Source organism: Corvus kubaryi, unplaced genomic scaffold, assembly GCF_017639235.1.
Source record: "Corvus kubaryi isolate FWS band 111438036 unplaced genomic scaffold, C.kubaryi_AGA036_p1.0 37334, whole genome shotgun sequence".
Lineage (NCBI taxonomy): Eukaryota > Metazoa > Chordata > Aves > Passeriformes > Corvidae > Corvus > Corvus kubaryi.
The window spans coordinates 12,100,832-12,172,584 of record NW_024581108.1 but is presented as its reverse complement, the minus strand read 5'-3'; the positions used below and the strand labels follow the sequence as shown (position 1 = coordinate 12,172,584).

Sequence of the window (71,753 nt, the reverse complement as noted above, 5' to 3'; positions counted from 1 at the left end):
ATAAGATTAAAATGTATTTTAGGGATCTTCCTAGGATATCAGAGTTAACAGAAAAGGCTTTAACCAAACAAAGTAGCAAGAAAGTTTTGTGTCCATGTTTGTTCCTCCCCCTTGGCCCTGATAAGGAAAACATGCAACAGGAAGCAAATATCTAATTTTGCTGTTTCCTAGCATCTCATGTTAACATCAAATCTGACTGACTGCAGGTGAGAGAAAAAAGAACCACTGCAGCCAAAACTGCTGTAACCACATAACGATTTTCCTACTGTGCCCATTCCCTGTACAGAGGGCTTTGCTATAGTCACTTCCCTAGCAGGTTCAATGACTTGCCCAAAAACCTGTAACCACCCAGTGCTTACTAGATGTAATTGCCCCAACTGGCAGTGTCACTTCCTCTCCCAAGCAAGAAATTCCTGGAGAGGCCAAGACATGGATGGATTGTCTGAAAATGAGCCTCTGGGACCCAACTTCAAAAGTGTGAATGTAAGAGCAAAAAGAAATCTTACATCGAACAAAAACCCCCAACATACACCCCACTAGAATCACAGACAGCTTAATCAACACCAAGGAAGCAGTAATCAAACCAAGGCATTCAAGTGCTAGTTGGAACAACTGAAGTACAAAATCCCCAAGGAACTTTAAAAAAAGCACTGTCATCTTAATAGCATACCAGAACTTCTTTGAAAGCCATCTTGGAAATTTTTGGACAAAAAACTACAGAAATATTCCCAGAAACTTCTAGATAATTCACTAATAAGCACATCTTTCAAGAATAAGATTAAAGTTCAAAAATAGTATATTTCATAAGCCCAAAGAGCTGAAAGAAGTGGTTGATAAAATTACTGGGGTGTGTTTTGGGGGACAGGAGAGGAACTGACAATAAATGTGCCAAGATTTAAGACAGAAATCTAATTAAGTAAGCCTGAGTTCAGGCCATATAAAAACTTGAAAATCATAAGCAGCAAGAAGTAGAATTATAAATTTAACACAATACAGCATACTTAAAATTTCTAAAGATCACATTTAAACTTGAAAAGGAGCAGTTTTAACTGGGTTTGTAAAACTCAATCAATCAGCAGAGAATTGTCACAGCACAGTGCTGTGATCGTATTGCACCATCTGGTCATCCCTAACCTAGACAGGGTGTGACACAAGTGGGAAATGCAGTATCTGCTAACCCAGAAAACTTTTAACCCCCACCAAGGAAGGGAGGGCATGGAAAGGCAACTCTGGAGAGGTGCAGTGTCTCAGACGAAAGCCTGAAGATTCAGCATCAACCAGAAATGGTCTAACATTCCTTCTCTGTATATTTCAAATGCTACAACATGTGACACGCGTGTTTCAACTTGTGAAATTGCGGGGGTACATACTTAGCATTTACTTAAAGACCAGTGTGATTCTTTTCTACTAAAATAATACCCAAAGGGAGCTATGAAGCTGTTTAAAGCTTTTACATTTGTCTAGTAATCCACAGATGTCACACAGATGGCTTTTATCCGGATAGACATAAAGACACAAAAGTCTAGGTAAATTTAGGGTACACTCCAGACATGACATTGTAGGTTTACAAATACATCCTTGATAATGTCAGGACATAGACTTACTTTAATTCATGTAATCGCCATGGAAGCCCCTACATTTCCTCCCTAGAGTTTTGACACATTGTTTCTCTACAGAATTCTTAATAACAGTTTATAATTAGCACTAATATATATATTATATCCAGTGATAATGGTATAGTAAAAAGAATTTATTTATCTAAAAATCTATTACAGTTTTAGTGACCTTTATTTAATATTGTAATTTTAATGGCAGCTCTTGCAATTAAATCTGAGCCCAGATTTTTCTTCCCACGCTTACAAAATTGTGGCAATTTAATCATTAATCTATTAGCTTCCAAATTAAGGTGAAGAAATCCCTCAGCTTATCTACATTCCATGGAAACTTTATGTAATATCAGATTTTCAGCTGAATTTCCCAGTACTGTCAAAAGTGATGCGAAAAAGCAAGTCAAACCATCCAGCCTATGGGTATGAAGCCTCTGTTTATTCTGAATGCATCATACCCAGAAATCCCAACTACATTTCTCCCCTCCATTTTACTTAAAAAACAATCAGGAAAACAAATTTAAATTACCAGGGGTCTTAAGAAAATGAATATTCAATTTTCTCAACACATATAATGACACAAGAATATATAGTCTTACATCTGATAAAATTCAGTGTTCAATAACTGTCCTGTCACGGTCTTTGCCTCAAGCACTCAGGTTACAAGGATCATAATCTGATGTACTACCTCAAGATTCAACTCTACATGCTATGTACACAGATGACTGTAATTCTGTTAATTCAATCACGGAAAAAATTGAAACACATGGAAACATTTTATCTGGCTCCCACATTCCTACCCCATTTTTAACTAATGCAATGGATTTCACATTAGTATTTTCTTATCACTAAACAATAACTCTATTGTTAATCTTCAAAACTGCATTTCTCTCTTTGCATTCACAAACCACTTACTATATGTAGCTGGAGCAGAACATTCTATTACCAAATCTCCCTATGTCACAGACAAGAGGAAGACCTCAGAAACTATCTTCTGCATGTCCTCCTCTTCTTCCTAAGGTCAGCTTTAGCCAAACTTTATACCTGTCTGTCTCTGCAAGCAGACAACTTTTTAAAAGAAAACCCAACCACTAACTTATTAGTTCCTAAAGTTGGTGAGATATTTACTGGGCAGAGCCAGAACCAGTATTCCAGATACCAGAAACAAGGAAACTTACAAGTTTCAGTAGCATATAACCTGCAAGTTAAATCAGGCACAGAATGCAAGACGATAACTACATAATTTCTCTAGAGATTACCAGGGAATTCAAGGAATAATTCTCATGTAAATTCCTGGCATCTGTTAATCAAAACCTGTCACAGAACAGACTTGGCAACTGCGAACAAATAGGACTGGTGAAATGTCAGCATACTTTCTGTGGAAGGAAGGAACACTAACAAGTCTGCCACAGTGCTCTGGAAGAAGGAATAATCCAACACACCTGGGCAAGACAGCAAAACTGGATTTTCAAAAAGCTTTTCACAATGTTCCCTCCAAAAGCTCTTAAACTAAGACGTTAAGGAATTTATTCACAGCTGATGATAAACGGGAAAAGGCAAAGAGTAGGAACAAGTGATAGAAGGGTGAGGAAAGTGTTTGAAAGTCCCAAAGATACAAAAATTAGAGTCCCAAAGGGGTCTGTGCAGGCATCTCTGTTGCACAGTAAATCTTAAAAAGGTAATGAACAGGTGATATACTCAGGTACTATACAGAGTTACTCACAAAAATAAACATAGATTGAATGATGAACTGCAGAAAGTTGTCCTCACACTGAACAAATGGATGATAAAAATCAGCAGCTGAAATTCCTTGCTCATAAACACAAACTAACGCAATGAAAAAGACAATTCTACTATGCACTTAAACCAACAGACTCTAGTTAGGCATTATCATGCAGGAAGAGATCCCAGGTCCCTATGATTAGTCCTCTGAAAATAACAGCTCCCAGGCAGGTAACAGAACGCTGGAGCAGAGGACAGAAGAGACGACCATAATGTCTCTCTGTGAATACCAAGCATCTCCACCTTAAATATCACGCACAGGTACAGCCTTCCCTGTAAAAAAGACAGAATATACCTAAATATGGTGCAAGAAAGGACAAGCAATGCTTTCATACATGAAACTAATAAGCTATGGCTTTTCAACTAGAAGAGGAAACAGCTGGAGAAACAGGACCAACATACAGAAAACAAATATTCTTTGCTTCTTTTAACACAGTTATAAGAACGCAATGAAACACTCAGTGTCAAAGCTGGAAAATGAGGACATTTTTTCCATATAAAACACAATTAATCTGTGGACTTGCATCACCATGAGGTGCTGTGAATACTAAATACATAAACTGTCTCCAGTTTTTCAAAAAATATCCATCAGCAGCTATTACATTTTAAAAGACAGATACAGCCTCTACTCAGAAATCCTTCAGCTCCAGACTGCAGCATCTTGGGAGGATACACAGATAAAAGCATTGCTGTACAATCAAACTATACTTAACATCCTTTCCTTAGCATCTGCTGCCAGCTTTAGAACCATGATATTGAACCCCATGAGCCTGGTGTTACTCTCTCCTGTGATCTTTCCAGTCCAAATTATAACTAATGGTAGTACCACAGCTTCCTGACCCCATCCTTCCCCCCCCCGCAATACACCCTAGAAACATCATCTTCCCCCATAAACACTTGTGATTTGAAATCTCCATTAATTGTACCAAATCATTTCTCTAGGTCTCCTTTTTTAAGTTCATTATTAAAATTCACCGAATACGTTCACATTTTACTTCGAATGCCTCTTATTTTAAAGTCATTGCCCTGAAATTCCTATCATACCTTGGCAGCCTATGGAGTCCTGCTTAACTACTTCAGTCAGCACAGCAAGCAGCAGAGCATTCTACATAAACTGGGGATGTAGTAACACTACAAACTGGTCCCACATTACGATTTGATCTTCAAACTGAAAGTAGCTTTGCTACAAAGAAATAAAATTCTAAACAACGTATTTTAAAAACGCCCCGGTCACTTACGGAACCTGTACTCTTTTAACATCACGTGAGCCGCCAGCTCAACCCCAGCAGTCACAAATTCCCTGACTCAGTAGAAAGCTTTACAGCTCTCACCTCTGAGCATCTGCCGCTTGTAGCTTCACAGAGACCGCAAACGCCGGGCCTCACAGCGCCGGGGGGACAGCCGGCAAAGCCCAGCCCAGCCGCGGCTCTCCCTCGTCCCCGCGGATCAGCGGGAGCCTGAGAGAAGGGAGCACATGTCAGGACCCACAACCCCGCCCGGGCCAGAGACTCCTGCGCCCCCGCACGGGGCCCTCCCCCGGCCCGGGGCAAGCCCAGACCACGGGAGCACCGCAACTCCCGGGCTCGGCAGAGGAGCCCAGCCCAGCCCAGCACAGCAGCGCCGGTACCGCCGGTACCTCCGCCCCCGGCCGCCACCGCGCCCCGCCGTTACCCGCCGCGCCCAACGCCCCGCCCGTGACGGGGCGGAGGAGCCCGCACACCCCCCACCTGCTGCGGCCGCAGGGAGGAGGAGAAGGAGGGAAGCTGCTCCCCAGCGAGCCCCGCGGCCGGTGCGGCCCTGGCCGGGCCCCGCGGGGTTAAACCCGCGCCGCGCCGCGCCCCGCCCCGCCCCGCCCCGCCCCGCCCCGCCGCCATTGGCCGGGCGGTTGCCGGGAGACCTCTAACGGCACCTGCCGCGCCTCCGCCGCCTGCCCGCGGCCCCGGGGCGGCGCAGGCCTGGCTCCTGTGGCAGTTCGAACCTGGGCCCCTTGTGCCGTCACTGTCTGCCTGTGTAAAAGTCACTCTCTTTTACGAGCTCCCTTCAGTAAGGGAAGGTGTGATGAGGTCTTCCCCGAGCCATCTCCAGGCTCAACAACCCCAACTCTCTCAGCCTGAGGTGCAGAGATGCTCCAGCTCGCTGAGCATCTCCGTGGTCCCCTCTGGACTCGCTCTCACAGGACAGCACGGTTCTTGAGCTGAGGACCCCAGAGCTGGGTGCAGTGCTCCGGGTGGGCTCTCGGGAGCAGAGAGGGAGAATCCCCTCTCTGGACCTGTTGGCCGTGGTTCCTTGGAAGACAGTTTCTGAGGTTTTCCTGTTGTCAGCCCCGGGACAGGGTTGGCTTTCTGAGTTGGCTCCTGTCCAGCTTTTTATCCACGAGAGCCCTCAAGTTCTTCTCCACAGCTGCTCCCAATGGGTTCTTCTCCCAGTCCCGTGCCACAAAAATGCCTCCCTGTGCAAGACCTGACAGTCTTCACTGTGGCTGGGAGTGATGGTGGAGGAGCACCAAGATACCCAGTCTGGCCCAGAGAACATCAATTAAATGTTCCAACGTCACACCACTAAATATGTGATGTGTTGCCTTTAAAAATTTGAATTTTTCATCCTAATGTATTTCCAGGATAATAAACAATAATTTTCGATATTATCAACCATAATCTGTTGTGGTATTTTTAAAATTAAGATGAGGTCACCAGAACAGGTCCAATATTCTCTTTACATTTAGCTTTGAGGAGACTACTTTGTTGGAGGATTCAGTGCAAGTAATCACAAGCATTAAACAAAGTGATCTCAAGGAAAGGAGATTCATCAGAAAATCTGGGACCACAAAAGGGAAATTTTGAGGCATGGGATGTACACAAACAACCACCAAAGACTCTCGAAAGACCTCATATTCAAATAAGTTCACGGAAATAATCAGCATCTACATATGTATTCAGGACATGTTATGAATATGCATTAGTTCCACGGATATAACCTGGCCTGTTAGGTTGTTCTTCATGAATGCTTTGAGGAGAAATCCACATGCATCCAGCACTGCTAATAAACCAATGTCAGCTTTCTAACCTGGTAAATTTATTAGGAGACTTTATTTCCTGGCTTTCGGTGACAGGAAGAGATTGATGATTATTCTTGCCATTTTTTCTTCAAAAGCTGGGGTGTTATAGTCCAGATCAAGAATTTAAAAAAAATAAAAATTACTGATAGAAAAGAGGCTTAGAATGCAATAGACAAAATGACTATTATGACTGGAAAGACACCACCACAGAGAAATAGCAGCAATTAGGATATAAAATATTTGGTTTTAATATATTATAGTTATATACTCTTTCTTAAATTCAGTTTTCCATCCAAGTTGGCAAATTTTGCTTATTTTCTGACTATTTTCAGTACATGAAAGTGGTAACATAGGACACAAGAAGTACATTAGCATTTTCAAGTAGACATAGCAACGCCCTGTGTGCAACAAGGGAAGGAACTGCAGAAGAAAATTAGCCTTGTAGGTTGTCCTGCTGCAAACACAGCTGTGATAAACCTCCCTACATTTCTCACACACTGCTTGCCCTGCTTCCAGATTCTCTTTCATTCAGCATTTCTGGTTTTCAAAGGTCGACTCAAGAATGGAAAAGTGCTGAGTAAGGTCAAAATCAGCTTTTCAAAAGTCAACAAAATTTGACTTCCGGGGCAAAATACACTCCTATCATACATATTGGAAATAGAGCTATTTCTCTCATTTATGAGCCGACCATAACTACCTCTCCAGGCAGCTGAAAAAGAATATGGGGCAAGTAAACTGACTATTTCTTGCTGTGTCAGAAGGACATTCTGTCAGCTTCCAGAAATACTGCTTATTGTTTTGGCTTTTAGTACCTTTGCAAAAGCACTAATAAACATTTTTAATAACTAAATCTTTTTAGTGTTATTTAGGTCATAGGAAATAATTACTCGCAGTACAGAAGAAAACTTTCGTTTTATCACTCGGGTTAATGCAGAGACTTTGGCCCTTTATACTGCAGCTTTGCCGCAGGTGCACTCCGAGGAGGAAGCAGACTTGCACAGAATATGTTAGTGGTAATAGCAAGTGGGACAACAGACCTTGTTCACAGGAAGGATTAAGCTCTTGGAGCTTTAAAACATAATACAGGGGTGGGTGGTGCCGAATTCCCTTTGTCCATTTGATCTTAGCAGCTGTTCCTGAAGTTGATGCTATTCAAAGGAGAACTCCCCAAGCACTCTGCTGTGCATCATGGATCGGGTTTGGTTTATGTTTTTTTAAAAGGATGGCCAGGAAAGGAAAAGTCTTTGTGGGATGAATTCAGGCAAAAGTATCAGAGGAAGTTTTACCATATGAAAAACTGTAGCCCAACACAGTCCTTCACTGATAATGTACCAGTTTGGTATAACATAGTCTTTGTAAACTACAGTGAGGAGTAAAACACAGCTTTCTAAAGTGATTCATAGCAGGGTGACATAAGGAGGATTTTGATATTGAGAAGAGGTGGTGTCTTTGGAAGTTTGGGATCCTAAGGGATACAGTAAAGGATAACATCAACTATTTTCTATACTCTCTTGAGTAATGTCATAAATATCCTGTGGATGTCAGGTCTTTGACAGTAACTCAAATTTCAAGAGTAACTCCTTAAACAGTTTTTTCCTTCTTTACTTGGGCTTGCTTGAATCTAATCAACTGAATTATCTGGAGACTCCTTTTATTTTGCTTTATAATTCAGTTTTAAAATGACCAAACATCTTGTGTTATTTCATAGCTGTTCCACTCTCATATAGACTGTTACCCTAAAAATTAATTTTAGCTCAATTTCTTTTATAAACATTCTTTACAGAATAAATTATTAGAAAAATTTTGAAGATGTATTTATCATTTCTTTTTTGTCATGATTTGCTAAAAATCAGGATTAAGAATTATAATGGGAAAAATATTAAAGAACCAGAGGAAAATGCTTTATGAAATGAAATATACAAAATACCTCTAAAAATTAAATTCAAGCTGCATTGAACTGTGACATTTTAGGATAACAAGCTCCTACAATTCAGAAAGAGATGGACTGATCTACAGTTTGTTTGCATTTCAATTCAGACTCATCTTCTTAAGTACATTCAAAACCACTGTTTGCTGGAGTGGTTTCTATAGCAGTGTCCTGCTTCATTACGAATCAGCAGGGCTGACGAACCGTGGACTAGCAGAAGCTCATTAAAATGTCTGATCCTGTTATGCAATAGGCCAGTGGCAGCCTGTGACTCCTTTATTGTCTCTTGGTGTAAGAACTGCGTCTCGACAAAGCCCAGCTCATAGGGCTTTCATGTCCCTTTGTGGAGATGCATAAAAATAACCTCATAAGCCAGTCTGTGGGTTGTGCTCTGCACTAGTAGGCGCTTTAAGGTCTGCTCTCAGTTCCAGCTCACACATTAGAAGCTCCAGTCATGCAGTGATCTTAATAGATGTCTCTGGAGTCCATTGGAGGCTCTAAAGATGCAGAGACCTACAGCAGGTTACAGCACTTTACATTCTTAAGCCCACCTGTGTGATCCAGTCCCTCCTCTCCCCTAGTGTCCCACTACATGAGAGTCACTTATTTAAAAGACATTCAACTTCTGGCTGAAAGTTTCCTCTGCTCTTGCATTTGGACAGTGAGATTTCAGGGTAATCCCTGTTAGGTTTAAAAAAGCAGAGAAAAAGATGTCTATCTTTCCCTAGGGGTTTGACCAAGGACACCAAGGATCACAAAAATATCCACAGATGAAATGGTGTTCTTACCTGTCAGAGTAACAAGTCTTTGTGCCGAGCCAAAGCCACGGAAAGCAAACTAAGCTTCAGGGATCCAAGCTGGTGCAACACAAAAAGGATGCTGAATCCACAGAAAAGAAAGCACAGCCAAAACTTTAGAACAAGATTGCCTCAGAATGAGTGACAAGATGTCAACTAACACATGGACTGCCTCTATTTCGCTGCTCCTCCCCAAAATTGTCTACACAGTTATGCTTTTGCACAGGCCCTGGTTTTTATTGTACTCTTGTCTGAGTCAGTTCAGCTCATTAATTCTATTTATTTTAATTTTTTTGGTTGGGATAGAGTTCCAGCAGCTTAGCAAGTGAATTGGCTCACAGGGTGTTCCAAATACGCTAGAGCAAGTACAAAACAATCTAGGATAGAAGAGGGGGGAAAGAAAAAACAGAGAGAAGAATGGGACTCCCCAATTTTAGTGTCAGTGAGGCATTAGATACTAATCCCTTTCAGGGAGCTACAACCACATGTTTCTCTCTCTGCAACCTTATTTCTGATTAAAGATGGGAGCAGATATTTACCTCATTTAGCTATCCCCACACATGATATGGGTACCATAGGCACTCAGTCTATCCTTCCATTCTGGGAGGCAGGCACCAGGTAAGCTTTCACTGAATTTACCCCAAAGAGCTTTGGAGGAACATAAAACATCGAATGGCTACAATGCCTGCAGAAACTCAGGTTCCCTTCTGAAATCATTCAGACTATTAGTAGTTCAAGGGACCTCTTCCATGAAGTAAGGAGCAGCACAGACAATGCCATTTAGTTCAACTGTGTTGAAGAGTTTCAGCGATGTAGATACTTCATGACAAATTTTGATGTTAGTAGCTATAGCAACTCATGCCATGAAACAGCTGTTCTCCTTCCCACCCTGTCCTGTACTACACATACATCATCTTTGGAGAACATGTGCAACATTTTGCATTTTTGCTTCAATCCCCATCTGAAGAAGCTTCACAAAAATTTATTCAGCATCTCACACTTGTGAAATATCACTATAGGCAGGGCTAAATGTCACTGAATCTTGTGCATCTAACTGCTCTCCTTCATTAGAGCAGCTGCTGAAATAGTTGTACAAATGCCATTACCAAACACTAAGGTATTCAAAAGTGTTTGAAATTGTTGTAGTGTGTTTGTAAACAAGGAAGAGCCAAAGGTAGCACCAGGGAAATGAAGGGAAGCTCCCACAGCTTGTGAAAAGCAGCAAAATAGCATTTCAGGGGAAAGTAATGAATGAAATATGTTAGTTTGGTGTCTGCAGAAACAGTGTGTGGTTTATCTGATCTCTCACCAGTCATGAATACAAGACTTTTTACTGTCAGCAAATAAACAAAGTTGTATTGTTGTTCAGCACCCCAAAATAAACACTGAACTCCAAACTCTGAAGGGTTATCAGAGAAAAGGGAGCAGGAGTGGTGTTAATTTTAAACATGTGGCAACTGAGGCACCAAAGTATTAAGTGTATCTTTAGGGAAATCCATTCCATAACCAAGGGCTGTAATTTATTTGCTTAGCTCAAATTTCAGATTATTAGAACATTACATTTCAATAGAAATATGCCCCCACTCTCAGCTGAGTTTACCATTCATTCTTCAGTCCTATGAAGCAGCACAGGCCTTAGAGCTACCAAGACACTGCATGCAAATACAAATCTTCTCCTTCCATGAGAAAATTTACTGTAGCATAATTTACTGACTGTAAAAAGAAGACGAATTAAAAGCTTTCACCCAGTCCTACTATCAACCATACAGTGCAATATTTAGGAAAATAAAATTTCTAAAATCGTATTTGACCACAGCACAGTCCTTTCATTCTGATGCCCACAAAGCAATACTGTTAGAAAAGCAACATAACGTAATCATTTCAATCCTGTCTCTCTTAAGCTGATCTCTGATTAGCTTGCAGAACCATTAAACTGCAGTTGTCCACACAGAACACAGCTGATACTCCAGTTTTTAAGCATTCTCAGCTGCAGCTAGTTTTGAACAATGCCTCTCCCAAGAGAGGTGCTTCATGTCACTCCTCTGGAGTATAGTCTGAGCTAGGGTGAGTTAAAGATACTTAAATCAAAATCCTGTCTTTTTTCCTTTAGGATGAGCTCAGCAAAAGAATTAGGAAAAAATTATGTGTGTGATTCCCTATCACTCTTCAGTCTGGCGAGTGCTGATGCTCAAGTACCTATGTACAACTTCACGTGCACAAGTGCCATCACCTGCACTTGGAAAAAAAAAAGGAAATTTCAAGACAGATTACCATCTTAAAGGAAACTCTTTAACTATTTAGCAAAAATGCAATGTTCAAGTTAATATCTTAAAAATATAATCAAATACTTATGGTTTAAAATAAATTTGAAGAACGATGGTATGGAAGGGAGCAGTATCTCTCAGATGCCTCTACCCAGACATGCTGTCTCTGCAGACAGGTGCCCTGCCTCTTGCACACTGTGCCTGCAACAGAAATGCGAAGGCCAAACCAAAACCAAAGAAAATATTTTTAAATCTCAATGTTTAAAAATAATAAGGAAGTCTTGGTAATATGAGTTGTTTTCTCCTTAGTTCTTAATCTGAAGCCTGCACAAAGAAAATTCTCATTCACCAGCACACACAGTTTAAACACAACAAATACACTGGTACAATAACTCTCTGTCCAGAACTGGAAAGACAACGATGAGTAACTTGTTCTTACTGATCTCTAGGGTAATATTTTAAGAAAGGTTTTCTGTTATTTGAAGAAATAAAGTGAACTGCTTAAAAAAACAGATTGAGGCCAACAAATGGATGTTTAAAAATGTCCTTAAATGAAGTATTTTTTTGTAAAATTGTTATCAGAAATTACATTCCAGAAGATACCTGAACAATCCACTCCATAAGCTTAGGTTATTTCTGCAGAAACAATATCTAATCTTGTATGCTGTGGGCATGGTAACAACTCTCTTATGCACCTCTGCAGTCATTGTCCAGGCTGTGATGTGCTCTGGAAGACTTAGATTATTATTATTATTATTATTATATCAGATTCCTTTTGAATGAAAACTGGTATTCTGCATCGTTCAATTGGATTTACAAAAAGTTAAATAGTGTCCTTTTGAAATGAAGCCAAAGAAATCTTTTTAAACATCTACATTGGAGCATAAAAGGAAATCACAACAAATAAAAGGGGCATTTTTTCAAATAAAAATTATCACAAAGCATGGTGGGAAATGTTTGTTGTCATATTAAAATCATTTGAACTGCTGAAAACTGCAAAAGAAAAAATCATGGTGATTTGTTTTAGGTTCAGTCATAAATTAGCTTGTTATTTCTGGCTCCATACCCACATAGCTGACAGTTACCTTTCCCTGGTGACTAAAGTACACTTGCTGGATTTTGAAAGGCAGTTGAAAAACGAGGTTAGGGATTCCTCAGCTAGAATAAAGCAATCTTGATTTTAATTTCAAACGTCCAGTATTTTTTGTGTGTGTGTGTGAAATTGCCAATAGAAGGAATGTGTTTCATAAGGAAAAAAACCAACTATATTTCCCTCTTACACTATCTGTAGGAAAGGGAAAAACTTCTTTTAAGTGGTACAGTGAGGTGCCAACATGTAACATAATTCCCTGATTTAGTGCTAAGTTTTAGAGCAGAGGATTTAAGACATTACTACCTGCGGTTGTTGTCTTCACCTCTTGCTGGAGGTGACTGCCTCTGGAATATCAAGTAGAGCAGTTAAGAGGAGAATGTCTATTCCTTCCTGACAGAGTTGTCTCCTGAAAATGAGAAAAATTCACAATATGGCTACATGGCACAGACAGTGAGGGATGAATGGTGTTGATGTGTGGAGAACTTGCATGGGAAAACAGCTGACGAAATGCTGGGAGCAGAGGGGCTCACAAGTGGCATCGTTGCTCACACTTTTTATTAACAGAGCAGGGCTCAGTGCCAGCTCCAAGTGGGAATTTAATAATGGAAAACATCAGCATGAGATAGTACACGGATCCCGTGTCATGGGATGCAAGTGTGTGGAGGCTTTGGGGCAGTGCTACGCCCTGTGTTTCTCTCGGGTAAAAGAAAAGCCCTTCCAGGAGGGAAGGCTGCAGAGCATTCATGGGAATGCCTCAGCACTGCTGCATGTCCTGAGAGCCGCAGGGTTTCCCTGTGGGCTTCCAGAGATCACAGATCTTAAAGAGCTGCACACACAAACCTGAGGATGGTGAGAAATACAGTAATCCATGTCCTGTGATTCTGCAGACAGAGGCAGAACTGGTCTGACTTCATATATACATATATACAGTTTATAATGTTAAAAACAGTAAAAAGATTTTAAAAGCAAGATAACACAGACCCACTCATGTAGAGAAAATTTCACAATTTTTTAACATTGTTGTCTTCTGATCTTAATGTCTCTCTGACATCCAAAACTGAGCTTATTACTGTCAGAGGCTCTGAGCATCCCTGTAGCCTCTGCCAGCTGGGGACCATGGTACGATGACCATCTCCCCAGTTCAGTTCTCTGAATTTTTGGAGGCTAATATTAGGTGATTCATGTCTTCCTCTTTTCCTGAATAATGCCTAAATATCCTGCATGATGAGAGTGTGGATTTGGAATTGCTTCTCTTTAGTCAAAACATGGAGGTAGCCTGCCAGGCCCTTCAAAGGGAGAGACTGGTGCTGTGATTCCTGCAGGGAAGTGGTTCTGAGCAGGGGAACAAATGAAATTTCTAAACACATTAAAGGGCATTAATAATTCCAAATCTAATTGCTAATTTTCTACAAAAAATTGCACATACCACCGCTATTTGAACTCCCCTCTTCAGGATAGTAAGCCAGTCAGAAGAAGACAACACTACACTTTATTTCAGTGGAATAATAGTGGCATCCAGTGGTCAGTCAGCAAATTCAAAGCACAGCTTCTCTGGGGTTTTTCTGGGATACTGCGATCTGCTCATATCCTTCGTAGTCTGTCCTTGATATTGCTTTTTTTTTTTTTTTTTTTTAATGGTGGTAGATAGTAGTTTTCCTTGAAAATGGAGGGTATTTGCATTGTTGTAAAAGATTAGAATAGATTTTTTTAAAGTCCAATAGTTAAAATGTTAATTCTCCAAGGCCCTATTGCAGTTGGCAAGTAACTGTAGGGAGGGCAGAGCTGGCCTTGGTGCAAACACATTTGACCTAAAGGGCCTGTTCTTGTGATGAACGAGGTCAAACAAACAGTAATATTTCATTGCAGCTATCTTCTGTGTTTGGTTCTTCTGGCTGTCTAGAGGAAGATCTATGTGCAGCTTTATAAATCACCAGAAGTAATACTTAGGTTGCTATAAATCCTTGGAAACTTATTTTGCCATGTCACTGAAGTCAGTTGCATCATGTCTTCTTACTAGCCGTCGTTCATATTAGGAAAATGTATTGTGTAACTTCATACCATTTCTTCCTAGATTAAGAGCAAGTTTTAAGATAATGTGATTTGCCATATTTGGTTTTAGAGTCTCACCTTTAAGTTGTGGAGGTAGAGCTTCCATTCACACCAGGCTGGTCGTGTTAATGGCCATTGCCTCTGTTCCTGCACCAAAAGCAAGGGGGTGTTCACTCCACCAGAACTCTGACTAGCCCATTTACATCCATCTTCTGTTTACTCCATTTAGATTTCAGCCAAGCCAATGAATCTAATCCTGACTCAATAATGGCAAAATATTTGGCTGCAGTCTCAGTACTGCAGGAAACAAAATGCTGTAAATGAGATCCTGTGATACCTAGGGAAAAACGCAATAAAATTGAGCTAACATCTTGTAACAAGCATAGTATTTTTTCCCATCAGATATAATACTGGCAAAAGTTTAAAGATTCATACAGAAAACTTGGTTTTGAGTTGTGTAACTTCATAGTTATAATAGATTTGTACATCAGCCAAGGGGAAGACAAAATACTTATAAACCTGAATTCAGATCTCTGCAGAGTAGATATTGATGATATCCATGATTCTCGCAAGTAATTGTAAATGTTCTGAATAATCTATCTTCCCAATTTCCATCTTAAAAACTAAACAGAGTTTTCATTTCAATGGAAGTAATAATATAGAATATGTTGAAGCTTTCCATCTGCCTGTGTTGAGCATTCATGTCTATCCTAAATATACGTCAAACGTACATTCTGTAGTGCTTAGCCCATTTCGGGTTTATATATTGTCTTAACAACATTTGTGCTAGTTGACAAATACAGAAATGCAATTAATTATAATTAGGTGGTGTGACATCTGACAGAGAGAAACTGAGTTACCTTCTTTGAAATGTTCAGAAAAGTTTACTATCCTATAATTTAATTATATGGTTGTCAAGTGATAGGATGGGCATTGTATGGAGGGGAGGGGGGGAATCTTGTTCAGTTGTGGTTAGTAGATGCTTTCTGCCCAGCAGAAAGATGTCTTCTATCTTAAATGTTTTGTGCATTTTATGTAGGCTTATGAAATTCCCAATTCTTGTTTTGTTCAGGTTTGCCTATTTCCTTCTTTTTCCCTCCCTGCCTTCAAATGTGTAAAGTCTCAAACTCAGTCCCCATTGAAGTGATTAGAGACTCCCACTGACTGCAGTGGGAATTGGATTAAATCTCTAAAACAACAATTACATGCCTAATTGCTTTTTATTGCTCACTTAAAAATGCATTCTTTGAAACACTACCAATATTTGTAAAGGCTGAGAGTGTAATGTGCCAAACTGTTTAGGTTATTTGGAGACCTATTTTCCACCAGTGCCTGGGGATTTAAATAAATGCTATAAAAGACTGTTATTTACATTATGCTTTTATAACAGAAGTGTTTATATTGCATCATTATTCTTCATATTGATTTTCCTCTAAATGCCAAGACTTTGCTGCATTGAAGTCAGTGGGGGATCTGTCCCTGACTTCATCCAAATTGAAACTGGGAGCTAATGTGGTGAAAAGGAGATGCAGTTTTCAGATCATACTGAAAGAAAGACAAATTTTGTGAAATACCCCTCCTAGAAGTCTGTACTGATTGTCTCTTCTGGAGATCACCCTTGCCCTATGCATTCCTCAGTGGATAGGCGCTCGGTGTCTCCTGAGCATCAAGAGGCCATGTGCTAGTTTGGCAGTGGCTGTAAACAGTAGTTGAAGTGACTGTGCTGATTGGAGAGTGGCTCAGAGAACTTCCTCTTCTGCAAGTGGCAGCCTGCACCAGTTCAGCTCTCCCTGTCACAATCCTGACTCTAAAATATGAACCCCATACAATAATGGGTGTGAGAAGGTTCTGCAGAAATTAATTAACCACCAGAGATCTTTTACTTGGCCTCTGAGCCTCTGAAAAAAAGTAGTCACTGAAGGAAAACAGTGCAATCCTCTTCCTATAAAATCCACTTGAAAGAAACAATATAATTAAAACAACCCTGAGTCTCACAAGCATGGCCTCGAGGAAGATTATAAAATCTGAATTTGGCTGCATGCCTAATGACTTTTACTGCAGAAGTGTTAGCTTCCTTCATTACCAGCCTTCCCTCTAAATGTGCAAACCCCATCTCTGCCACAGAGCTCTTCTGACTGTAATGGACTGAGTTCAGGCATCTTTTAAACAGATACAGCAGGAAAGCTCTGCATAGGCTTGGAAATATTACTGGGTAGTGCTGTTAGGCACCATAAGGAGGCAAGTCAGGTTTGGGAGATGGATTGAAATACATTGAGAATTTTCTCTTTAATTTGACGGAGGATTGGCGAAGGACATGATTGTTGGAGTGAAAGCTCCATCCAAGCTCAACACATGGTGAAAGCAAATAGCCTGAAATGCCATGAATCTACCCACAAATCGGCTGATCAGTAAATAAAAATAAACATGCCATGAGATTACAAATTAAGGTGGAGAGTACATACACACTGTTAATTTCAGCAGTATTTCAATGTGTGATGTTTGCAGATCTAAGGGAGCCAGATTTTTCCAGGAATTAAAAGTGTATACCTCAACTTGCTGTAATATATTGATATGACTCAGATTTAAAAAGCATTTCAACATCATATCGTGATATGCTACAGTAATAAAAAAACTATGCTAGTTGCTGGTGGACAATGCTGTTTTTCTAGAGCTAATGTGAAAGTAAAAAATTACTCTTCTGCTAATTCAATAAAGGTAAATAACTGGAAAGTAACCTATTAAAATATCTCAAGATTAAGACTGGCATATAAGCACTTTGTTTTTGCAGGACTCTTGGTAAGTGTAGAAGGTTTTTCCACAAAACCATAGGCTGAGAAGACAGCTTCCAACTCTTACTTTCTTTATCTGTAGCCCTGCATTTCATCCTGTGACTACAGGCACATTTTGTCTCTAAAAGCTTTAATTTTTTTTTACAGTATAAATTCTCATGGTCAAATTTATCTGCTTTGCAAAATTTTCCTTTCTGGTGTTGTTTGATTAGCAAGATGTTGCTATGATGCTAGAAGCAAACATTTTCAGTACAATTAAGAACACCGTGAAACTAGGGCAAAGCTGAAGATTGCTGAACACAGCAAAGTGGAAGGACGTTAATGTGGGACATAGTAATATTGAACTTTATCATATATTGTAATGGCAGTGGATCAAGCAAACACTTCTGGACTAATGGAAAATGGTTGTGCAACAGGGCAGACACGATAAAAGAAGAGGTCAGTTGTGTCCATATGCCTGGTTAGTTAAAACAAACAATCCTCCTCCTCAATTCCTTTCTCTTAGCGATGCTCTCCCTGTTGCTGGGTCTGAACAGCATCTGACTGCTGCAGCACTGTGGTCAGTCAGTGCAATGCAAACAGAAGGGTTGTATTTGACCAGGTAATTTAAATACAATCATGAACATAACACTTCTACAGAATAAAACCAACAGAGGCCAATGTTCCACAAACTTAGACATTATTAGTATTACTACTACTACCACCTAAGGTCACCGCAGCAATTTTTCAATATAAGGAGTGGTGATTTTAGATCCCATTAGCCAGCTTTCAGTGAGCTCAGGTCCATTTCCATGGCAACACAAGATGCAGCCGTCCGAAAAGTTGTCAGAAGGCTGTAATGTTTGGCTCCTGTGCAGAGCATGGCTGATGACAATGCACACAGCTGTAGGAATTAGTCTCCACTGCAGGCTTTTAACTAAATGAAATAGAAAAATAAACATCCTCTTAATTGACTGGGGGTGTGTGTTATTGTACAATTTAGCTTTTTAAAGATTTAATAAAAGAAGTCTTTGTAGGCGTCTTTATTGTCTAGAAAGTTCCAATACCTGCATTTTAGTTATAGCCCAAGCCTTTGCAGTAGAAACTTGATCTGATTCTTCTTTCTTTCTTTGGTTTGTTTGTTTTTTGGTTAAATTAAGGGCTTTTTCTGTTTCTCCTCAGCTCTGACTTGTTCACAGCCTTTGGCAGGGGATGACAGCCCATGTAATACTGTGCATATAGAGTGCAAGGAGTAGTTGTTTGGCCAGGTTTATAAGCTGGAATGTGGTGACTGACAGTAGTCTCAATAGACTGCAAATGTGATGGGACAAACAATCTCAGGAAGAATTTGTGCAATTTAATAAAGTTTGGATGAGAAAAATACTCGAACCACTGGAAGATTCCTAAGTATTCAACTAATGGAAGAGTAAGTACAGCCTTCTGAAAAGTGCATCCCCTGCACACACTGTGGGCTGAACAGCAGCTGGATGTAGCTGTGGCCCTTGGAGCCATTCCAGACACTGGGGAATATCCTGGAAGCCAAACAGCTGCCCTAGCTGAGTGCCCTGCATATCAACACAAGAGGAAACCTGCCAAGCTCTAGCTTAACACACCAAGCTGTAAAATGCGGTGGCTTGGCAGAGCTTTACATTCACTTCAGCCACATCTCCCACAAAAACATTCATCCATGGCGGGGCAAGGTGCTCACCCAGGGGCTGTGGCTGCAGCATGCTGAGCTGTGGCCATGAGCCCTGACGGCATCACTCTTTGCCAAAACGCTTCTGGCACCCTCACACCTTCCCCAGCTGCCGTGGTACAGCAGTGATTGATGGTGCTGAGCATGCAACAAGCAGTCCATGGGTTAGGCAGCTTTATTCTCCTAACAGGATTTTCTGCTTGCACAAGTTCCCAAAACACAGCCCAGCCTGCTTCTACTTTGAGCATATTGAATTGTAAGGAACTAACTAGAAATGTACATGGGAGGGTGGCATAATACCGTGCAACATATGGCTGTTCTGGTCTGCCATGCCCAAATTCTGTCTAGCATAAATAGGCTCATTTCCCACTGACATCAAGAGTTGCTGTCTTAGATTATTCCGTACTGAAATCCAAAAGTGGATCTTGATCATCTCCCACATTATCAAACAAAAACTAGTTGTCCAAAGCCAGGCGAGATTCTCATAACAGCTTTAGCATATGCCATCACTCTTTCCCTGGCAAGTGATTTGCCTCTCATTGCACTGACTGTCCTCTGATTCAGCAGATTACTAGCAGGACAACGTGGAGAATCGGCCTCTTCCAAATGCACACCGCAAAAAATAACTCCATTCTGGCTTGGTTGAAGTGGTGCCAGAACTGCCCCACACCCTGACCAGCTCCATTCCAGGTGCGAAAAAAGAAAAGTGATGCATAAGGGGGACTGAAACTTGACTGCTGATTCACTGCCAGGCCCTCTGCTCTCCAAGAGCAGCCATGGTAGGATGTGGCTCATGATAGATATCATCCACCATCTCCAGCAGACAGCTGTGTGTGTTGCACATTTTAGGGAACACAAGGCCGTGCTAACCCCCTTTATGTGATCAGCAATTCCTCCAACTATTCATGTTCTGCTTCCAGATAAGAGACCTTCCTAGCTCGTCCTGCATGGATGGTCTTCCCAGGATGCAAGGGCTGGGAAACACAACAGTGGTTGCACCCGAGGATGCTCTGCCACCCAGCCCAGCTGCTGCACAGAGCTTTGTAAGCTCTGCTTTGCCATCAGACTGCAGCACCACATGAACACCCTTGCTTTTTCATGGCAAATGGAAGTTTCTCCGGGAAAGGACACACTCAGACATTCTTTTTTTTTTTTTCCTGCAGCTTTTCTGGTGGAGTAAGAAAGAAGCCACATCAGCTGACAGTGAGGTGCCCTTTGGACTGCTGTTTTTCAAGTGGCCTGCTGTGTTGAATCCTTAATTGCATTAATGGACCTAATGAACCAAACCTCCTGGAGGAAGCAGAGAACATCACAGTGAGAGGGACATTTATAATTAAATCTAGTAATGCTTGGGAATATACTGCCAGGAACAGTTCTGCCTCAGAGGTGGTGGTGGTCCATAGGTCCTAGTCATCTTCTGCCTGTTTTAATCTCCAAGAGCAGCTGCATTCCCCTTGGCTGGCAAAACCAGACCCACTTCACCCATGAGCCTGGAGAGCAGCAAGAAGACAGCTCTGCACTGCCAAGACACTACCCAGCAGCCACATTCTCCTGATGTGCAGGAGGGGTTTCTTGCCCTAGTACCCTCTCCTTCCAGGATGTTCTGTGTAGATTCATTGAATTGCACTCCATCTCCCCCACCGACAAGGAGCTGGTAAAAGAGCAGGGTTCACCATTCCCAGTCCTGGTTCTGAGAAGATGACTCTTAACAACTCTGCCTTTGCTTTTTCCACAGAATTTTCTACTGGCAGTCATGAACCTCTGCTGATCTCCCATCTCAGCCTTGCACCAGCAGCATGCTCAGCCCTAAAGAGGAGAGGCTCGTGAACTATGTTATTTCTTTATGCCAAAAAAAAATGCAAATAAACACAGGCAAACCTCTTATTTCCTAATGTACCCTAATGTGCCTGATATACCCTATGGTTATTGACTGTATGTGTGCTGGTTTCAGTATCAGTTTTAAGCTGTTTTCTCTAACTGTTTTATCTGAAATGGGAGTGTGTAGGGCACAGCTTGCCCACAGTTGTGGTTCTAAGATGATTTTTAATTACTGAGTGGCCTAGTACTCGGATGCTCAGAGCTATCTTTTAGTAATAGAACAGGTTATTTCTGTATCTCCCCTGCTGTAACTCCCTGGTATATAACTTATTTTATTTTATTTTATTTTATTTTTATTTTCTTAAACTGGGCAAAGAAAGAAGCAGGACTCAGCTCCTGCAGACTTGTGCTTTGGCTAAAACACCAGCAGCCATCAAGATTCCGTGACCAACCTGCATTTATTGCTGGTCAAAGTAACTGAGTAGAAGGCGATGTGGGGTTTGTTATGCTGTGGTTGCCATAGAATTATTTAAAAGGTATTTCATTGCAGGACAGCAAACTTCAAAAAACAACAGTAACAACATGAGTCTTCCACATTTTTCTTCAGTTACCCCTGCCCCTGTTTACAAGTACAAATATTTATATATGAGCCAGGATAGTTTATTCCTCCTGCCGCCTCAACAGCAACACAATATTACTTTGCAGATCTTTAGTTCCGCTCACACAGAGACCTCAGCCCATTTCAGGGAAGAGTTTATCTGTTAACCCTTTCAAGAAGTCCAGGGGTTGTAAGATTATTACCTGCAGATAACATTGCTCAGGAGCAGTGGTGGAACCAGAAGTAGGGTCTGGGAGCAGAGGTTGTGAGGTCTTGTGCTGTGGCTGCCAGCCTGCCCTCCTCCCCCTTCATCCTGCAAAACAAGAAGGGTGAAAATTTTGTAGCCCAAATTCAGCATCTGCAATAGCACAGGAAGACCCCAGAACACAGTACTGGATGAAACCTAAGATTGTTCTGTTTAAGATGCACCTAACCACTCCTGAGGCTCCAACAGGCACACTCATCTCTTTTTGAAACACTCAGTAATGGTGCTTATCCTCTCTAATGAGAAAGGTCTAGTGCCCAGCTCGATTATTTCACACTTTCCTCAGTGGTCATACTTTCTACAGCTGCCAGGTTTGTTGCTGTCTGCTGGACGGCCCCCAGTGTGTCCAGAGCAGTCAGCCCAGTGTCCTGGATGTGACCTGCCACTGTCAGGCTCCCATGCTGCTGGTGCAATCATCCTATTAACAGATGTCAGAACAAAACTTGTATTTTTTTCTCTACTTGCAACACCCCAACACCAATGGTTTATATCCGGTTTGTGACCCAGTATGTTTCAATGATTTATTTTTGTGATAGCCCTTTGTTTTTTGCACCTGCTTCTTTCTCTGGGTTTTTTGTTTGTTTGTTTGTTTGGGTGTTTTCTTTCCCTTTTGCTTTATTTTCTTTGTAAACTGAAATGCAGCTGCAGTCAACTTTCCCCATGGGAAGCCAAAAAAGTCTGCAACAGCAGCAGTGCTTGGAAGCTGTGGCCATAATCTCATATAGAAGGTTCCTCTCTTGAGGAACACTCAAGACGAAACTCATAGCTAGTTCAAGGCTTGTGTGCATCACAGAGCATCTTAAATAAGCTTTCTTATGAGTTTTGTGCAGTGTCAAATGCACTTTGATAGCCTGTGTACAGATGCTGTTGCTTGATGCATCCCCCACTTCTCCCATGTGTAGAAAAAACAAGAGGCAGATAAGCACCAGCCTCCTCCAAGTCTGCTGTCATGCATTCCTTTCACCCTTGACTTGAAACTGCTGCTCCACTAGGCATCATTTTCTCCCCCAGGCCTAGCAATTTAAGCCTTGCTCACCATCCCAGACTTCACCTCTTCCCCATGACTGACAGTGCTGAAGGTCTGTGCACCATCCCTTGTTGCCGTAGAGAATTAGCTGGGGGGTGGGGGGGGTGCACCTCTGCAGGCTTTGCAGAAAAGACACATTAAAAGCAGACACAAAGACATTAAGGGGGTTCTCAAAGGGTTGCTCAGTGAAATGGGAAAAAAAATGGAAGACAAAAGAAAATAATTAATTTTCCTGGGTCAGCAATGCTGGTAGACATTTAGACTCCAACAAGGAAGGGACTAAACGACCATCAGCAATCAGAGGAAAGGACCATTTAGCAAACACTGGTGGATTCATTTTCTCCTGCTTTAGCTTCAGCCTCCTGCTCACAGGATTCAGGCTTTGAAGTGCCACATTAACTGTACCAAAGCATCGTACCTGCAGATTGATGGCAAAACTCACAGAGACTCTTAGCTCAAAACAGACAGCAGCAGTCCAAAGTCAACATTTTTACACTAACTACCAGTATCCTCGGGACTTCACTCCAAGCCCTCTGCAGGGACTTACAGTAGCTACTGTTCCTTTTCCAAGGACACATTCACTTGAAGGTACATGTGGTACTTCTCAAGCACTGAGAGACAATGTAAAATTAGATAAGACAAACCTGATAAGATATAGTTTTATACAGGTTACAATTTTCTAACTGGAAACCAGCCCTTTTATTTTTACTTTCCCTCCAACATTATAAAAACCTCCCTGCTCCCAGTCATTAGCTATTTCACTTTAATTAAACATATCCATTATTTTTAAATACAGAACTAAACTCAATTTAGGCAGGTCCATTAGCCCATGAGCCCCTCTAAAGCTCTGTCTCTGTAGCCTAGGATATGACTCAAGGCAGCAGCAGAGCAGAGCACCGGGCTGGATGTGCCTGTTTGGAGCAGATGTTTGTCCTTCCTGCCCCTTTCATTTCCACCTCTTTGAGACAGGCACATGCAGTGGCTGTGATTTACCCCTGTCACGGCTTACATCGCCTCCACTGATTCGGGTGGAGAACTGAGGAGCAGGAGAAGAACCCCTGGCATTCATACCGTGCACAATCCCCTCCAACACCCAGGGCAGGAGGGGCACAGCCAGGCCCTGCAGCAGCCCTGCTCCAGGTGAAGGGCACAGCTGGAGGAGGAGAGGTGCTGCTCGCCAGCCAGACGTCAGTGCCATGTTAACCATGGCTGGGGGGACAGAGGCAGTCCGAACCTGCAGCTGCCTGCCCTCACCAAGAGCGAGCTTAATCCTTTTTAAGTTCAGAGAATGAATGCCATGACCTGCAATTATTCATCTTTTGTGTTGTTAGCTACAGCTCCCTGCACTGTGCCAAATCACACAGTTCCAGACCGGTTTGGTGGTTGGAGCCTTATCAACAACCCCATCTTTACACTCCTCTGCCTGCCCTCTCCCTAAACCACCCTGTGACACCCCTGCCCAGTCCCTGGTGAGGGGCTTCCAAGGGCTGGGCAGGATCAGTTCTGCATGCAAGGTCCCCAGGGTGATGAGGGAGCCCTTGGGGTGGCACATGGCCAGCAGGCACTACACAATGATGCCACTGAGGTGCTGAGCTGTCCTGGCAGGCTCTAGGCGACAGGGAGGAGGGGACCAGGAGTGCCATGTACCTTGCAGGGAACGTGCTGTGCCACCTCCCAGAGTGGCTCCTGCCAGCTGCCCCATGGCAGCACCAAGGCTGCACTGTCAGGGAAAAAACCAGACACACCAAAAGTACACCTTACCTGACAGATTGCAGGCTGCAGTTGTTATCACCAGGAAGAGCCTGGGTGCCAGCACAACCACCTCCCATCCCTGGTTTTAGCCCTAAAAACATGCATTTCTCCAATGCACTGTTTAGACATCCATAGTCGTGAGCAGGGAGATGCCCATGAAATGCCAGAAAGCTGCTGGTGCTGCCACTGTGTCTTTCAGGTCTCAGGGAATGTGCAGCTGACACAGGGCACCACTCACCTCTGTGACTACTCGTGGGGCAGACCTAACCCCAAGAGCAGCTGGTGGCCATTACATCATCACCCCTGTACCTGCTGGGCTGTGACTGGAAGAGCTGGGCTCTCCTGTAATTTTCCAGGTTGGCTGAAGGACCAGCAGGTGCTGAGCCCATGGGGGCAGGGGTGTAAGAGCAGCCAGGACCAGGGACAGGGTGCCTGGGCCTCCTGCAGACACACAGCTTGTTTGGGTGCAGCATCGTGGAGCCACAGCCTTGCAGAACCCTTTGGTTGTTTCCTTGTGCCCAGTCAAGGCTGCGAGGCTTCTGAAGGAGCTGCAGTCCATTAGGCAATGCTTATTAATGGAACACCTGTCTTCAAGGAGTCTTCAGATCTACTCAATTAATATAAACAAGGTTTCATTTCATTTTTTCTCCAATTATCATTCATATTTAAATGCACTATTCACTACAGAATTGTAATTTTACACTTTTAAGTGATACACAGGACTTGGTTCAGGGCATCTCCTGCTTCACAGGCTATGCTTATAATTAGACTGTTGATTTGTCATGAAGTCATGGGGGTTACCCAGAGGATGAGACATGGGTTTGGCCCAAGTGGTACCTTTTTGTCCTATGTGAACGCCCAGAGCTGGGGAGCAACCAAACAGAATGCTGAGGGCAGATATAACAGAGGGTTATATATTTGTATGTAGGTTATAAACAATAACACAACATTGTTTAAACCGGGAATAAGCAAATAATTGTACTTAAAATAATAGATGAGTACAACCTCCCTTCTATCAAAAGTAAAATGAGGTGCTATAAGTAGTAACATTTCTAAAATCAGACCCAAAGAAAACTTTATTGTTACAAAACTTGGCTTATCTTTAGTGCTATCAGGTTTTACTACTTTTTGAAGATGCCTAAATAGACCTTTGACAGCTGCTACTGTTATGGTATTTGTGCTGCTGGGGCCATGGCACCTAACAGATGGAAAAGCAGATAATGCAATAACAGCATTCATGAGTAATGTTTCAGAAGCAGTAGTCATGGTCTTTAAATAAAACCAGCAAAGCAGAACTGAGTCAACTTCACTCCTGGATCAAAGAAAGCTCCAGTTGCTTCAACTTTGACAATGTCAAAAATGTTCCTTAAAAACTAAAGCGACAAAAATTAAAACTCCATACCTGGAAAGATGCCTGAGTGCCTGTGGGCTCTCCAAGGACAGCAGTGATGAGGAACCTGCAAAGAGCCCACATACAGGTGGGAACAAGCTACTGCCACCAGGACTCCTTCAGTGAGACCACCCACAGGCTCTCCTCGCTGCTTCCAAAATGTGGCAGGAACTGTAAGGAGCTCCCAGCTGCATTTGGTGGGCTGGCAGTCCCAATCACTGTGGCAACTCAGGAAGCCCTCGGTCCTTATTCTCACAGTGACAACTCCCACTAGAACCTATGCAGAAGAAAGGTGCACAGAAACCAAGTGAGCAAGACACAGCAGTGCCACCCTCTCACAGAGAATATTTTTAGTACTGTTCATAGAAACAACACATCAAAAGAGCGTTGCTTGTCTCCCAGCCAAACATGGAGACCAAATAAAATATTAGCAAAAACCCACTTGGCTGGGTGGGGTGAGTTACTGGTTGTGTCATGTCTGGCATGTTGATACAAATACATGCTGGATCTAGCTTGCCTTTCGAAATAATAGCTCACTCAGTCTTCATTGTGGGATTAAATGAATCAACAGTCCTTCAGGACAGCTCCTGATGGAGCCTGTTACTACCATTTGTATCGAATCAGTGGTTATCAGCCCACAGGAAATTATTAGTAGTAAGTCAAAATATTTGGTCTGACTGCCTCAGGGGAGGATGAACTGCTCATACCAAATCTGAGTGTTATCTCATCCCTGGCACCTATTCTAATCAACGTTTGGCTTCACTGGCTGAAAGTTCTTTGTACTTCAACTCTGAAGCTTGTACTGCTGTTGCAAAGGGTGAGAAGAGACAGAGGGCAAGACAAGAAGGCCAAGAGAGAGAAGTGAATTGTCATCCATCAGAGACTCCTGTCTAGCAACCCTTACTGAGTCATTTGGGCTTAAATCTCTTGAGATACTGAGGTGTCACCTCCTGCTATTCCTTTCAGCTTCCTACCCTTGTGTCAGGGCACTGAACACCAGTACCTGGTCCTGCTGCCCCTGAACATGACAGCTGAGCCTCTGAACACCCACAGCACCAGGATGGCCCAATCCCATTCAGACAAAAAGGGCTTACAACTACAGCTGGTACATGAAGAGTCAGTAGCATTAGGTTTAGTTAATAAGAGGAGTTTCCCTCTGCACTGGGAATCTCCCCTGACCATCTGCATCCCCCAAGGTTCCCTCATGTCAATCCCTCTGTGATTTCTGGCTCATTTGAACAACTCCCACCAGACAAAAAGGTCTCAGAACTCACAAAGAACTAAATCCTCAAGTCACTTTGCAAAACCTCTGAACTTCAGGCATCACAAAGTAAGCAGACCATACACAAGGTGAGTGACCAAGGGAGCCTGATTTTCCTTCACATCTGTGTTTACAGATGGACTCACAGCTCCTTGCAAGTCATCCTGCTACCTCTTGGAGAAGCTATATTCATACTCCTGCAGAGAGGAGAAGTCAAAGCTACTTCAACTCAATAATTCTTTAACAATTTGGCTGACTACAAAATGGATTAAGATGGCAGACTCCGGTATTTTCCTGGTAGAGGCTCAGCAGTGGTGAGATATCAGGGTGCTGGGGATTTGCTGGGAAGCCACTCTGGGGATTCCCTTCATCCTCTTCCTGCAAGTCCTCACCTATGCACAGGCAAGCATAAAATTGCATCCATAAAACACTTTTATCCTGATTTCTGAATGGAATGAGGCATGGGCAGTGTTTTGCTTTCTGCCTGACTAGTACCTCAAAATTTTTGAAAACATCAGTCACTTCCATTAAAACTTGGCTGTGAGGCAAAGATCTAAAGGTGTTGCCTTACCAACAGGTTTTGGGAAAATAAACAGTTGGGCAGAGGAGAGTCTGCTCCTGCCTCCACAGAAGCAAGGACCGTGGTGCAATCTCAGCCACCCCTGGGGACAGGAGGCATGAGCACTTACCAGAAAATCTGCAGCCAGAGCTCACACTGTGTTCTGCAGAAGTTCCTCCATCCTTGGGCTTGGTTTTATTTCTGTACATCATCAAAGCTCCTGGTGCCCATGGAGACAGAAATGTGTGCTTAGGTGAGAGAAGGGGTTCAGGAGATCACCCTCCTGCCTGGATCCCCTCATGCTGGGAAGGAGCTGAGTGCACACGGCAGCTTCTCTCCAGGTCAGAGAAGTCAATCAGAAAACAGATTCTTTGCTTCTGTTGTCCAGAAAACTCACAAATTTAAAGTTTAGAACTCCCAACTCACATTTTAACTGCAAAAATCAGTCATAAGCTCAGGGTTTCCTATTCTTTTGACAAAGTATTTTTCTCCAACATCTTTAACTAATACATACAAGCATAACTATTTTTGTTATTTTTGGTATTCTGACCTTGCAAAAACTCAAGACAAAAATCTCTGCTCAACCATCTTTATTTCTTCTTGTGGCTCTCTGGTCTGTGAAATTGAAGGGTTGCTCTACGGCCCAGTACTGCTGCAATTTATCTGTTTAGAGAGAAGTGTCATTTAATCTGTGCTTTGAAGAACAAAGCAGAACACACAAAAAATTACATGGACTGTGCAAAGAGATTAAAAAGGGAGAAAATAGGACAAAACAACGTAGGTCAAATTTGGGACATAATCCAATATTGTGAATTTGTGGTTATGGGCACAAATGTTTCCTCTTTAAAATCGGCAATTGTGTCTGAGAGGGGCTGGTGTGTTTGTCAGCCAGCCTCTTGCTGCAGTGACAGTTCCCCATATAGCACACACTTACCATCTAAACCACACCATTAAATGTCTTCACCTCACAACTGCCCACACACACAGGACTCCTCTCACAGAAAAGGGGGCCACTGAGAGTAGTGCGACTGTGCACAGAGTTAAAGCACAGGGGTGAGCTACTGCGAGTTCTTCATTCACCAGCCCTTTATCCCTACAGGCACAAACCCTTATGTTTCTAATTAAATTAACTCATTTATACCTGTGGGAAAATCCCAGCCCAGTATCACAGAGTGCACTGCACAAGCCAGTACACTAACATTCATAACAACTGATGCGTTAACTGGGATTTGAATAGAATCATTTAGGCATTAATAACATTTCCATCTCTGGATGAAGATCAAGCCTTTTCACTTCCGTGCATTTTGACATCCTTTAGCAACTGAACATACTCCTAACAGAAATCTTAGTAAAGCCAACACACCAAGCATTTGTTTGCATAAATACAATTGGAACCTGGGGATAAAATTAGTGCTATAGAACTGTGAGAGTCTAGCATAATCAAAAGAATCTTAACATTTAGAATATATATTCTTAACTAGTACACATATGAAACGGCTGAGACAACGATTCTCCCAGGCCAGTACCCCCCCACCTTCCACAGAAGCTTTAGGAGGAAAACTAAAGAAACTGTCTAGATAAGAAGCACATCCTCAGGAGATCACATACCAAACCCCTAAGCAATTACTTGTGCTCAGAAACAAGAATTCCTTATTTCCATGTATCTCAAAGCAAGTATAGCATTTAAGAGGATTGTGTTTTACAAAGATTTCTAGAAAACAAATCATCTGTGTGACTCCACATAGGAAGTAGAGGAAATAATGCAGCTGCTGGCTCACGACAAATAAAATATCTTCTGTAGTTACTAGCAAAATGTGTCATCCAGGGTTATTTTTCAGAGCTACTACAGTTCACAATATGGTCTCATGAATGGCTCCACCAGCATAAGGAGGAGTGGGTGCAAGGGGAGAAGTGGGATCACTTCTTTCAAACGATTTAATTAGAATTACAGGCTGGGATAAATAACAGAATTTCCCTGCCTGCTTCTTTTTAACATTTCCATATACTTTCATTTTTTGGCTCTAATCTTGCAAGCAGCCATTGCTTTGGGCAAGACCAAAGGCTGATCCTGCCCTGCATCTGCTTGGATAGTGGCCAGTAGCCAGAACGATGGGGAAAAAGCAAAAGAAATATGGCAAGCTTAAAATGACCCTTCCTCCATCATCTTCCATTAACCAGTAGTTTAGAATCCTCACGCAGAACTCGCTAAAACTGTGAAAGGATCATATCAGAAGTATTGCTCCTACAGTTCACTGCTACTTGGAAGAGAGTTTTAAGGGAAAAAAACACATAAATATGTATAAAAGATCTGATCAGAGAAAGGCACCATCATATAGCTGCAGTAATTATTGCAGTTCAAATACGTGCACAAGCTGTCATATACACAAATACAGCCGTATTTCACCAGTCTGTAGGAATTACTGAAAAAAAAAATAGCTTGCAAAAAACCTATACAGAGGGAAAAATAGTCGGGGTAAGCAGCCCCAAAGTAGTGGAAGGATCATGCTCTAGAGGCACTCAAGCTTTAGCAATCTGGCTGCTGTCCCAGAGGGACTCATCACCCACACCACCTAGGTCAAACTGACAGCACAGATATTAGGGAAACTTCTCTCCCACACACACGGCTATTAAACAATGATCAGTCTAGCTGCTTATCCAGAAAGATTCAAAAGATCTATCATGTAAAATAAAACCTCATTGTTCCCAGCTTTTAATAATAGTTCTCTGAAAAGCATCTCTAATGATCGTGACCGCACAGGCTTTACGGGAGAGCAAATCACGGAGGACAGACCATACGTCTTTGCCCTGGGAAAAGCCATGGAGCGTTTCTTCCTGGCCCCAACGATCAACTGGAAAAGCAACTTTGGTTTGGGAGCAGCTGGAGAGAGAAAAAAAGAGGAGAATATCACAAAGGTTTTCAAACCATAGTTGCTATGAAACTGTTGTCTTAGAAGTATCTGCTTGCTACTTACTGCAATACAGCAGCTCTCAAGGCTCTCAGATGCAGAAAGACTTCCAGCACCACCAGGAACACACAGAATCACGTAACTATCTGACTTAATGGTAACTCTTCCCTTGCCTTCCTCTGCCTCCTAAGAACTAATGCCCTGGGGTTTCTTCCAGTGTTCACCCTAAAGCCTTCCCCAGCAGAATGTACACTGACATACATAAATATGAGCAGGCACATGCAACATCAACTGATACTGATATTCTGGGATATTAGTGAAAAAGGGAACCCTGTAGAACTTGCCTTCACCAGCTGCCCTTCGTTCTTTTAATTATTTTTTTTCCTACTCATGTATAAATAGTGCTTTAATGGTTTCCTTGGGACAAACTATTCTGATAAATGTTTATGGAGTTAATAAGGAATTCCCTGCTCTGTGAGTAGGTAGATGTTTAGACAGTTTGATACTGGAAACATTATACAGCCTGTGCTGTAGCAGCTCCTAGGAAAGTTTGATGCAAGATCAGTTTCCTGCTCCAGTCATATCACATTGCAATTTATAGCAGTGACCATGAGGTAGCAGCTCCAAGGAAAGCAGCCTGCAGAAAACAAAGGGCATGTCACTGCAAATAGTACCATTCTCCAAGCACCAGTTTGCAGGCTTTTGGGGTTTGTTTTGATGAAGGCTTTTAGGGGTTTTTTTCTCTTTCTTTCTTTTTTTTTTTTTTTTAATTAGACAACAGAAAGGATAAGAGACCTCAAACCCTCCCACTTACTTGTAGCAGAATGATTGGTAATACCTCTCAGTCCTTAACCCAGACCAAGAGTCCACTGCATGAGGTGCTGTAAAAGCAACAAGGTCCTTAACCTTCACAGAAGCCACCTTTTCCTGCTTACCTGGAAATATCATCCACAGGTAGTTATTTTGCATCCTGAATCCCAAGCTCTGCAGGAGAGACCTAATGTTTTTTCCACTGCTGCAGATGCTCAAGACCTTCATCCAAGCTCTCTTCAGGGCCTGATTCAACCGAGCAATACACTGCCTAGTATTGCTAGTAAATAAGAAAGTTTTATTAGAACAACCCCCACCCCCACCCTGGACCAACAGTAACATGAAACAACATTTCCCCATCAATGCTGTTCAATCACCATTCAAACAGGAAACAAAACAAGAATTTCATTTTGAAGTAGCATTTTATTTTCTATTAGGTTTGTATACAGAGCTTCAGCCTAGTTCAGACAAACTGTGCACTGCAGTAGCTGTAGGGACACAGGTGCTTGCATGCTGTGCCTTTGCAATGCCTCCTGGGTTGGGTTGGCAGGGCAAGGTTTTGGTAGTGGCATGGGGCAGGGGGTACAGGGGTGGCTTTTGTGAGAAGACGCAAGAAGAGCCTGTCTGACAGAGCCAATGCCAGCTGGCTCCAAGACAGACCCGCCCCTGTCCAAAACTGAGTCCATCAGCAACAGTGGCAGTGTCTCTGGGACAATGTATTTAAGATGGATGAAAGAAACCTGTGCAACTGCAGCTGAAGAGAGGAGTGAGAATGTGTGAGAGAAACAACTGTGCCAGCACCAAGGTGGGCAGGAGGTGCTCCAGGTGCTGGAGCTGAACCTCCCCCTGCAACCTGTGGTACAGAGATCCACCTGCAGCCTGTGGAGAATCCCATGCTGGAGAAGTGGAATGCCCAAAGAAGGCTGTGACTACATGGAAAGCCCATGCTGGGGCAGGTTTGCTGGCCAGTGACTCCGTGGGGAACCCATGCTGTTGGAGAAATTTGAGAACTGTCTCCTGTGGGAGGGACGCCACAAAGGAGCAGGAGAAGAGTGTGACGAAACCTCACCATGAGGAGGAAGGAGTGGCAAGGACTGATGAACTGACCACATTCCCTGTCCCCCTGCACCTTTGTGGAATAGAGAAAATCAGGAGTAAAGCTAAGCCCAGGAAAAATGGAGGGTGGGAGGAAAGTATTAAGATCTGGGTTTATTTCCCATTATCCTACTCTGATGTGATTGGTAATAACTTAATTTTTCTCCATGTCAAGTCTGTAATTGGTGATCAATCTCTCTCTATTCTTATCTTGACCCATGAGCACTTTGTTTTATTTTCTCTCCCCTGTCCAGCTGAGGAGAGGAGTGATGGAGCAGCTTTGGTGGGCACCTGGTCTCCAGCCAGGCTCAACCCACCACACCACCGCCTCTACACAGCACCACTTTACACGCTTTTCAGAACACCAGAGCAGTGAAGTAGTATTTGCACTAAAAAATTGCATTATAATAGCAAAAAATGTGTAAACCTTTTTAGTGTTACTCAAATAGAGCATCTACCTTGAATACTGGGCCACATCCCTACAAGATAATGCATGTTATGGGAGAGCTCTCTGAACAGGGCCTTGTTGTGCCTGTAAGCTACACTAAAGGCTGCTATGAAGTCCCCCAGTGCATTCTGCAAAACCCCTACTCAGCCTTTGAGCTGAGGGCTAGTTCTGTTTTGACCAGCATAGTCTAGATATCCACATGCAAGTGGCACCAAAGGAAGAATTCGTCCAAACCATGGCTGATATTTGTATTTCAGCTTCATAAAATACGTTCTTGGTGTTGGCTCTTGGTGTTGTTCTCTGATAATTCCAAATGGGCAAAACTTTCAGAATTTTTTCAAAGTGACCTCTGGTTGTGGTCACCTGCCTTAATACCTTAGGGATCAGGCTTTCTCTAGGAGACAACACAGGAAACTGTTAAATCGCACCAGGGAGCTCACTGCTGTTGAAACCAGACAGTGTGAGCCAGGTTTTTAGAGTACTGAGAAATCTACAATCCAGTTTTTTATCTGAAAGTTTAAATTTTAAAAGTTTACCCTAGAGCTCTGTATTGCTGGATCCTCTGTTGGAGGATACTCCATAAGTCAGAACTCCAGCTGTTTGGGCTGTGGCTGCATCAGCGCTAGATTTGATCAGTCACAATGCTGAAAGCCCTCCATTGCTCGCTGTTCCACGGTCTCTTCCACAAGCACCTGTTCCAGTAAGACCGGTTTGCAAATTGGAGGTTAAATGTAGTCCAGAAAAGGTCCAACAATCAATGCATACTGTACTCTTGTAGAGATTTAAATTGATTTCAGGCTTTTTTTGCCTGTAAATTAATTTCTATTTTAAATAGCTTGATTGAACCTGGATATGTGGGTATTTAAACTTCCCTTAAAAGTTCCCTTGTAAACCAGAGTTTTGGATCTCATTTCTCTTAGTGGCATAGCAGGTAAAGAGGAGTGAGAACACCCATTTGATATTATCTAGGGAAGTTAGAAATGAGCATAATGAACACAGCCTCACTGCTTTTCTGTTAATCCACCCTCAATGCCTGCCTACACAACAGCAGCGGAGTGCACCGTCTTTCCCTGCAGCATTCACCCCACTATGGAAGAAATAATGGCTTTTGTGCTTTCTGTACTCTCAGATCCTGACAATTCATGGTCAGACATACTCACACACACCAGTGCCTGGTCTGGGTCTCCCATCACAGCCAGGTTTCTGGCACAGCTTTAATAAACTATCAAACTACCTATTTTGAAAGCAAGATAAGGAGGAGGAAGAGAAGAGGTAAGTATGAACTATTTCATGAACTTCATAAATCAGGAAAACAGGTCACAATTCTATCCAACCAAGCCTACAATCTTCCTCAAGATGCACAAAAACTATTCAAAGCCTAAATACTCAAAAAATTCCAAACCTGCACAGGCAGGCAGGTTTCTTCTCTCTGTGGGAGCTTAACGAGGGTCTCACTATGTTGCTTACACTTTGTTTCCATGCACAAGAAGTCTCTGAGAGGTATTTATTCCATTCACATGAAAAAACAATTTCATGTACTTGAAAGTCAAAAAGGATGGCAGCACAGAAAGTTTTCTTCATTACAAAGTGTTTTTCCATCAGGCAATTATTTATAAGAACTTTTGTTAACACTGGAGTTGAGGCTCTGGAACAAAGTGGATATATTGTTTACTAGCTTTGCCAGTCAATCTTCTCTTACAAAACCTCTCCCTTCCCCCTCTCCTTTTCCAGCCAAGTCAGTCCCTTGCATAGCTCAAGAGTTTCCTTTGTCACCAAGATCTCCTTTTCCACAAATTGTCCCTTGAATAATGCCATCTTCAATGTAGTGGCCCGAGGTATCCGTGCTCCTGCAGAGAACTGTTGAGGGGATCCGAGATGACCGTCTCTCCTGGCTCTTATCCTCAGAGGAGCAGCAAATCATCCTTTTCATGGTAGCCCACATCTCATCATCTTTGTAGGAATAAATTATTGGATTCATGACAGAGTTCAACAGGGCCAGGAGAAGAAACCACCTTTTAACATGCTGAATCCCACAGTCAGTACAGTTCAGGCCATCAAGCAGTAAGACGACCAGGCCAGGGGTCCAGCAGACAACAAAGGCACCTAGAAATATAGGAGACAATAAAAAGAAAACCAAACCTGACTTCAAACTTGTAGGGTTTTGGAGTGTTTAACATCTTACAAGATTATTGAGTTTATCAAAATTCTACACAAAAATTATAAAAGCAGGAGAGGACAAAATTCTAATGACAGTAGAAAGATTATATCTGCTACAGCTTCTCTGCCAAGCCCCGAGCAGGAGACAGGACAGCTCGCAGAAGACTGCAGGGAGCAAGAATCTGAACTGCTGACAGCATCAACTCAAACACGTGTGGAAAAGGTCATCCCGACAGTGATTTATCCATGCTGATAAATAAACAAGAGCTCTGGATCATTTAAAAGCAGAGAACTGGCACTTGAACACACACTTCCTCTGCTCATCTCTCCTATGTACTGGAGGAGAAGACATCAGGTGGTTCACTTCCACCACTGCTGTAATATGATCTAAAGGGACAAGTCTCCTGCCACCCTACAGCTGACTCTGCAGTGCCAATTAATTAGACAGGTGTCACATAATCTAAATGTGTCCTGGGTGGGAACCCACAGCTAGTGTAGCATGCATGCCACTGCCTACAATGCACAAGCACTGTCGGCTCCCCAGTCAGAGCTGAGCCCACCTCCTTCCACTGCTCCATCCCAGCTCTGCATGCTGAGCCTTGAGACACAGTGATTTGGCTGCAGGAAAAAATTCAGTAACACAGGAAAAGAGAGAAGGAAACAGATGAGTTAGTGAAGGTGAAGTGAAGGATGGAGCAGTCAGGACAAAAAAATGAAGGGGTAGGAAAGAAAACAAAATCAAAACACAAAAAGTATGAGAAAGTAAGCGTATAGTGGTGGGGGAAGAGAAAACTCTGTGAGAGAGGCCAAAAAAAAAATTAAAGGGAGAGTAAGGGAGAGGAGATCATAGACTGGACACAAAGAAAGCATTAAAGCCACAGCTTAAAACTTAGTTCAGTATTGCATTTGCACCTTCCCATGTTCCTGCACACCCACACCATAACTGAGGATGAGGAGGGGGAATATCACTACCAAATGCAGCCTCGGCCACAAGTTGGAGAGGGGCCCTGGACTGCCCCATCTGCCCCTTGGTCTCCCTCCTGCACTGCACCCCATGATCCCTTGCCCAGAGCCCAGGGAAGGAGTAGCCATATGCATGATAATACTAACTTAGCACAAGCCACAATTGCTGTCTGACATACAGAAATAGAAAATTACAACTCTGCCCAGCCATCACAGTTTGAACAATGTACCAAGGAAATTCCAATCACTTATCACAGCAGAGTTTCCCCATTTTGGAGCTTAGAAAAAAATAATTCAACAATAATAGCATCTACATGCCTAAAAGCTCTGCTGGGGGTGTGGGTATCTGTTCAACACTTCTGGTAGAACAAGCAAGTCCACCTCATCTTTTAAAAGCTGCTGCTATTCCCATATCCAAGCTGTGGAAGCCAGCAGTGGATCACAGCAGGAGCCAGGCAGTGCCAGAGCCAGCGCTCAGCAGCACCCCAGCCACCCCAGCAGCTGTGCTGCACACACGGGCTGGTGTCAGCAGCTCTGACACTTCTCCCCACCGAGCACTGAAATGGGCATTGCCCATATGACAGGCAGGCCATAATGGTATTTTAAGTGGATTTGTGTGATTTAGCAAGCAGTAGGATTGCTGGAGAATGTGTCCAGGACAAGGTATTGTGGATCTTGCTGCAACTTTGAGCTCCTGGACTACAGGCAAAATTCAACCAAGTGATTTACTCTGTTCTAGGCAATATTGAACAGAGAGGCAAGAGACCACTTTCTTCAGAAACTGAATTTTCTGCTGTACCAAGATTTTTGTGATGCTAAGTACTAATTTCATGGTGTTAGTTTTGAGATACTGGTTAACATCAGTAACATTCCTCCATTTCCCAGTGGCATCGGGAGCTGCATGCTTCTACCACAACACTTGTTTTCCCTGGTCAGTCTCTGTTTTACACCCTGGTTTGGCTCCTGCATGCTGAGTAAGCAGTTGTGAGCAGGGCACCAGCTCTCTCTTATCTACAGTGGAGAAAACACTGCACAGATTTGCTGTCCTGGGGTTCACCAGCAAATCCCTTCAGTTTTAACAAGAGCTGGAACCTAACCACCCAGACAATACTGTGCCTAGTTAAGTGTCTCAGCAAGTATTTGGACACAGAGCTTTCACTACTGACCAAGGGGTCACTGGCAAAGCTGCCAATCCACCAAGTCCACACAGAAACTGAGATGGTAACAAACCTTCCTTACAACAGATGCTGAAAGCATTTTGACTACTTGTACCACAAGGTGTGCAAGGTCCAGCCATGCTTTATAGAAATCAGCAGGAGAAGAAAGAGACCCCAAAAGCCACATTTAACAAAAGACACAAAAATGTCTCCTTCAAACAGAACGCAAGATTTCAGGCAGGATTAGTCCACGAACTCCTAGGATATATCCCTGTCTGCCTATACAAGCAAAATCCTTAAAGGTTTCAGCTGCAAAAGTAAGGGAAGATAAGACATCTGCAGGCATGTCTCCACACATTTCCCATGACTGAAAACAAGGACGAGGCAATGCAGTGACAGTGTCCGAGTTACTGGAAAATGCTTTCACGGGGCTGCTGTTTTGACTCCATCAAAAACACATTTTGCTCTTAGCACCACAAAGATGAAAGTGAGGCACATCTAAGACTCACAGCCTTGCTCAGATTTTATTTTTACCACTAAGCTTTCAGAAGAAACCATGGTTAGGCATAAAAATACACCTTAGTCTCAGCCCTTTGGCAATTTTCTTGTTTGCAGAATATTTATCCCATAGGAGCTCCCCTCCCTGACAAAGTGCCACACTGCAAAGATAATTTAACTTCTGGGACTCTTTAAAATTCACACAAGTGACATGAAATACAGCCTGGCTGCCACATACATTAGAACAACTCAGAGTCTTTGCACTAGATTATGGGAGATCAGGTGTCACAATGCCTAAAGGTTAGTTTGAGGGTTTTCCATTAGATTTAACTATGGAATTTCTTGTAGATTACATCATCTCTGCTTAAAAATTAATTCCTGTGGAGCTGGAAGCACTATGAATGCTTCAATAGCATAATTTCATAAACCCTTGCACATCAAGGCTATCCCTGAGCGTGCCAACACTGAGAGAAAAAAAAGCACAGTAGGTTCCAGCTGCCTTTGCCACATGTGCGTTAAAAGAGCAAGTCACCAATTAAACTCTAAATTCACTGAAACTGAAAATCATCCACCCCAAAGCTGCTATTTCAGCAGGAATCTCACTGCCAGGTTCAGAGGAGCTACCACATACACAACCACCTGAAAATCACATACCTGCACACCTGCAGCCACTCTTCTTTCAAGGTTACAGTCACAGGCTGAGCTGGGATTATGCCGTAAGGTCAGTCCAAGGGGATTTTAGCCCCTTTTGCTCGGTTTCACATCTTCCAGTTTCAACTAGATAACTCCCTGTGGTTCAGCATGCCAAAAGGAAAGCCTTACTCCTGTGCCATGATGGACTATTTTAGGGGTTATGGCAGGGATATGTAGATGACAGGAACTTGACTCCTAGCATCTGGAACGACCCTCCAAGCCTAAGGGATGGTGCAAAAAGCCACCTGAAGCTGTGGTGAATGAATCCATGGAATCCATAAAATCTCAATTTCCCCAGCTCTCAACTGTAGGGCCACAGAAGAACACCCAGAAAGGACAGGGATGTTCTGCTGGAAGGGCAACCAGCCGCAGCCCAGCCTAACCAAGGAGGGAGCAGGAGGAAGCTGGGAGGAGCAGCATGCCAGCAGCTCCCAGCTACACACAGCCTCCTTCCACACAGCAGCAGATCAGAAGGATTTTGTCCTGAATCTCCCATGAAACCAACAGAGTACATGAACAAGGATGCTGGGGTTTATTATGCTTTATCCAGCACAGCACCTTGGAATAGGCTTTTAGTTAAGACCATATCAGGCATGTACTCCAAAGCATTTTCAGATGTTTTGGAACAAACCATTAAAAATAACTGCTTTAGGCAAAACCCATGTGCTGCATGTAACTGTAGGCTCTTGCATCAGTGGTTGTAAGCAGGACTTTGGAAGAATCCTTTTGGTCACTTGGCGACTCCTGTGGTAATAAGAAAGTCCAGAAAACAAGCTATGTGGTTTCTAATACATTTTGCACAGAGTGCTTGAATGACGTGGCCAGGGAAGCACATTTCAAACTGTTAAAAAAAATAAGTTCTCATTCTTAGAAATAAATGTTTATTAAAAGCCTCTCAGAGTCAAAATTTGGAGAACTGATATGAAGGAACATGCCAAGATACATTTCCTCTGACCAAGGAGCTTGAAGTAGATTGTACACCCAGCAACACCAGCACTAATTCGACTTCTTTGGAAGCAGGCTCTGTTTTGGTTTTGTTTCTGACTTTGTGACTGACAAAGTAATATACAAAATTATAATCTCTGAAGTAGCACTCAGGCTTTCTGAGTTAAATTTCCCTGGCCCAGCACACAATATCATTAAATGCTTTGCCTGAATTATAGTTCAATTTCATGGCTGAAAAGCCATATGCTGGTGAGTAAGAGAAAGCTAATGCTGAACTTCAAATCAACCCATAGTCCTAAGGCCCCACTCCCTAGTAAAAGAAACATTAAGTTCTAAATGAGATTTTAAGTGGGGTTTATTTCCACACAGTCACAAAGGACACTGAAGGCTTGCCACAGGCTAAAGGACTACAAGTGATGAGCAAATGTCAGCCACCATCCCTGTCCCTCCAACTCCCACATCTGCTCCAGAGAGCAGTTCTGCCTTCAACAGAAATGCTCAGAGAACTGCTTTCTAAAAGTGCTCTGTTTTCTGTCTCTTTCCAATGCAGCAGTTAACTACAGTCTACTCGATCCCTATGCATTAGGGTAGGACCATATTTGGAGCAATTCAGAGTTTTTCTGCAGGGATTTTCTCCTTCCAGGTGGGTGGTTTAGGTTTCACTGCATGAGAGCTTAGGTAGGGAAAAAATCAGATCTTGCCCCTGCAAGTCAAGGGCAGGGGGACAGGCACAACCACCAAACTGACTCTATAAGTACCATAAAGTGAAAGGGAAAGAAAGAAGAACAGCTAGGGAAGGATTTAGAAAGACAAGGCTCTGGCAGAGGACAGGCCAACTTCAGAAGACACAGAAGTATAAGTGAGAACCTTGTACATGCTTGAACTATCTGTCCACTTTCTTTTACAAGTCAGGCACTGTGAAGTTTAATGGATTTCAACTTCTAAAGCACTTTAAAACATCATTTGGTAGACAAAGGTGTTATGTAGCACAGCACTAATATTTCAGAAAAAGATAATAAAATCAGATACCAAACAGTATCCAAAAACTTCAAGGGGAAGCAAGTGTCCTCAACATGAAGTTCCTACCCTGGCGAGTCCTACCTCCATGAAAAATTACAGTTTTCTCCCAGAGCTCTCTAGTACTACCATGCTGCAGCATGACACAACTGTGTCCCAGGTATACATGGCCACCAGCTTTCCCAAAAGCTTTCACTTTCCTACATTGGCTCATCCAACCTCAGTAAAGCCATAGTTGTGGGTTTAGAGTCCACCACCACCTGAGCCCAGCTTCACAAATGTCTCAGTCTACCCCCAGTTCCACCTGGAGCCCTGCTCACATGATACATGGTTTCCAGAACACATCTTGTCCAGATTCAAGTAATTCTGGGGAAAATTGACTGCTACAGCTGGTATTTGTTCCAAGGATCAGTCATCCACTTTGTTCCTCTCTAGTTTAATGTGCACTACATCGCAATTACCTGATGAAGTGTTCTGAGCTGCTCAAGTATCAACAGTGTCTTTAGGGTAGAACCCAGGTCAAATCTCGTGTTATGATTCAGAGATCTAAGGTTATGCTGCACCATCATTATCTAAAAATATTTTACACCATGCAATATCCACAAAATGAAGGTGAATCTTTCCCTTGAAAAGCAAACTTCTATCAAATTCATGGACCCACCAGGCATCCTCTCCTTTCCCTAGGGAAGGTACATTTCTAGGGGGAAGAAGTTTCTGTGTTCAGGAAACAGCCAAGAGGAAGATGCGCAAAAAAGACTATTGATGTCCAACATTAGAGCTCATGGCCTTGTGCAAATATTAAAGAACATTATTTTGAAAATGTTCTACTAGGTAATTGTAAACCTTCACAAGCCGTTCTCCAAAGTGATTTTGTATCTTCCTGCTCAAAAAAAAAAAATAAAAGCCAAAACACAAAACACCTTCACAATTTGTGTTTTGTAACAAGGTGCCTAACAACAGAGACATTTTTCTTCTGTGTGTTGACCAGTCCTCTATCTCATGTTTCTGCATAGTGCAACAGCTATTTCACTGTCTAAAGTACACAGAAGTTTAGATGCCTGCAGCACTTTTAAGTTCAGTGAGGCTTTTTGTGTTAGGAGGTTTGAGCAATTTTTGTGGGATTTTTTGTTTGTTTGTTGGTTGGTTTGTTTTAAATAAAAGCTAAGCCAAACCAACACAAACCAATCCATTGGCACTGCCAGCCTTGCCCACCATGGTTTGTAGCCTCTTACCTAAGACAGTCATGACAGTCTTCATAAGCTTCACAGGGGTTCTCCTCCGGCTAATGGACCCGCTGGTGTGTGATGATAAGACATTGGTTTTCCTCTGGACGTACATGTAGATTCTTATGTAAACCACCACCATAATGAAGAAGACGACCAGGTTTAAGACACTCCAGAACACCAGGTAACTTCTGCTGTAAATGGGTGCCAGGGATGAGCAGACAGTAATGTCACAGAGGCAGTTCCAGCCCAGGGTCGGAACAGCACCCATGAAAATAGCAATGGCCCAAATTGATATAATTAAGAAGGTGACTCTCTTCTTGGTGAGATTGCTGTGGATCTTCATCCGCATGATCGACATGTGCCGCTCCACAGCGATGACGAGCAGGTTCACCAGGGACGCCGTCAGGCTGGTGTCCAGGAGGCCCTGACGCAAAAACCAGCGGTTAACTGTTAGTGTCTTGGACACGGGGCCGGTGTTGAACATCAAGAAGACATAGGCAATTCCAGCAAAAAAGTCTGCAGCAGCTAAGTTGGCCAGAAGATAATAAAAGGGAAAATGAAACCTCTTGTTCTTGACCACAGCTGCTATGACCAATGAATTTGAAATAAAAATGAAGAGGCAGAAAAATGTCCCAAAGCACAGAACACCAATGAGCTGTGCTCCTGTCCACTCATCCGCTGTGTCTGTCTTTGTCCTGTTGTAGAAAAAGTCCATGCGCTTGTCATAGTAGCATTCGTTCATCCTGGATTAAAGCCCCTGCATCCTAGGAAGGGTGGAAGGAAGAAAGAAAGAAGATTAACAGCCAGGTAATAGTCCTTGCTTCAATCACCATACCTTCTTTTTTTGGGGACAAGGGGTTGTGACATGGACACGAGAGGGTATATACTTGGAGGCCTTAACTAAAAATTCAAACTGTACAGGGTTGATGCAGAAGATATTCTGGAGGACCACACTGCATGATGCTTGGATGAATCAGGAATTTTAAGAGATTTTCCTACTTAAAAAATTCCAGCACAGTTCTCTTGCACTAGCAGTCATACTGTAGAGGCAACAAGGTGGAAGTTAAGAAGTTAAAAATTACTTTCTGGAGATCATGGAGAAAATCTGAGCAACAGCCAAGCCGTTCTTGCTGTGAAATCCCATGTTTGAGCCACAGCCCCATCATTATTTCCATTTCTCAGTGTAGCCAGTAGGGATAGGGAAGAATAAATCATAACTCTTCCATTTTACTGACTAAGCAATAAAAGGCCCATTACACAAAAAATATTTTTTTGTTTCTCAATTATATATTAATAAATGTAAAAAAAGTATGTATATAAGATACGACAGGCATGTATATTCTGAGCACATACCTGTTATTTACTACTACAGGACTTAAGTAAATGTGCTGCAAAGGGAAAAATATATTCTAGATATTGACTATTCTAAAGCCAGCAATTATTTTACTGGGCTCTCAACCCACAGGCTTGTGAGCACCACACAGCCCACTTATCTTTAAAACCAAAATCCAGTTCCCTAGCCAACCACAGGTTAAAGCAAGTCCTGGGAACAGCAGTATGGCTGGGGTTTATTTCTCATACCCACTCAGCACTATTTTGGACACAGGACTATTAAACCTGATGATGGAAAGAGAGTCCAGGTTCCAGATTACATCACACTTCAGCTACTCTGGTGAGGTCAATGTCAGCTGCCTTGGCAATTTTACTGCCTTTTTTATGAACCAAACTGAACCTGGACTAATTTACACAGGAGATCTGACAGCAACTACTCACAGCTGCTGGACCCCATGCAGGGTCTCACAGCCTAGAAGGGAGAGTTTGTATCTGATCATCACTAGCCCTCACATTCACTGTCAGTATCTGAAGAAGGGTTTTAACAATTCATTAATAGATATTGTATAGTTCTAGCAAAACCCATGAACGCAGCCATGGAACAAGAGCCTGATCACATTAGATATTATACAGAGTGGCAACCAACAAGAAACCTAGAAGAAGCAGTAACAGGCGGAAAGATTTTAAAAAGCATAGGCTTTCCATCTCTTCAGCTAAAATTGTTGACACATAAACATCAGGTTCACTTTGTCTATTATTACCCTGTGGTAATAATGAGGTCCCATTTTACAGTTATGTTTCGTCTTCCCAGGGACTAGGAAGCAAATTAAACAATCCCCAGCAGGCTGGCTAAAATGCCACTTTTATATTAAAGGTTCCTTCCAAGCTTTAAACTAAAAAGGTCCATCCTTTGTCGTTTATGTTTTGCTACTTGTGTTATTTCATGCAATATTTACAGTAATTTTAAATCAAGTTACACTATTCCATAATTTTTTCAGCAAAGTTATCTTTTTTAATATTCCATTTTTCTGAACTAGCGCCTTAGCATTTTTTCCTTGATTTTTCTTAATTCCCACCTAGTAGTCAACATGAAAGCAGGCCATTTGACATTGTTGTCCATTTTATTATCCACTTTTTTATAAAAGACTGTATTACTTAAAGCATCAAACTTGAACACATAGTCAGAACACTAAGAACAGCTACTTAAGGACAAGAAGTGGAAGGAAACAAGTAAACCATCCCTTGTGCTGAAATATTACAGAGCATCCTTCCATCTAAAAATAAAAAAGCCTCAGGAATGCAAATCCACTGCAATGAGTCAAATGAAATTCAACGCCCACTGCTCCCTGTTCAGGGCAACGTAGGGGAGTTGGGCAGTCAGTACATTCCCCATTCTCACCCAGGAAGTACTCAAAAATCAAATTCAGTCTGTAAATGACCAGAAGTCCCTGAGGAGCTGCAGACAACAGCTACTCGAGTAGCCAAGTGCTGGGAACCCTGCCAGCAGAGAAGCCTCTGCTCTAACACATCAAGGCAGCAAAGGACCTACTGAGCTTGACATGAAGCTTTTACAGAACAGCCCAAATGCCTGTAAATAGAAGCAGCATTTTGGGCAAGAATGGCAGGGGGGGGGGGAAAAAAAAGCAACCAAACCTGTGAAAATTACAGGGAAGGTTTTCTGAACATGTTGTATCTTACTGTGTAATCATCTCAACATATGCATCTCTTGCTTACAGTGACAGGAGAGTAAAGAAATCTGCAGCTGCTTTTTGCATCTCATCTGTTGAAAAGCTTAAAGAAATCCAAAATATCAACTATGAATTTATTCTAAATACTTCAGCTTAATGAGGTCCCATCCTTATTTAAAGTAATAAACAAAGAAAAAAAATATTCACACGTCCATAATTCTCCACTGAAATAATTACACTACAAATACTTACTGTCACACAGCAGAGCTCAAATGACAAATGATTTTGAAAGAGATGTCTTGAGGTGTTGAGGTAAGATGAGGAGAAGAAAAGCATCGAGCTGAGGTCTCAGGGTCACAGGGCAGACTCTGGAGATTTCCAAATGGAAGCTGCACCAAAGCAGAAGCTGAACTGGAGCTAGTTTACATCCCAGTCCTTCAAAGTGGAGATGCAGCACTTGGCTGTCTGTACCAGCCTGTTTATGAAAAGCACTTACAACACCAGGGCCCTTGCAGACAGTGGTTTTCTTCACACCTTCATCTGAAGTCCTCCCAGCAGAATTAGCCTGGTCTCACAGGAGATGTGCAGCCGTGACAGAGCTATGCAGCTGAATCCAGTGGTCCTGCCCCAGTCCACACCAGGCACAAGACAGGATATCCCATAGCTCCTGGCACATCACATGTCCTGGCAGGACTTTCTTCTCCAGGTCTTGTCTTCTGCAGCCAAATCAGAGATGCTTATCTTAACCAGGGCAGGTTTAAACTTAAGAAGAAAAAAATAACCCTTAAATATAACCCTTTGTAAAAATAATCCTTAAATATTACATATTTCAGATCTGTTTATTAAGTACAAAAGAATTTGAATATTCAGGCAAAATATTGTTCAAAGTTAGTAGAAAACCAGCTAAACTTGTCAGTCCAGACTTATATAGGCAAAAGAGTCTTCCAGAGTCTGCAGCAGAGAGCTCCCCAGTTGCGCTACTCACTTTAAGAAGAATTGCCTTCTTTTGCTTTGAAATTGGCTCTCCCAAGCTTGGTATTTCTTGGGGTTTTTCATGGGAAAGGACAGCAAAAAAATCTCTGTTCACCTGTTCTACGCCACTTAGTATTTCCTATCCCACCATCCAGACCTCCGGCAGTTATCCCATGTTGCATATTCTACAGGTGAGTTGAACTAACAGCTTGCCCTGGTACTTACAGGCAAATACATCAAAACTTTGCAAGTGCCGAAAGCTTGTCTAAAAGGTTCTTTTCCTCATTTCAATCTATTTAATTACCTCATTTCAACCAAGAGAGGCTACAAAGATCACGAACGGATAGACTGTGAACTGCATTTTCCTCTACCACACTTGAGTAAACATTAAAGCTTTTTCTCTTTTTTTGAGTGGGAAAAATCCTCTGTTCCAAAGAATCTCAAAGAATTTGGGATTTTAGTTAAACTGTTTTCAAATGCAAAAGCACACTTTAAGAATTCTTCCCAATACATAACACCTTGAACTTTGTTTGTCTTAATGACAGTTTGTGTATCATAATTGATTTTAAATTCCTCTATGAAAGTGTAATTCACACCAAGTCAGAATATGTTCTTCACCATTCTTTAAATAAAAGTCAAGAATTTGCATGAGTATGTAGGAATATATTATACTAGCTACCTGAATAAAGAGTCAGTGAAATAAAACATCATCTAGATAATGTTTTTGACAAAAGGTTCAGCTAGTTGCAAGCTAGCATGCTGTAATGATTGTTATTCAATTGGAATCTTGTTTGCTTCAATAAAGCCACTAAAAATTTTTATATTTATAATAAAATTTAGTATCAGTTATTTAAGTCAAAGGTTTTTCTGATTGAAACTGTGATTAAAATTACCTTTAAGTTATTTTGATTAAAAATTAAATTTTGCCTGTAAATCAGCTCTAAGCTGACTTACTCATTATTAATGCAAACATTTCTGAAGGAAAACACAAATGATAAAGTCATTATAAAATTTATCCTGCAAGCCATAATGTAATTCATGGCACACCCCCATGGTTTTCTGCCTCTTCCCTGTCCATTAAAAACCAAGATGTTTCAATACATTGGCTACAAATTTATTGAAGGGCTGGCGTCAGTTTGGGGGACTTTGATGGCTTCTGCCCTGTTTCTGTATAAATGCAAAAGGGAAGGAGCAGACAGGCCTGGGTTGGCACAGAAAGCTACTGTGAGAGGATTCAAGCCAACTGCAGAGCTGGACTGAAAGGTCCTGAGAGCAAGACTGAGCCTACACGGAGTGGTGAAGCCCTTTAGGCAGGGCAGAAATTCAGCTTAGCGGAGAGGGAGGGGTGTTTGCCCAGGCAGAACACCAGCCTGGTTTACTGCTGGTTTTCCTGAGCTGCTGCAGGAATTTCTGTGCAGAATTTCAGGGTAGTTCAACCAAAATGATACACTCTGGAACAGGAGAGATCACAAAGCCAGTACAGTCCGGGCAGGTCTGTGAGATGGTGCAGAGGAGCAAGCTGTGCCCAGGCTCAGCCTGCAAAGCAGGCAGGCTGCCAGCTCTGCCTGAGCACTCTGCCTCCTGCCTCCCCTTCTCCATTAACAAAGACCAGGTATTAAATACACATCTCTAAGAGATTTGGAAACTTATTACAAAAGTTGCTCTGCAGAAAGCTGAGTTTATCACGCTGACTGATCACAGGCATAGGTGGCAGAAAGAGGAAGAGAGTCAGTTGAAATAGTCTCTTCACACTCAGACTGTCACTGCAGAGAAATACCAGCAGCAATTGCCTACTCGCACATATTCCTTCGGCTTTTTAAATTTACCCTACAAGCAGCAGATGGCCCTTGGCAGAGCACCACAAAAGGAGTGTCTGGAGACTTGCAGCCTGTGCAGCCCTGTCCAAGGGCTCCCCACAGCCCTGCATTTGCCTGCCTGTGCCCTGTGCCACAGGCAGACACGGACACCCTCTGTCCCGTCCTCTTCTGCTGGGTAAACCACTGCTGCTGCTTTTATTTTTCTCATTACTGAAAAGCTCTCTCACCTTATTCCCCAGAGGAAGGTGCAGGCAGAAGGAAGCCAGAACACTGGGCAGCCAAAGCTATACATACCAGCAGTACCAGTTCAGAAAGGCAATTGGTTCCTTGTTCCCCTCCACACCCTGCTACATGTATGGCCACGGAGGAAAACACAACCAAATGATTGCACCAAGAAACCCACCCAGGTTACCTCAGCTTAGAAAGAAATACCAGTGCAGAAAAGGGTGTGTAACACAGCAGAGGCCAAAAATGTTAATATGTAACTGTAAGGAAGAGTTTTGTGAGGCAAGTGCTCTGGTTCACCTTTAATTGTCTTTAATAGTTAATTGATATTATAACAAAAATCAATTTAGAAAAACAAATGAAAGGAAGCACATAGAGAACACAAAACTGCACAAAATGTATCTAAACTAAAGCTTTTTTTAATCTGGTACTACTAGAGGATGTAATGGAAGCCAACATTAATTTAACAGGTTTTACAGAGACAAATTATCTCAGAAATGCAACTGTTTTATTTTGTTTATTACAGAAATTGTGCAGGCACTGCCTGTACTTGAAACAGCATGGTACATGGTACAATTCAAGGACCTGAGAATATAATTTTTCAAAAACGTTTTTAAAATGTAGCTTTAAAATTTGAAAAAAAGTTATGATTAAAAAACTATGAGGCCAAATGAATAAGTTTTTCAACCAGAGAACTTACTTAGTAGGGGAATCTACTTGTGGTTGTGCTCGGCTCTATTTTTTTTTTCTTTAACTGAAGTATCTCCAATTTCAGATAACTGGCTGAACTCAAATCAATCACTCCCAAGCAGCATTATCCCACTCGCTTGGTCTTCAGTACCTTTTAGGCTACGGAGAGCAAAGTGCCACATCCACTTTCTCTCCAAACCTGTTTCATCTACATAATGTTAACTTGATGAAAAGTATAGCAGCACTCATACTTCCACCATGGTTCTGGATATTTCCAGTAATAGTCCATTTCTGTGGTGTCATCTTTTGGACTGTGAAGAAAGTAGGGCAAAAGGAATGAAGATGATTCTTTGGCAATTCTTAGATATCTGTGGTGGAAGCATTTAAGGTTTTTATGTATCATACATCCTGCACAAAAGACCAGTGCTATATGATACAAATAAAGAGCCTCAAGAAAAGTATTAAACCTACCAAAAGAACCTCAAGACTAAATATTTAAAGTTGCAGAGAGAGGAAACAGTACCGTCAACCACGAACCAGAGTGCTCTGTACACACAGTCTGATAAGAGGCTTAAAAGTCACTGTCAGGACACACAAGTGTCATCCTGTGCATGTAAGTGACAATGCTGTTCCTCTGCAAACTGCTGCAGACTGACGCTGACAGCTGAACCATGAAACAGAGATACAGGGGCATCTCCATCAAGGTATTACAAAGCTCAGACTCCAACTCCTGAAATGCCTTTAGTACAAACCTGCTCTACTGCACTAAATTGCTTCTGAAAGCTCTGATACATTGGAGAAGTTGTTAGGGACAGATACCAAGTAACTCACTAGTTACCACAAGTTTAGACTCCAGACTTGGTAATTTAAGACTTTCTGAAATTATGGTTTAGTAGATCTATATATGGAGTTCAAACTAAAAACTTTGCTGCAAAGCCTTCATTTAGTCTCCTTTAAGTGTGGTTCTGGAAGAAGCTGGCAGGTCGTCCTATAATGCGGAAACAGACATAGCATTTAAAGTATTTAAAAGTCATTCAAACAGCCTATACGTTGTGAAACATGCCTAGAAGAAAATACCTGTTCTGCTTCTAAAGTAAGTTTCCCATTTCTGCAGAACTTCCAGGTCCTCTCACTGATCACTACCACCTCCAATTTGTTGAATTTTACCATTCAACAAATCAGCTTTCTTCCACAAAACCTGCACAATGTGGATACAGACTATTTCAGCACAGTCCCAAACAAGTCAACTTTCACTGTTTCTTTTCAGCACATTTTGATAAGGACCTAAGTCACACCACTGCTGATTAAAACAAGTCACTTGTCTGTATCCAAGCTGTTAACAGATTCAGAGCCTGGGTTTGCAAGCAAATGTGTCAGTGGAACTGGTAGAAATAGCACACTCCAAAACATATTTTCTCAAGACATAGAAGTTGACTCAATGGCATAATAGTAGAATTCAGGTATGTCAGTCTTTAGGGCTAATACCCAAGATAAATATATTCTCAACAGTGTCAAATCATATACTTCAGAGATTTTATTTCATTATCTGATAGCATAAAGCCTATGCTGGAAGACGTTCTTAAATGGTAATGGTCAGTGTAGCACAGGACACATCCAGATGAACTTGTCTGAAACTTTCTCCTAGGATTCTGAAAAAAGCTAAATACATCTCTCAGCTTTACATGCTAGTAAGAACTGTTGCTTCCTTACTGATTCTGCAGATTTGGTTTGTGGGGCTGTTTGATTTGTTTGCTTGCTTTTAGTTTAATTTTCATTACACAGATAAGCTTAGTGAAATCAGTTTTTTCACCATATAACTGGATCTGAGTTGTGCTTCCTACTGCACCTTTTAGAAGACTGTAAGAACATGCAAGGAACCACATACTCAGCACAGCTTAAAGAACAAAACTACAGCAATGCACCTTACAGTCTGCAACAAGAAACGTCTTTTTCTAGACTCATATCGCAGATGGGAGAGCAGACCTAAGTACGTGGCCTCTGAAAACACAAGGGTACAAAACTGCTTCCTCTACCTATCCCTCTCCTCCCACCCGACCTTGTTTCCTTAAGAGAAAGAACTTATCAAAAGACATAATGCGAAATAATGGCAGTGTATTTTTTCGGTGCGTTGCATAGATCAAGAAACACCGTATTAAAAAAACCCCACTTAACAGAAGACCCTTCCCAGCGCCCACAGTCCGTACCAGCTGCCCGCGCCTCAGCAGGGCGCGGCGCCCCTGCACCCAGGGGTGTGCAAACGGAGTCTCAAACGTATGGAAACTCACGTGGATGTTTTTATACGTGCACGTCCGTGTCTGCACACACCGCGACGTCTCGCCGGGACAGAGCGGCAGCACTGCCCGGGCTCTGCCCCGCCGGGCTCGGGCTGCGCTCCGGGCGCTGCCCGCTCTGCTCACCGGCACGGCCCGGGGCGCGCCCGGGGCTCCGGCACCACCGCAAAGAGTTTTACAGAAACGCAAGAAGTTTTGCCAGCCCCACTCCTGGGGAAAAGGCTCATTTCTCCCGGAGCTCGTCCAGCCCGCGTACGTGTTGCCACCGCTGCCCCCTTCACCGAGCCGCCGCTGCCGCCCCGGGACGCGCCCGCCCCGCCGCCCCGGCCCCGCTGTGGGTGGCAGGGGCTCAGCCTGCCCGCCCCGGCCCCACTCACCGGCAGCCCCGGCGCGGAGCGGAGCAGCGCCAGCGCCGCCGCCAGAACGAGCGGGCCCGCCCGCTCCGCTCCGCTCCGCTCCGCCGGCCTTAACCCGTCCGGCCCCGCCCGCCCCGCACCTGCCCCTGGCGAACGGGAGAGCTCGCCCAAGCCTGTGTTTCCTCCCCGGGCCAAGGTTTGGCTCTCCCCCGGCACGGGCGGCTGCGGAGAACGTGAGCGAGACCCCCGAACAAGCGGGAGCTGCACGAGTCTAAAGGGCTATGCTGCCTGAAAAGCCCATCAGAAGGTCCATCATCATTCACCCATTAGGAAACAGATTCAAAACTCAGATAAAATTGCACTGACTTCTGCGAATAGATCCGGACAGTACAGACAGGTAGAGCATCACACGTAGCTGTTCTTTGAAACAGAGTGTAAAAGCAAACGAGAAACACTTCACACCCAACACTGTGACACAGAAACTTTAAGGCTCATGTCACCTCCAATGGGCAGGACTGAGCACACACAGCTTTGCAGTTAAGGACAAATCAAACGCAAAAGTAGAAGGTAATACAAAATCAAATATATCTGAAGCCTGTGATCAGATGGATCTGACCCATTGCTACGTACCTGAATCATTTACTGAGGCCAGGCATATGTTCATGTAGTGCAGAGCTAAGCACAGGTCTGCTCAGAGCTGGAGAACTGACAAAAGAAAAAATCTCAGCAGAAGACATCTGCCCCACTTCTCTGAGTCCTGTTAACAATCACAGCATGAAACTTAGGGTGTTAAAGCCTAGGTACAGCCTTGCACATGAACATTATATTTGAAATGCCAAACAGACTCCATTCCAACATTTTTTTTCTGTTTTAACCAAAAAAAAAGAAAAGCCCCAGAATAAGAGCCCAAAATCCTACTGACCCTGTTCCCCTCACTTAAATGCTCACCTTGAAGATGGCTCAGGAAATTTTCTTCTCTTCCTTCTTGCCCATGTCTTTCTAATGCAAGCTTCTCACTGTCTCATCCATTTTTCTCCTCCTTTTGTTAAGTCCTATAAGCAATTAGCAAAAGCTTCTTATTCCCAGAGAACAAGGCAGCAGCCCTTTCTCAGAGCACTTTGCAAAAGTTTATGTTCCAGTTCTGCTTCCATTACTGTGCATCACCTCTTTCGCAGCTGGAGTGGGACCACCTATCAGCCAGCAACTGTGTTCAAATCTGTACTAATGTGCAGAATTCAGAGTCAACACATGCCAGATTTCCTCTAAAGTTTCACCTCTGTGGAATAGAGAGCCAGCAATAGCCTCCAGCAAGCCTCTCTTATCTTTTTTTCCAAGAGAAAAAAAACAACTCAGAGCACCAGATGGTGAAGATAAAAATTGGTTTCTACAGCACATTAGTGACCCGCTTTAATATGGTAGGGCTGAAGCAGCAGTCTAGCTAGCAATGATTTCATATGATTTAAACCATAAAAAAATCAATACTGGACAAGAAAGCTTTATGATTCCATTACAGAAATTAAGTCTTAAAATCAGTTAAGAATTATTAAGTATTCTCTGCATTCCTTTTGTTGATAATGCTTTCCCTCATTCCCTGAGGATTCTCTCACAAACAAGCATTTATCTGAGCAATGGTTTTGGCAGGTCACATTAAATGTCCTACTAAATTGGAAAGAGAGAGTTGGAGCTTGAGTGAGGAGCCACAGCTCCAGCACCATGACTCAGTGTCAGGGGTATGGGAGGCACCTCACCTGCTGTAGGGAAGAGAGGCGCCAGGCCTCTGGAGGTGATGAGCTTGTTACCTTGTTCATACATTATATGGCTAATTATCCACACACATGCTTTAGTATCTGTTTTTGCTAGGTTCAAGTCTCTAACTCAAGATTTCTGTAAGTACTGCCAGAGGACAGAGTGTTACAGTGGGGATTCTGTAACATGATGTATCAAACAAGGAGGCCCGTGGGAAAGAAATACGTATGGACCAACTCTTGATAGATGTTTCAGAGATGTTTATTTCCCCAGCCGCATGGCCGGGGCTCTGCCGAGGAACTGAGGCAATCCCGGCACCCGAGGGTCCTTTGCCCGCGCAGGGGAACACAAACCAACCAATGGGGAATGAGGCTGACCAGGGGCAGGGAAACCCCGTGTCTGTGCCCTCAGGGCCCCTCTCCCAGGGCTACATGGCAGGGGGGAGGGCCCCAACATTTCACCCATTTATTTTAATAAAAGGAGATTTAAAACTTAACATTGAAAACAACTGGATAAACATAACAAGAACAGTTTCAAAACAAAACAAGCCATGCTCCTGAGTCTTTAAATGCCCAAACAGAGTCTCTGGAACATCTTAAGGGTGACAGAAGGGAGACAGGACTCTCTGAGCATGCTTTGTGGCGGAACTGAGGCAGGAGGGGGTTTAATTTCTTCCCTCCCCCTTTTTCATTCCCCCCCTCGGCATCGGAGAGGAGTTGTAGGGAAAGGGAATTGTATAGGGAAGCCATGGGATGAAAAACGGATTAGGAATAAACGGGGGATGGGGTAAACTTAGGAAGGGGTTCATATTGGGTATAGGGTAAAAGGGGGAAGTAGGCTGTGGGTAGGGAAATTGCAGGGATGGATATTGTTTATAATTTTGTGCATAATGCCTGCCTTTGACTGGAATACCTCCAGGCCCAGTAACATTCGCTGCTTGTAAACCCTTCTTTCCTTGCACTATATCAAATTGTACAACTTCCCCATCTCCTACATTTTGCAGGTAATTTTTAGGGTTATTCCTTTTAATGGTAGTTCTGTGGATGAATAAATCTTCCCCTGTATCATCTCATGTTATAAATCCATAGTTGTTTTTTACATTGTACCATTTCACAGTTCCTGTGACTTTCGTGGCTACAACTCCTCCTATCACCTGCTTGCGTGTTTGTCGTGGCTGCTGGTCCCGCGTGGCCGCCGCCTCGCTGACTCCAATGTCTCGGCCGGGCCCCCACATTGCGGCTGCTCCGCGCTCTCCGACCGGCACTGCTCCGGCGCGTGTCTGGGCTCTGCGCGGCCCCGCGTTGCCATCGCCGCTGGCTCCGCGCCCTGTGAGCGGTTCCGCTCCGCAAACTCCACGCTGCTTTGAGAGCGGCCCCGTTTCGGTTCGGCGCTGCACGGCTTCTCGTGTCGCTGTGGAAACCGCCGCTTCTCGCTCTACAGGGCTCTCTGAGCCGTGTGCTCGGAGTGGGCTTCCATGCTGACCCCCGGTTCCTGGCTGCTCTTGGGGGCCGCCTCGTTGCTGCACATGGCCCACGGCACCCGCGGCACCTGCAGCATCGCTCCCTCACTCACGGCCGAGGACCCCGAGACAGGGATGGGGTCTGCAATAAGGCGCACGCTCCCGAGGGGGCCGGGCACATCCAGCACAGGCACCTCCGCCGGCATGGCTGCAGTCACACGCTCTTGGGATGGCGGCCGCGCGGCCTTGGCCACGGGATTACGGCCATCCTCTGCTCTAGGGGTAAGGGGATCATACAAACGCTCCTGAAGAGCTTCACTGATTACAAGGAATCCACAGAGAGGTTCTGTCACTACTGCATGTTTTGTCTGATCCCTTATCTCATCCCAGATCTCGTACCAAAAACACCAGAGACTAGTTCCAGGAGGATCAATATCAAAAAGTAAGTCTCGAGAAATATATAAGAAATTTTTGAAAACCCAGTTAAAAAAATGTTCTAGATCTCCCAGAACAAATACTTTCTTGTTTTGTTGTGCAAGGATTCCTTTAACTTCTAGATACATTTCTTTCTGTGGTTCAGAGAGCCCCATTTCCCACAATTCTTCCATAGTCCAGAGAGAATATCCAAACCAAGGTGAGAAGAGAGAGATCTAGAGTGGTTTTTACTCACGAATTTTCTGTCTTTAGGGATGGGGGATCGTTCTGCCCACATTGTCCACCAGTTACAGTGGGGATTCTGTAACATGATGTATCAAACAAGGAGGCCCATGGGAAAGAAATACATATGGACCGATTCTTGATAGATGTTTCAGAGATGTTTATTTCCCCAGCCGCATGGCCGGGGCTCTGCCGAGGAACTGCTCAATCCCGGGACCCGAGGGTCCTTGCCCACGCAGGGGAACACAAACCAACCAATGGGGAATGAGGCTGACTGGGGCAGGGAAACACCGTGTCTCCCCCCCAGGGCCCCTCTCCCAGGACCACATGGCAGGGGGGAGGAACCCCAAGAACAAAGCAGTAAGGAAAACACAATTCATTTTCAGACATGATGGAACTGTTTGGTTTAGAAAGAGGCACTCCAGAAAGCCAACTAGTAAAATAGCAGGAAACTCAGAAAACTCCAGCATCTTGTACATAACCAAGTAGATAGCACACTGTAAGAGACAGGGGGACCTTGGCAATCAGTTTATGCTGATAATTCTGCGGTCTGCAGAAGATTTTTTGATTACCCAGGGCCCCAGAGAATACACCAAAAGGCTAACATTGACCCAAACAAGTCTTGCAGATAAACACTAGGAGAAAAGCCGACAGTGGAAGACAGTAATTCTCTGTTCTAGCTCACACACTTGATGAAAAGACAATTACAGAAAATCTTTGCTAAGAGCACCAAGTCTTGGTTATTGGTAGCAATTTCAGTTACAGCCACATGCTGTAGTGAGATTAGGCCACAGCAACACATTGTTTAGACTGGGATGGGAAAAATATTCTCTGTCCCAAATATATTTCAGCAATAGAAGCATTAAAATGTGCAGAGCCTGGATGCATCGAAATACTGACACCAAAATTCTGTTCTAGACACTTAGCTGCAGCCTAAGCAAGGCAAAATGGCATTCGCTTTCACTAACAACAAAAAAAGTTTAATTGTTATGAAGGTAAACACCAGGCAGGAGATTAGAACAAAACAGCAAAAAAAAGGAAAAGCTGCCACTCATCTCACTCATACCAGGGCTGCATTTTGAATTGCCTTTGCCATTTGAAACATTAACAAGCTAGAACTTACAGAGAACACCATTAGTAGTTAACACACAGCAAGACCAAGTCCTAGCCAACACACTGACATCATCTGCTGAAGAGTGGCGTTTTAGAGAGCAAACAGGGGAGAGACAAAAGTGGAGCATCTAATATAATAGTACACTCACCCCAGGAGCAGTCAGCACTCCTAAAAGTTTCCAGAAGTACGTGATTAACATCTATGCACTACTATCCTGGAAGTGCTTTTAAGTTCCCCAAAGTCCTCTGTTCTCATCGAAAAAAGCTTATAAAGAGGCAAGGGGAAAATACAATCTTTATAGTTGACCATCCCAAAGACAGCTAGAAAGTCACCTGAACAAACCAGCTACAAGACTCAGTTGTTACATATTTTCTTCCAATTAACATGTGCTTGAAATAGAAGCAAAGCTCCATGGCACCGTTTTTGCCTGAATTTGTCCTCTGGATTATGACAGTACAACACTATAGCACCACCAAAAAAAAAAAAAAAAATCTTTTCAGCAGTCTTCAGGTAATGCTTACCATGAAAGTTTCCAACCATGCAAAAAAAGTATCTAACTACAGCTAAAGCAGTAAGTTCAATCTGGACACAGTACAAATCAATATTGTGGGTATAACAGAAAAGACAGCCAAAAAAAAAGGATAGCAAATTGCTTTTTAGTAAAGCTGTTAAAGAAAAGACTGTGACCTATAAGTGATTTGTGTTAAAATGATATGCAAGAGGGAGAACAGCAATTATTTTCCACTTTTGTGCAGCTTTTTAGTTTATCATAAATTTAATTCAAATAAATAAAATGTGCCAAGCAGAAATGACAGGCTGCATGCATCACTTTAAGTGAAAAACTCCTCCCTTCTTGACTTCCTTTTATTTAATACTTTTTAACACAGGATATTTTTAAAAGTTATTTTCATATAACTTTTTCTTATTAACAACAGTTGATTCACCACCATTTTCCTTCCTCCACAAGGTTATCAGCAAACAGAGCTTCTACAGAAAACACTCAAGGATCAGTCTTCTCTAACATGACGAAACTTGAGGCAAGAATACAGAGTTCTTCACAGCTCTCCTTCAGACACAGCTGCTGGGCTCTCCTGTTGGTCAGCCAGCTGACGGCACATTAATAGTTTTCTTCCCCCAAAAGCTTAATTAGCTAAGACTAGTCTGTTCATGAGGCAGATCCAGATGGTGGGTTCCACTGCAATTTGGAGAATTATCCTTCTCCATACTGCTATGCTTCCTTTGCATATATCAGTGGTGAATTTCAATGTGCAGCCATCAATTAATAAGTATCAAGTTGTCATCACTCTCTTGTCTGCAAAGAAAAAATTCACAATTCTCCATTCAGCAAGAAATGCAATAAGGAGCATTTACCCATACAAGTTGAGTTTTGATCCTTCTGTTCTCTGCTCTCCCATTTCAGTATACAACCCTAACATCTGCACTAGACAATGATGCAAAAACTGCTACAGCAGCAAAAGCTCTAGATTTTCACTCCATCTACCAGGCTTGTGCACTCAGTACTGCATAGCATTTTACAGTGTATATTTATTATGCTCAAGGGCACAAAAATCTCTTATTCTGCACAATGACTTGCAGGTGAAACCTGAAGCTGGACCTGGCTGGAGCTCTTGTTAACTAGTTGGCTTTCACATGCCCCCAGCAACCGCTGGGATACCTGCCCATCATCATCTCACATGCTCCTTTTTGGCTATGGGGTTCCCCTCTGCCAGGGTATAAAGCTGTGTTTCACAAAAGCATTGGTACATAAGTAGACAACTATCCTACTGCTAAAAGAGGCTTTGTTACACCACCTGTGATTAAGTGTTCACATTTTGGTCTGTTCCTTCTCCCATAGCCTGGCTTCCTTGCACAGTGCCCACAGCCATTCTGTGCACATGAATGGTTTATCCTGGACTGCCTAGGGACAGTGACAAGATCCCTCCTGTCTCAAACAGGGCGTCAGAGGTGTGTTATTTCATTTCAGAAACAGAATTCAAAGAATAAGCTCTCAGAGCAGCAAGCACCAGGTGAGATGTTCATCTCTCACCACCGCCTTAAAAAGGACCACTGCCACAGTGTCTACAAGACATTTACCAGCATGTTTCCAGCATTCTGGCAGATGGTATTCAAAGTGTTTGCCTCAGACACAGCATAGCTTTGGGATTAAGCACCAACCTCAGGCTGAATTGCCCTCTCGCTTTCTGCTACTACTCCAAGCTTAGTAGCAAAGCTTTTTAGAAACAGACAACTTGCAAAATCCTAAGAAGCAGAGACTTAGTTTGCTCCAGAACCTGTGGTAGTTTCATGTTGTACTCCACAGTCCTCCCAACAGCTTCTGCATAGTAGTTTTCATAAGAGAATGAAGAGAATTAAAACATGTTTAAGCTCAGAATTGCTGCCTTTGCATCAGCAGCTGACTGAAGATCTAACTTGAAGTAAAGTACAGGAGGAACAACAGCATCCAAATATTACACAGGCTGAATTCTGGATTCTTCAGCATTTGTGAAGCAGCATTTTGCAGTGAGAAGCTAAGTGTTGTACTTCTCAGGAAAACACTCATTAAAAACACTCTACTGACCTCCTGCAGCAGCAGATGAATGGAAAAGTTCTGTCTTTTCTGTAGCCAGCGCTACTATGGTCTTTTAGAAATTCATGTAAATCTGTTACTGGAAAACCACTTTGTTGGTATTTCTGAAAGAAAAAGTATTTCATTTACAACGCATGAGAAGCTACTGGGCATGAAACATTCTAAAATTTCCTCTAGAGTGTGACAGTAAAACCAGACTATTTGGTTCATATGTTCAATATTGCTGTAGGAAGGAAAAAACCATTTCCATCCTAGAAACACTACATAGCTTGCTTTGTTCCACCAACAGTGTAAGTGACGGAAAATTCACATTGTTCACAGATTCTCTTATGTCTTTTTTGTTGCCCATAAGGCCAAGCAAGTGATCTCAGGCCATAATGGCACTGATTCTCCCTTGTTGACAGTGAGCTGCTGTGCTCATTGAGTGCCCTGGACTCCTTTTCCCTAAGAACTCTAATGCTGGATTTGAAGGGCCCCAGTGTGGCTATTCAACATTGCCATGCTGAAGAAATGCTATGAAAAAACAGTTCAGCATACTGAAACAGCTCTCAATTGATCTGTGTGAAATGCTCAGAGGGAAGAGTAACAGTAAAACACTATTTTGCAGGTCAGACCTTCCAGTAAACTCAGGAGCACAATTAAGTTATATTTTGGAGTGCTTCAAAAGTGAAGCTCTTGCTTAGTCTGGAAGTTGTAGTTCATGTCAGACCAGCCTCATTCTGCTGGCCTGTTTCTGACACCAAGACAAGAATGAGATGAGAGCTGAAGGGTGTGACCCACATTGCCTTCCCACTGGTCACTGAGGCTACCAGGAACATGAAGGGTAGAGAGCACTTGAGGTCAAGAACAGAAGGTAATTACTGAAAACTTAGGTTCACTTTCAGACGGTCCATACTGGAAATGGATGGCACAATTTTAAACTGAGTGAGAAGTAGTGCCTCTTTCAGAAGATATTTCCTTTTAACCACACATTTCCAAGCAGCACATTAAGGAGGCCTGGACACCTAAATGACTTCAGAGTTATCTGCTTGAGCCTTTCCAAACTCCTGCCAAAGGCAAGTCTCTGAGATGTCAGCAAACTCAGTCATCCTTCCAATTTTTTCACAGACTAAATGAAAAGATTTTAATAATCTCATCACACATTGGAACCTAGAGTAGATGGTATGGTGTTGAGCAATTAACAAGAATGAATACAAAACTGATTAGAAGTGTAACAGAAAACAAATGCTTTACCTTTATGGTGTCATAGGAGTCAGTAATGAGTGCAATAAAAAGGCTGAGGATCATGTATATAAACAGACTAATGAAGGAGTACAGGTATAATCGGCTGAACATCCACACCAGTGAACTCTTCTGCTGGATTTGAGCAAATGTTGCAAACATATCATCACCATTGACCAAAGAAAACAGACATTCAGCCACCGTGTTCAGATCTTCAAACTAGAAAATGAATACAAATTATTAGTAAAAGGTGAAGATCAATCAAAACACAAAGTTTGAGTTTTATTCAAAGGAGACAAAAAAGCCAACCCAAGCAATCAAATGCTACCACGCTTTCCTGTACATTCAGACCAAAATATACATGTCAGTAATAGAGCCATGTAGAAATATCATCTTAACTAAGCAGGATGTGTAAACATCAGAATATTTATTATCAAGAAATAAAATTTGTGATGTTCAACAGGCAAAACAATCAATAACTGACCACCACAGAAAGTTACTGAATTATAAGCAATTTTGGACCTGCAGAAAAGTATAATTCCATTTCCCAAAGCACAGCTAAAGTCATTTCACAGAATCTATATACTAAATTAGTGGTAGTATGCTGGGAACACAATCCACATCCTCTGCTTCGCAGCTCTGCAGCATTACTGGACTATGGGTAATAAATCAATACTGTGTTAAGGGGCCAGAGTTAGCATATAGCCTTCAGAACTCAAATGATCTAAACTGAATTAACAATCTGTCACTCAGAAAGCCCTCTCTGAGCTGTAAGTACAAGCTACAGCTGTATTATGAAGCTGCGAGCACACCCTGCACAAAAATCATATTTCATTTCAAGAACATTCTCTTAAATTCAAACTCCATCTCCGCAAGATGGAATGTGTCCTGAGGCTAAACTCCATTCAGCTACCAGGTAAGCCCACTTTGCCCTTTTGCTCTACCCTTCCCAATAACTGGATTTGTTAACTATAATTTACTGGGCAATATGAATTAATAGCCACATTAAAACATTGTGCATTATCAATGAACTAACACAGTTGTGGCCCCAAAACAAGATGTCAAGAGGCATATGCTTGTAAGGAGAATATATTGGTGCACAGGAGCAGCAGGTCCAGTTTACACCTATGGCTTAGTTTATTATTACTGAATTCTAAAGCCATTGTGAAACTCAGCAGCACATTTTCTGGGAAGAAAGGGGTCATGGCACAAGTAACTTCTAAGCACTGACAGAGAAAGACCTGCAAAGGACTGCTCACCTGGAGGCCCCTGGACTGACATAGCACAAAATGCAGGATACCCACTCCCTCTCTCTGACTATAGGAGAGGATATATTTCCGTATTTTTGAGCATAAGGAGCTCTCCAGTGTTTCTGCGCATCAGGGAAGGCTCTTTCCATTTCTTACCAGGATGGCTCGGGAGGCTGGAGAGCCCTGGGAAGCCAGCCCTGGGCTGGCCTGCCTTGCACAGTTCCACATTGCCTTCCCGTGGGACACTAGGGAACTGGCAGGAACAGGAATCCTCCACAGCTACAGCTGCTTTCCTTGACATTGATATATGATATTTAGGCAAGAGGTAGCATCTTCATAGATAAGCATGTTGTTGACTACCCTTCCTTTGGCTCAGATAACGTACTTGTTGCAGGGAAGTTACAAAAGTAATTATGCTGTGCCTGTTATAAACAATTGAGCCTATAGTGTGCCAAAGGATCCCCTGCATCCAGAATCCCACAGAGAAATGTATTGTCATCAACTTGGAACATATGCAGACTGAATACCTACATTACTCAAAGGAGAGAGCCTAAGCAAGTTAGAGCAATCTGAGCTCTGGGGGCAGAAGAAGCTGAATCAAGCACTGCACCATGTCTCTGTTACATATACACTGTGTGCAACCAGAGATCAAGAATGAGAAATTACACATTTGTTAGTCATTAACAGACATTCAGAATTTGTCACAACAGGAATCTGCCTCTGTTCAAACTGTCACATAGAGCATCTGCCAAGAGGAAAAGCAAACAAGCTTTAGGTTGTCTTGGCTTGTGTTCTAGAATATACAAAGCCTTACTCCTGCACCCAGGTTTCAGACAAGACATACCAGGCACACGCTTTGATACAAACCTTAAGAAAACAAACAAACCCACAACACGCCCCCACACAGGAAGCAAAGCAAACAAGACAAGCATTCATCCACCCCTTTATGAATCACAATTTAGGAACTGAAGTTACATGGCACGGGAAAGATTTGGAAAAACAAAGCCAGAGCCAAGGAGATTCCAAAAAAAAAAAAAAAAAAATTAAAAGTTACAGTGAACTATTTAGTGCCTCTTCAACCCAATTGAGCTGGGATTGCCAGAAGAGGGCGGAAGAGACACAGACCAATGCACGTGGCCCGGATAAACCATCCCCTCACCGCAAGCATAGCCTGGTGCTGGAGATCCCAGTGACTTCAAGCACAGCACAGCAAAAGCAAGAACAGTTATTTTGTTAAAAGGAGTAGGTAGAAGGAGATACAGATGGAACGAGAAACTCCCAAATTCACATTACCGCTTTTAAACAGACATTTTCATTGAAGACACATTTCTGTTGTTTTGACTAGGAGCTATACACACACACAGAGGTATTCCCATCATTACACCACAGAAGGAGTGATACTGCTGATGTACCTTTTCATGATAAGGTCCCAGGACAATCCAACCACAGAAAGTGTAGCCAAGATAGATCATCCCAGCACAACAACAAAACCTCAGCACTTTTGGCAACGATGCCTGCATAGTTAAAATGAGCACCTACAAGTCAGAGTGGAGCAAAGAAAAAGGGGAAAAAGGCAAAAAATTAGAGATCTGGAAAAAAACTGACATGTGTATGTGCATATATATGCTTTAGTTGTTAGACATCTGATTCCCTCCTTACATTGTAGGTTTGAAAATATCCCAGGTATCTGATGACTCCAACCCAGACAAACAAAGTTGATGTTCCAAGTAAAATGCTGCAGACATCATAACTTGTGAGGTTCTGAGGGATCCAAACAGAGCAGGTGGTCAAGTTACAAAGCAGTAGGTATGTCAGCTTGACAGCCATTCAAGTTCCAGCAGTTCAAACAAACAAAGCAAGGCAGTCCAATACTGAAAGCCGGTTGCTACATCACAAAAATCAGATCAATGCAAACTGCAGTATTTACTGAGATCATTCAAACATGACAGTGCTGCGAATGAAGTACATCTTTGCTGATATTCTTGAAATTTTGCATAAAGTGCAAAGTCTGGAAGAACAAAAGCTCTTAGTTTGGATACAACAGTTTCAAAATTAGATTGAATAACTCAATTTTTATCTAAAAAGAAGGCTACTGTATGCTGTTGTTAGGCAAAGAAGCTCTCATTCACTATTTAAAAAAATATGAGCCATCATTTACATGAAAAGTGAGCCTTGGGGCTACAGCCTTTCCATGCTTACATGCATTTACATCTCTGAACAGGTTGTCTGCCAGCAGTTCAGAACGTGAACATTGTTTTTACTACAGTGAAGTTTACAACCAAATCTACCTGCACTTTAGAAGGCTAGAGCTGGTTGCAGTAAGCACAACAGAGCCATCTAGCTCATGTTTTCCTACCCTCAATCCCCACCTCATCCTACAGCCAGCAATTCCCAAGTGCTTCTTCTGAAGGCCACTCTGGGATCTGCCCTTTGAGCCTCAGTACACATGAAGCAGGAGCAGCACCCTACCCACTCTGCTTTTCCCAGAACACAGAGTTTTGTGAACACATGAACTGTTGACATACATCTATTGAAGATTAAAAAAAACAAACTAGAAAAAAACCCATCAAAGCAACCCCAAATGCCTCCTGAAGAGCTGCCAGCTGGACAAAGCACATTGATTCCAGCAAGCCCAGGCAGGGAGGTCAAGGATGAGCAGATGACACTGTCTGTGCCTATGCCTATGCCTGCCAGGAAAGCAAGCTGAGACAGCTGTGTTTGCAGTATTAGGGGCCATTGAGACCCCTGCTTCATTCAGAGGGATGACTCCTGGTTTCCCTGTACTCTATGTGCTGCTAGTTCTTACAGAGCTAACAACTCAAATTGTTGGGTCCTTCCATTAGGAACTGTCAACTTGCAGGTCCCACACCAGGGATTAGGGGTCTTAGAACTGTGAAAATAAGATGTTTAAATAGCTTACATGGTCTTACTGAAACACTTTGGGCAAGAGTGACTGAAAGCAGTTATTAGATGAACTAGCACTAGGAAATGGACTAAAAAAAGCAAACAGATGACTACTGACTATTATAGCTCACTTCCACTTGTCCCCAAGTTAAAGCACACTACATATGGTTGTAGCAAGATTAGTATTTTAGCTGAAGTATGAAAATCTTACCTTGGCTTTTATTTCCATTTTTAGGATTGACCCAATGATTGTCATCACATCACTGATAATTACCAGGACATACCACCCATTTAGGAACTCCAGGCGGTCAGCATAACAAACACAGCGCTTGTATTTCTCCAAGAAGAAAGTCACAAATCTCTATTGACAAGCATTTAGACATTTAGTTTCAGGTGACCTTAGATGAAAAACGTGGCAATATTCAAGTTTCACACACCCCCTTTTCCTATAGTATTTGCTGGAATAGTAGTTTAAAGCTAATTCTCAATAGCAACAGAAATAAATAGGAAAAAAAAATTAAGATGGATTTAGGCCAGTGGAAATGAACTTTCCACAGAACACCTGACTTCATAACCAATCCCCACTAGCCTAACCATGGCCTGCTACCCTCTTTACCATAGGTTCTATCCACCTCTAACAGAGCAAGGCCACCCAACTAAAGAAGTGAAAAAGAACTCAAATACAACTACAGGGCAAGAACTCTCATTTCCAATAGAGTAAACAATATCACCTCTATGCCCAACACTGCCCATCTGCTTTCACTTGCTCTTTTTGCTCATGAATAAATGTGATGTGCCCATTTCTGAGAGCAGTTTGACAATGCCTCTGTTGAATCATGTCCTTCTCGCTCTTGGTCTTGTTTCCAAGCTACAAAAAGGATATATTGACCAAGATAAACAAGTATCTCTGTTTTCATATTCTACCTACCCTGGACTCTTCTTCTAACTCATGAGCCACACGCTTACAAAAAAATCCAGCCAGAGTTAGACTATTTGCTATGCTTTACATTTTCTCCAGTTAGAGCTGGCTTTGAGAGATGTTCATTGAGGCATTAATTTATGACTAGACCTCTATGGGAATTCTGCTCTGAAGCCAGGGAAGAAAGAATTTGTGGTTTGGAGGTGTAGGACACATTGCCTGTTTGCAGTACAAAGACTCAGAAGTCTTTCTGTCTAAAATCCTGGGGAAAAAAAAATGTCTCCTCCTTCTGCCTTTGAGAGATACAACAAAATACTTCCTATTCCAGCACTACACAAACAGAAATAAAACCCATTCAGTTAGCAATTCAGTTCACCAAGATACCTACGCTTCCTTTCTGGAGATAACAGTAAGAGAGGGACATCTCGCAACAGATTTACTCAGTTTAATACTCCATGTTTCAAAAGGTCCTCCTTCACAAGACCATCAGCAAAGAAGGCAGAGACCAAATAAGCATTAAGGTCATGAGCACTGTGCCTACCTTCTGTAGTCTCCAGGCAAGAATGATGGAGCGTGTGCAGAGGATGAGAGAAGCCAAGCAACTTAATATGACAAATCCATCAAAGACTAGAATATACTGAGTGTTTTTCTGGAGAACTGTAAAGAGTCAAGGAAATGCAGTAAGGTTAGTCTTTGCACATCTCTTTTAATGCAAGTTATGTGACATTTTGTAACAATTTGTGCTCAAATACTCTCATCCCATAAACAGATGGGTTATAAACTATATTCTTCCTGTAAGCATGTCTTGAACACAGCTAGGCAGAGAATTACATCAAGCCACAAGAATGAAAAGCATTTTCAAGTTCTTCAAAATAAACTCAAAAATCAGTATAATACAGGTATCCTCCTTTTTACCTGTTCATCAGTGCTTCCACAGTGTTATAACTAAGTGAGGCAAAAGAAATGCAGATTTGGTCTGTATCAACACCATTAAATCAAAAAAAAAAATTCTCACCTTAGTCTGCAATAAGAAACTTGTTGGACTTTCTGTACTGTTTTCTTTTCATCCACAAGTTTAAAAGCCATCACACGAATGCAAATTAGGTGTGTTCCTTTGCTTCCTCGCATCAATTGTCCCTATCTTTTCCATAACATACATTTTTAACTATATGAAATAGAGGCCAGTGCTCATTTTTAATTGTTGCAATAGCCCTTCAGCACACCTTTATCACTGAATTACGCATGCTCTCTCATCCAGTTATTAGATGCAAAATAAACTACTCAGCAACAGGGAGTTGAAAGACAGCCACAAGAAATTACCAGACAGAGATGCAAGCCAAGGCACTTTGAGGTTATTCAGAATATCCTACAAATTACCACTTTAATGTCAGTACAACACGGAATCATCAGAGAAAAGCTGGCTTTACCTGGGCATAAGGGAGGCCACTTGACATATTTATTAATCAAGAGACTACATGGCACACTGAAAAATATTGCTCCATCAGGGTCCTTTACAGCAAGTCAACACATGGGAGAAGCAGTTGCACAGTGCTGACACAGCTACTGCTCCTTTAAGGGGCCTTTAGTGCACATTCCCAAGCTGTCAGACCAAGCCTTAACACTAGAAATGCCTGGCAGATGCCAAACTTTGCTCATACACATCATTTAATCTATCAGCAGTGGCAAAAAAAAAAAAACAACACAAAAAAAAAATCAACTTTCAGAAATAGTATGCTTCAATCAGTTGAAAAAAAACCTGAAAGCTGTAGAAGGCTTCAGCTGGAAATTTACCCACTGTAAGTGGATTAAACTGAGTCATCTCAGAGCAGCACAATTAAAAATCTATGGAAGAAACATTCATCATCCTTGCAGGTAGAGCTCACTGCTAACACACAGTGTTATGCAGAGGTGATCGTGTCATCTCACAACACCCTCACAAAAGGAATTATTTCTCACCTCTTGATTAGCAAGATGTAATGAATTGCATGAGGCAAGTTGCATTGTTTAAAGGGCAGAAGGATGAACAGGCTGGGGAATGTCTTGCTGGACAGACTGTTACAGACCAGAGAAGGCAATGGGAGATGCATAACTGCTGTTATCCAAACACACCATACTTACCAGAGTTAAATATGTGCCAGTCTTTGCATTCCTGAATGTCAGTGTCACTATCAAAATAGATCTTGATTTTTCCACTGTGGGCTCTATTATTGAAAGTTATCTGAAAATACAGAGCTATATCAGAAACAGGACTAGCAAGATTTCATTCCAGAAAATAAATCCTGCTAAGTGCTTTGGACACAGCATGCATTAATGTTGTTGATCAGATAGGCTTTAAGAAAGTTGTCACCATAAATGACTGTGTAGACATAATTTGAGAAGACGACATGTATGGCCTAACGAGCAGTATTTCAAGAGGCCAAACTTCACATTTAATCTTTAGATGAAGAACAATTCCTTATCCCCTTCTCAGGTTATGAAGTTACCAACCGGAGTATGTTATAAAACAACATTGTGCCATGGCAACACCATTTCATCAGCCTTTGGGAAGGCGGGGTAAGAGCCAGGCCGTGCTCAGCTGTGTTTCCCTTGCAGTCTAGATATGAGGATGACACCTACACCTTAGCTTAAGCTCTCATTGCATATACAGTGTTGGAAGTGCCACAGCCCATACTCACTCACAGTATTTTGAAATGCATAGCAGTCAGGCAATTCTCGGGCATGGATTGTCTGTAGAGCAATGCCTTTCAGCTTGAAGGAGATTTCAAGCTGTATAAGCCTGGATATTTCAAAAAGCATATAAATATATTTAAATACCACAAAAATATACACAAACGGCACAAATCAGAATCCACCATATTAATATGAAAGGACAAGTTGAAATAATTTAAAAATCCCCATCGCTTTACCTGTAAAATTCAAGATTGAAAAAAGAAGAGTTCAGCTTCAGTTCTGCCTTTTTACCAGTTAGTTCCTTCGGCTTTAAAAGGATACATTCTGGAAAAACAAGAAGAAAATATGCTAACATAAAAACTTCACATTGGAAGTAGGATTAAACTGAGGTAATCAGTGTGCATAGCAAGTCCTTATCAAGCAAAACATTAATTTTGAGAAAACCTATTCAGAGGCCCAACTAGTGGGGTCAGAAGCAGGTTTGTGTACTAATTCTTGAGCAGCTAGCAGCAGGACTCAGCTCTGAGAGGCAGTAAGGGCACCCACCCAAGGAAAGTATTGACCAGCATCCAGAATTCTGTATTTGAACCTCCTGCACAGAGGGGGAAGAAGTGCATTTAAGAAAAAGAACAACAAAACACCACCTCAGCATCAACTACAAAGAGCTTCACACCCTGCTAATGACAGTGGTTGAAGAGAGCCTCTTATAATCACAGCTGTCATTTCTAGACAGGTACTAAAAACCGAGAGGGAAAAAGGCAGGGAGCACAGTAATGTTCCTGTGATTGCCACACAAAAAGCTATTGGTTTTAAGCTTTAGAATTAGAATTTAAGTACTCCACAGCACGACATTTTAAGTACAACAGTACTGTACCTGTTTCAGTAGAAACATCTATGTTCAGTGTATCATTGGAAGGAAGCATTGTGCCTCTCTTGTACTGCTGTTTACAGATTTTTAAACCTGATTCTTCATGTTCATAACCAAGTGTCCCCAGGGATATGTTCTTTAAATGCCTGTACTAGTTTAAAAACAAAAACAGAAGTAGAAGTTGGAGAAAGTAATCCTTTTTGCATTAGACGGCAAATTGAAACCTCAAAGTTATGTGTATCAATACAGGTTTTTAAACTTAAAAAAACCCTTTACTTTCACACCCAAGTTACAGACAAGAGGGCTGGCTGGCCACTAATTAGTGGTGATCAGCATCCTGGTGACAGGGTGACTGGGAGCCCTGTGCCTACTGGGCTGCCTGCAAATGATCACCCACGTGTCAGACAGCTGTTAATTAGATGCCTGGCAGAGACTTCGGTGCAGTATTGCTGCTAACCACACACCCCCCAGGGATATCTTACATCTTCACCTCATGAAGGTGATGGTTTTCACACCACTTGAAACTTGATCACTTTCCATGTGATCCAAGTCACGGTTCTTATCAAATCCATGCCAAGATCAAAAGCAAAGCAGCTCCCTGTGGGACTATAGAAGAGGGAAGCCATGCATTCACTATATAACAGAAACCAGGGAACACACACAGAGCTCGAGCAGCCTCCAAAAGTAACTTAACCTGCCTGCTTTACACAAGCACAGAAGCAGCTGAAAACATGCCTGTGAGGAAGGTACTTCCCTTTCCACTTACTCCAAAATGCAGCACAAGCCACCTTCTTCATTCGCAAGATATGCTCGAAAGCAAGGACTAAAAGTGGAAGCAAATAAAGCTGTGCCAAACCAAGCAATGACCAAACATGGACCAGCAGCCCAGAGCAACATCAAGAGCTACATTCCAGGCCAGTCCTCTCCTGACCTGCTTTCCCCACAACCTTGGTGTCTACTGGAAGCAAGATACAGCCTCTGGTCCCTGGACTCACCTTCCAGTCCTGCACAAGTGAGGCAAGCCCCCAGGGCACAGCTCTTCTGGTAGCCCTTGGCTCCTCAAAAGCTTCGTTCAATGACTAACCATGAAGGCAGCTGCCTGCCAGCTCAGTTTCCCAACAGCTAACACTGTCCAAGAGAAGCCAGACAGACCCATGGCCTTTTGGGGAAGAAGGCATAAACACAATAATTTGTTAGTTTTCATCATTACCTCACCTAGCAAAAGAGCTCAGGGCAGCATACAGCAGTGGTCTGTTCTCAAGAAAGCACTTAGCTTTCTTGGAGGCCTGAAGTAAATAAACATGGAAAGTCAGGCAAGGTTTCCTATTCCTTACAAATTTGATCAGCTGCCCTTGATAATGATTAGTCCCTTTCCCCCTTCAACATGGATTTCTTTATTATGCATTATTCATTGTCATCCTATTTCCCCCTTCCTATGAGCATTATGGCCACTAGCCCATCTTGTGAGGCACAACATCCCACCAGTCACTAACAACCACACACTCCATGGCCAGAGCTGGAGCTGCCACTGAAACTACCACACTTTTATTCAAAGCTCTGCCTCTCAGTGCCACTTTGAGTGCACAGCTAAGCTTGCAACAAGTTTAGACAGCCCAGGAGTAAAGCATGGCCTCTGTACCCTGTCAGAACAATATCTGAACTCAGAGCAAGCTAAGGAAGCCACGTCTGACTAAGGCAGGTCAAGTGAGTGGAAACAGCAGTTAGTCACAGCTGCTCATCCCACCCAGGACATCTCCAGATCACTGCATGCAGCAGCTGCTGCCCCATCCACGTGTGCTCGCAGGCTCTGCCCTCCTGACAGCACAGCACAAGGGGCTGGGCTACCCACACACCAGTTTCAAACTACACTATGAAACAGTAAAAGCAAAATTCCTGTTTTATAAATTTCCAAGCAGCCTCAGACAAAGCAAGCAGCAGAATACCCTGGTCCTACACCCTCTGCCACAGGGCAGAGCACAAGAGTAACAACTTCACACAGCTGCTTCATAATAGAAACCTCAGCTTGAACCCAGTAGTGAAGCAGGGGAAACCTGTGTACTCTTCCAAGTGTAAAAGTATGCTTGGGCTTTTATTTTTCTGGTCTTTTTGGGGTTTTTTCCCCAAGTGTTAAAATATCCCCAGTGGTATATTACACAAAGGCTAAAATTCAATTTTTACAACTCCAGCTTTGCTGTGCACAATTACTATTTTCTGTAATGTCATATCCTTCCACTTCACCCACCCAATCATGCATTTCAAAAACACAAAACAGAACACCAAACCCCATGTATTCTAGCTGCCCATCTCAAAATAAAAAAAATGCTTTGCTTTTAGCTTAGGAGTCATCTAAATTGGCTCTTCCCACAAGGCACCCTCTAAAGACAGACAAAAAAAGGCAGCAGTAGTCAAAATGTTCACCTGAAGGCATGCTTTTTGAGTTCTTATGTGTGATATCAAAATCTCAGAAACTCCACAGGACACTAAAGAACTCATATTTCACAATTTAAATCTCTTTAAAGGAGATGATTTATACCACACAGACATTTTATGAAGAGACCTTTTCCTGATGCATGGCTCATTCTTGAGGATATAAAGCTACTATTTCTCTACTGTTCTGTATCTGGAATTCACCTCAGCCTTAGTGCCTACAAAAGAAGGAAAGCGAAACAAAGCAAGCAAGGAAAGAAAAAAAGAAAGCAAGCACAGTTTATTGCAGAAACAGTGGCAATATTGAGAGTTCGAAGAAAGACTGAGAAAACTACTTCACCATTCATTTAAAATGCCAGGAATGAGAGTCTTGGGTGTAGTCCAGCACATTTGATCAGCTGGTGGCTCTGCTGCAGCTTACAGGACAGGACAGGAGAGCAGCAAGCCCCCAAAAGTAGGTGTTTGAGAATGAGGTTTGGCCCTTCACAGCCCTGCAACTCTCAGGTGCTGCTGAGCACAGCTGCAGGGGCAACACTGCTTTAATCCCAGTGCCAGAGCTCATGTGCCAAGGCCAGTGAAAATGAAAGGTGGTTTAAAGCCAGTTTTTATTCACCCACTGTTAATCATTTCTGGGCTTATAACCATTCCCAACACAAGAGACACTTCATATTCCAGAGTCTTTCATCTCATGACTTCCAAAGGTATTAATGTTAAATACAAAAACATTTACTGAATTTTCATCCTAGATTTATTCACTTTTCCCTGAAAATTGTAAAGGGACTGTTCTCTAAAATACCGTCCCTAACCAGGGTGAATGCCCCTACATTCCTGAAGTACCATATTCCCCATTTTGAGGCCTCCAGCACTCACTACAAAGCTGGAATTCAGGAGAGCTGCAAGGACAATTTTTTTTAATACCATGCATAGGTATATTCAG

The 71,753-nt window shown here is 42.6% G+C and overlaps 3 protein-coding genes across 16 annotated transcripts in view; all 3 read right to left on the bottom strand.

Moving 5' to 3' along the window:
- The window catches only part of LOC121665711 (SSX family member 2 interacting protein), a 21,602-nt gene extending 16,397 nt beyond the window's left edge, over positions 1–5,205 (bottom strand). For 3 of the 6 annotated variants that reach the window (XM_042030327.1, XM_042030323.1, XM_042030329.1), the window contains exons 1-2: positions 5,117–5,205; positions 4,721–4,846 (exon numbers count right to left, since the gene is read on the bottom strand). The gene's annotated coding sequence lies outside the window, so the exon portion shown is untranslated. Of the gene's footprint in view, positions 964–4,720; positions 5,015–5,116 lie in introns of those variants that run through there. The other 3 variants (XM_042030326.1, XM_042030325.1, XM_042030324.1) reach the window with 2 other exon arrangements.
- A 26,622-nt stretch (positions 5,206–31,827) lies between these two features.
- LPAR3 (lysophosphatidic acid receptor 3) lies at positions 31,828–51,078 on the bottom strand. 3 transcript variants are annotated; one of them, XM_042030320.1, is made up of 4 exons: positions 51,016–51,078; positions 44,896–45,359; positions 41,630–42,387; positions 31,828–35,070 (listed from the first exon to the last, which is right to left on the bottom strand). In XM_042030320.1, the coding sequence occupies exons 3-4, from the start codon at positions 42,363–42,365 to the stop codon at positions 34,721–34,723; spliced, it is 1,086 nt and encodes a 361-aa protein (XP_041886254.1). In that variant the 5' UTR covers positions 42,366–42,387; positions 44,896–45,359; positions 51,016–51,078; the 3' UTR covers positions 31,828–34,720. The 3 variants fall into 3 exon arrangements, with proteins under 3 accessions (XP_041886254.1, XP_041886253.1, XP_041886255.1); XM_042030319.1 differs by having other exon boundaries at positions 44,896–45,405; positions 51,016–51,075; XM_042030321.1 differs by lacking the exon at positions 51,016–51,078 and adding an exon at positions 50,633–50,912.
- Positions 51,079–55,235: 4,157 nt separating this feature from the next.
- The window catches only part of MCOLN2 (mucolipin TRP cation channel 2), a 22,641-nt gene continuing 6,123 nt past the window's right edge, over positions 55,236–71,753 (bottom strand). For 5 of the 7 annotated variants that reach the window (XM_042030312.1, XM_042030313.1, XM_042030314.1 and 2 more), the window contains 11 exons: positions 68,396–68,540; positions 67,758–67,845; positions 67,531–67,627; positions 66,970–67,069; positions 65,393–65,508; positions 64,144–64,293; positions 62,688–62,789; positions 62,441–62,563; positions 59,791–59,997; positions 58,549–58,661; positions 55,236–57,282 (listed from right to left, as the gene is read on the bottom strand). In XM_042030312.1, the coding sequence (XP_041886246.1) occupies positions 57,246–57,282; positions 58,549–58,661; positions 59,791–59,997; positions 62,441–62,563; positions 62,688–62,789; positions 64,144–64,293; positions 65,393–65,508; positions 66,970–67,069; positions 67,531–67,627; positions 67,758–67,845; positions 68,396–68,540 (1,278 nt within the window). In that variant the 3' untranslated portion in view covers positions 55,236–57,245. The remainder of the gene's footprint in view (positions 57,283–58,548; positions 58,662–59,790; positions 59,998–62,440; positions 62,564–62,687; positions 62,790–64,143; positions 64,294–65,392; positions 65,509–66,969; positions 67,070–67,530; positions 67,628–67,757; positions 67,846–68,395; positions 68,541–71,753) is intronic. The other 2 variants (XM_042030318.1, XM_042030317.1) reach the window with 2 other exon arrangements.

Excerpts from the sequence above, each read along its gene's own strand:
- LPAR3 (XM_042030320.1), bottom strand. The coding sequence starts at position 42,365 with ATGAACGAATGCTACTATGACAAGCGCATGGACTTTTTCTACAACAGG. Across the intron at positions 35,071-41,629 it reads GACTGTCATGACTGTCTTAG|GTGCCTTTGTTGTCTGCTGG; the intron begins GTAAGAGGCTAC and ends CTATATTTCTAG.